Here is a 72,089-nt window from a genome sequence, read left to right on the forward strand (position 1 = left end):
TAAATTATGCTTTTAAATCATGTCGCTTTCAATTAATATATATAATTCAGTAGATAGATAGTCTTGAAATTTGTCCAATACTTCTGGAACACCCTGTATTTTAATTTAAAGTTCGGTGCCTCTATAGAAAACAGACTTTTACTACTAAGTCTCTCGATCTCTGAGACCTAGCTGAAGTAAAATAAAAGAGTATCTGATTGCAGATTGAGTCGCAAAATTATCGTATTTGGTTGAAATTCGATCGATAGTTTCATAAACAAATAACGAAACATGTTTCGCATTATTTGGATTAATCAAACTACTGTTCTTATCTTGGGTGATATTTTCACAACGTTTTCGTCGATGCAACCTCCGATCTTCTTCGGGTGCATCTCATTGAACTCGAAAATTATTCTGTTGAACTCGGGAATCTGCAGGGAATTTTCGAACAAAACCCCCTATTTTTAATCCATGATCTGGCCCCGTATGGCTGTTTAGAAGTCTCAAGTAATTCGCAATTGTATTTTTTAGTGTCGTCCGCACTGAGGATTGAAACTTCAACCTCCAGAAGAATGTAACTTAGAAATAGATTTTAACAAATAATCTATCACCAAAGTATACGTGGCGAAAGTTTGTGAAAATAATATCTTAAATGAGAACAGTAGCCCGAATAATCCAAATGATCCAAATAATCGATTCTCATCTCAAAAGTTCAGAAAAAAAACCACATTTCTCAGACAAGACTAGAAAATGGATGTTTCTATATAATAATAACGAAAAAAATATTTAATTCTAAGAAAAACAAATGGAACCCACGTAATTGTCATGTTGCAAAGAGTCGCATACCCAAAACTTACGGTAAACGATACAGTAGAAAAAAAAACATTTCTAAAGATTTGGAGAGTAAACGGGGGAGGAAAGTAAGTTTTTCATTTCTCACAAATTTAATAAGATATTTTTCATTAAAAATTTTTTTTTAATTTAAACAGTTAATAAAATTATTTTTTTTTAATTTCACAAATTATGGATATCTGTTATATTAGTTTTTGTTTTCTGAATAAATTCTGCCTGTTATCAACTGAGTTACTTCCCCTTTTGCGTACATCACGTAACCCAATATGTCCGACATAACATGTCGTTACGGGAACTTTTTTTTTAACCCTTATCGGAACTATTTTCATGAATAATTATTTTCCTACCTCATCGCTTTCCGTAATGTTTGGGTTTATTACTATTTGCGACATGACAGTTGCGGAAGTACCATTTGTTTTACTTGAAATATTTTTCTTTATTACAGCGTGGAATTATAAAATTGTATCCCTAGAAGACATGATTCCATTTCCGTTTGATGAAAGCCGGTTTTCGTTTTTGTTGCAAATCATCTACTTTTCTGTACAAATCCCAAGAGCAATAGGAGCCTTCTATCATGTCTGAAAGTGACACAATGTTCAACGAGCGAGGTCGGAGATGTACCGGTGTACAACTCATGCTCTCTACCGATCAAAGTTATAACAACAGGACCATTGCCAGCACCCTCAAAATGCATCGCTGGAGTGTCCCGAATAACTGGAACGTGCCCAGGTTGATAAAAACAAAGTTACCGGCCACGGTTATGGTCTTTGGGATGGTTTTAAGTGAGGGTCACACTATGTCAACTCACATTACCGGAGTCGGCTTGAAAGTCAACACCAAAATGTACCTCGATGTGTAGAAGGGTATGGCGATCCCCTGGTGAAATCAGGTGGCCGCTGGCAGACCCTGGGTGTGGCAGCAAGACCCGGCGCCGGCTCACAAGTCTAAAGAAACTCAGGCTTGGCTCCAGGAGTACTACGACTCTGTAATCTTATTTCACCGGCCCACCTTCTCCCCCAACCGGAACCCGCTGGAATACATCATTTGATCAGACATCGAAAACATCACCAACATGACCTCACACATCATCAAAACCAGACTGATCGCTGCAATTCATTGAGTATTCGTCAAACTCCGGCCGGCATTTGTGAAAAAGGCATACTTCCGGATTCGGACTCGTATCGCGGCAGTGATTGAGGCTGAAGGCGGTTACATTAAATAGATATCAGTTCTACTACATAATCAAGTTATCTGAATTGATTTTTTTCAATAAAAGTTTTAAAATAAAGCTGTAGTGTTGTTTTCTTTAGGGCGACAATTTTATCGTTCCATCCTATATAATATAGAAGTACTAGAAAATAGGTTATTCTTAATTGTTCGAAACATATCGATATCTAAAAGATAACGCCATCAATTGCACATGGTTAAACTGTGTTCCGTTTTTCTGTTATTTTTCTTATACTGTTCTATACTATGTTCTATACTATGTCCTATACTATGTCCTATACTATGTCCTATACTATGTTCTCTACTATGTTCTATACTCGGTCTCTGTTGCTAAAGTTTGAAATGATATTTTCATCGTCTTCTAAATTTGAACTTGGAAATGCCATATATATTATTCCTTAATTGGAATTCATTTTGAGATGAGCATTATATATATTAATTTATTTTTTATTTCGGACTACTATTCTCATCTTTATTAGTTGTTGTTTTTTTCATCTTTTATTGGTTTGTTTATTCACAACGTGGCCAAAAATGTGGTGAGACGACAACAACTACGGATGGCAGTGATGGCTGAGAATGCAGTTGGGAGGTTCGAAGTTCCTATCCGTCGCGGTTACTACCTGACGAAGGCCAGAGGAATTAGTTGGCCGAAACGTTGTGAATAAACAAACCAATAAAAGATGAAAAAAAAAAACCCTACTAATAAAGATGAGAATAGTAGTCCGAAATAAAAATAAATTAATATTGGAAATGCCATTTTGAAAGGCATGCTCCGTTTAATTCATATTATTCGGATTCTCCGGACTGCTATTGCTTAAGCGTTTTTTTTCACGTTTCAATCGATATAACCGCCGACCTTCTTCAGGTGTAGCTTAGCGAACTTGGAAATATTTCTGTCGAACTCGGAAATATTTCTGTCGAATTCCGGAACTTGCACGGAATATCGAACGGAACCGTGCCATAATAGATGAAATACTTGGTAAACTTCAGTTATACATTACACTCTTCTGGGTTTTAAAGGTTCAATCCTCAGTGCGGGCGATACTTAGAATTCAATTGTGAATTATTTAGCACTTTTACTCGGTCTTTACTGACGGAACGAGTGTATGTTACCCCTGTGGATTAAATAAAAGGGTTTCTTCGAAATTCTGTGCAAACTCCGGAGTTTGACAGAAAGATTACAAAGTTCGTAAAGATGAACCTCAATATAGGCAGATATTACATCGACTGAAATGTGAAAATAACACTAAAGATGAGAACGTTAGTTTGAGGAATCCAAATAATACGAATAGTCAGTCCTTATCTAAAAAAAAACTGAAAAAAAAAACACGTGTTTCTTAGACAAGACTAGGAAGGATAAAAGTTTTCCGAATTTGTACTTAACGTATCGATATCTGACAGGAGACTCCCCATCGATTATGTATTGTTAAACCACGCTCTAGTTTTCTGTCTTTCTCACGCTATATTCTACTCGGTACTTTGTCGCTTTGCTTGTTGGAATAAAAGCCATCGACTCAAGACACGAACATTCCGGATTTCGTTCCACTAAAACGAATGTAAAGATCTCAATTTCCCTTGGGCTGTTTATTTTGCTTCCTGCAAAATTTTTTTTAAATAAATAAATAAATAAATAAATAAATAAATAAAACTGATATTCTTAAGATGCGACGATTTGAACTGCGCGGTTATCATGTTTCCAGATTTTTTTTAGATGATTTTTGATTTTTCCAATTATTTGGATCTTTCGGACTACTGTCCTCATCTTAAACGTTATTTTCACAACGTTTCCGTCTGTACAGGGCCGTGGCGTGATGGATAAAGTATTTAGTACAAGTCAGTTGTAAAGTTACACGTTTCTGAAGGTTAAAGTTTCAATCCTCAGTGCGAGCAACACTCGAAATACAGTTGCAAATTTCTTAAGATTTCTTCCCAGCCATGGCTGACGGAACAAGAGCATGCTACTCCCGTGGATTAAATATTTTGAATACCCTAAACAAAGCATATTGCCACTTGAGACATAAAGGGACTACTATTTAAGATATTGTTTTAGAGGGGATTGTGGGGATTTCAGTAGCGAGATGTCTTTTCACATTTCATTAAAGCTGTTGGTAAGTACAGTCAGAGATGCAGAAACAAGGATTGAATTTTTTTTAAATCTAAGCAATCCGAGGCAATAAACTATTACAGTAGAAAATTTGTGAATCTAGTGAATTCTGCAAAGAAGAGGTGGGATTTTGCTGCTTTTCCTGTTAATCGGAAGTATTACGTCGAGGGGCACAAGTCCTATGAATTCATCAGAGCACATTCCATTAAAGTACTTGGAAATAAGGCGCAGGGATACGAGATTGCGGCGATGGGACAGGGGTTGAAGCTTTGCAAACTATGCTGAACTTATTAGATTTGAGACTTTGTAGGACCCTGTCTGGAGTGAGAGACTTGTGATAAATGCACCATCTCAGTTGTGTTGATAATGTTCTATGCATGGATGAAGTGTGGCTTTATAAAGACTTAAACTTCGACAGAGTATACATCCGACGCTTAAATCTGATGGGAGATATTATCTTCTCTTTCCTGCATCTTTTTCTCACTAAGATACGTTGTTAATCCTTCTCTACATAATTGTTTATTTTTAAAGCTCGACTTGGTTCCAATTTTTGGTTCAATCCTGTAAAACATTCACATCGGAAACTCATCAGTCTACAAAAACTGTGATGAATTTTTCTTTGTTCTTCTATGTAACTGGAGCTGAATTGAATTTCCATGAGAATAGTTTCTCTCCAAGAATTGTCCATCTGTCGATGCAATAATACGGAGCTGCTTCCCAGCCGATTACAACATTTGTGCTTTCAAGTTCAATGTAAACAAGTATTACAAGTTATGTCCCATACGTTAATGGCGATCATATTAGCTGGTGGGAATTTTAACAAGGGTCATATGAAGTGCATGGTAATAATCCAGATCTGCAGAATAGAATCCTTCCAGAAATGGGTGACACAAAGTCAAGGCAGAAGGCAGTAGGACAAACGTTGCTGACAAAACAGAGTTATATGACGAATGGCGTAAGATTTTTCAAACTGGGAGAAACGAATAGTTTTAAATTAGTTTCTCAGAAGAGAGTAAGCCTAGAGAATTGACTGGCCAGGCCTTCTTCTTTCGTCAATAATTCATGTTGATGTAAAATGGTCTGCACGTTGTCTGTAACTTCGTCGCAAAAGTACAAACAAATAAAAAAGGAAAGAAATAAAAATCCGATTCGGCATTTTTTTTTTAAGCGCAAATTAAATGGATTTATTCGTTGTTCTTTCAAAACAACGCATTTCATTATATTTAAAAAAAAAGAAAGAAAGTCTTTTCGCACACATATGTGCTTTTTTAAAAGTCTCTGTCCTCGCCACCTCGTATTTTCACGTCCATCTTCCCCAGTCGCAACTTGTTTCCCTCCGCAACCATGTCCTGTACACTCGCACACACTGGCTAATTTGCATACATGCTTTAACGTCTGCTGCTGATATTTTCGACAGCCAGCCATCCTTCGGCTGCCGGTATTTCTCTCACACGCGCCTATCGCGCTCTGTAACATTGCTGCACTGACTTTTTTCCCTGACACAGCGCATAATTTTAATCTCTTCCTTATAGGTTGGAAATCAATAATTTAATTTTTCTAATCCATTTCTGAAATAAAAAAAAACGGGATTAATGTCAAATGTTGCCACGTGGCGTTGGCTACCTGAGATTAAGGTCAAGAATGTAAGTTCCATTATAGAAGCGTTGATTTAATTTGAATAAATAAAATACGCCTCAGGTGCGCTTGAAATCCATATCACAACGTAATATTAGGAAGATAAACAAATATTTTACTTGTTTGACATTTATAATTTAAATATATTTTTCGGAGTCAACCGCCATCCCCAGTATGTTGTTTTCATTTTTCTTCGTCTTTCTTGCCATGTTGTAAAGTTAGAGAAAAAAAAGTCTGCCTGTAAGGATCCGCGTGTTGTCTCTCAGCGGTTTTATTTAGAAATGTTTGAGCGTGGCGTTGGCTACGTGAGTTTAACGCCAAGGGTGTGAGTTCCATTATAAAAGCGTTTATTTAATTTGAATAAATAAAATACGCATTAAGTGCGCTTGAAAGCCAAATCACAACGCAATATTAGAAGAATAAATAAATTTTCCTAATATTACTACTACATATTACTATTACATCTCTCTCTTTCTCTCTCTCTCTCTCTCTCTCTCTCTATATATATATATATATATATATGTGTGTGTGTGTGTGTATGTGTGTGTGTGCATAAAGTGAAATTCAAGACATTATGAAATGAATATTAGTATATATGAATGTGTCAGTTCAACAAAGAAAGAAACATGGTATAGAAAGAAAAAGAATTGTAAACCTTTTTGTTTTGTTTTCGTTTTCGAAGCGTAATGCTTCTCATCAGACGAGAAAAAGGAAGTTATATTACAGATAATGTTCACTTTATATTATGCTCTTCCTTTATATGTTGGTCTTTTTAAATCGTGATAAGTCTCTAGATAAATAATCTATCAATATATCTTAAACCCATTTGATAATATATATATATATATATATATATATATATATATATATATATATATATATATATATCGGGATCAACGGCCAACTAGCACCGTGTGTGTTTGTGTGTATGTATGTGTGTGTTGGGGTGGAGAGGGCTCCTGTAAGCCGTGGTGAAGGCAAACTTTCTAGGAGAAGCAAATCTCTGATTTAAAAAACTATAAAGCGGGAGACCAGTACCCGCATTAAGCTGGTCTGCAGTTTAACTTGCTGCTGGCTATCTTGCTCTAGCTTGTTGCTGGATCTCAACATTTTGAACCGAGAGAGAGACTTAGCTGTCGTACAAAGCTAAGACTCTGTAACATCATCTGTGTATAGATACTCCCTCAGGTCTATAAAAATGGTCCTTTTTTTTACATAGGCATCACCACATTATCAAGGCCAAGGATAAGGGTTAAAGAGTGTACAGTAGAAATTGGACAATATAGTAATCATTAGTAATGAAAATTTGGTAAATTTGATAACTTATATGGAACGGCTCATCAAGAGCTTATTTACGTTAGACTTGAAGACAACCATATTGTAGTCAGCCGGAAAGCAGGAAAACGGAAGACAATTCCACAGGCGTGCAGTTCTAAGAAAGAAGCTTTGTTCATGGAATCTACGTTTAGGTTTAGGCACAGATAAAGAGTGGGGGGAATTATTGATAGTGTTTACAGCTAGACGAGTGTTTCTTGTGAAAGTTTGGCGAGGGGGGACCATAGATTGAAGCTCAGTCGAGCACTTTCCATGAAAATAACGATACATCAGAGACAAACTCGCAACATCTCTTCTGTGAGATAGAGGTTGCAAGGAAGAGAAAAGGACATCTCCTACGAGGCTACGAAGTCTATTTTTAACTCTATCAAGACAGGCCAAGTATTTTCTAGCAGCTCCTGCCCAGATGTGGCAACAGTATTCCATCCTTGGACGTACCTGGCTCTTATATAGATAGAGAATAGCATCAGCAGTGAGATATCTACCGGATCGATAGAAAGATCCCACCATTTTTCCAGCGGCCTTGGCAACAGATTTGATGTACGTGTTCCATTTAAGATCAGGAGTAATGGTCAAGCCAAGAAGCTTGTCAAAACTTGAGGCCTCCTGAAGACGAGAGCCATTCATTTCAATTGATGCCAGATGTGGATCAGAATGTTGATGATGTAAAGAGAGAAGCTTGGTTTTAGATGCATTAAAAGTAACCAGCCACACCTTACCCCATTGTACTACGTGCTCAAGATCAGAGGAGAGAGAATTGAAGAGAACTTGGTCGTTTACTGTCTTAGATGTGCTACCATAAATGGTAGTGTCGTCAGCATAAATGTCTACAAATGATGTAAGGATGTGATTTGGAAGATCATTAATGTAGATCAGGAAAAGAGTTGGGCCAAGGATGGACCCCTGAGGGACACCGGCATTAATACTGTGAGCTTCTGATTTTTGCCCCTCAACTACTATTATGAACCTATCAGAAAGAAATGATTTAATAATTGAGAAGACATTTCCAGCAATACCATAGCTAGAGATCTTATGAAGTAAACCTTTATGCCATACCCTATCAAAGGCCTTAGATATGTCAAGAGCAATTGCCCTAGAAAGGTTGCCTCCGTCGAGAGATTTGCTAATCCTATGAGATATAACTGTAAGCACATCTGCTGTAGATCTAGCAGCTGTGGCGATGGAATCATTTTTGGGCTCATGGCACTCCTCTGACAAGACGTTGCAATTATATATATATATATATATATATATATATATATATATATATATGCGTGTGTCCTGACTTGTGGTTGTTGCTTGTTTAGCCACACTGATGAGCTGTGAAACAGCGAAACAGCACTGTATGTGGATAACTATATATATATATATATATATATATATATATATATATATATATATATATATACCACAGAAGAGATATTGCAAGTTTGTCTCTGCTTTATCGTTATTTTTATGGCAAGTGCTCGACTGGGCTCCAATCTATTGTCTCCCCCCACCCTCGCCAAACTTTCACAAGAAACATCCGTCTCACAAAAAACACTATCAATAATTTCCCTCGCTTTTTATCTGTGCCTAAATCTAAACGTAGATTCCATGAACAAAGCTTCTTTCTTAGGAACTTCACGCCTGTGGAACTCTGTTCCGTTTTCCTGCTTTCCAGCTGACTACAATATGGTGGTCTTCAAGTTTTTGATGAGCTGTTCCATATGTTAAAAAAAGAATTACCGAATTTCCATTACTAACGATTACTATATCGTCCAATTGTCTACTGCACAATCTTTAACCCTTATCCTCGAGTAATCTCTTGGCCTTGATAAATGGTGATGCCTATGTAAAAAAAAATATATATATACGCATCTATCTATCTATCTATCTATCTATCTATCTATCTATATATATATATATATTAATGCCACTCGAAATGAGAACAGTAACTGAGGAATCCAAATAATACGAAAAACTATTATTGTTTTTCTTACACAATAATCTTTAGAATAAACATCGCCCGCATTCTGCCGATATACGATGGCGTATCTAGAAAAACAATAAAACAAGATGACGACTACTTGTCGCAATAGTTTCTTATGTAAATCAACTAGAAAACTAAAAAAGAGAGATCGCTATTACTGTAAATGTGCAAAAAGACATTAAAAATAATATTAAAGAGCGGCTGGATTAACAAACGGTGAGAGGAGATGGTAGAAATACATAGTCGGCTTGGTGTGTCTGTGAGCGTAAAAAAGAAATGAAACTAAATCTGTATCGTGTTATGATATGGATGATAGCTTCTATTGAAATCTCTTTAGCTGAGTGGCTTCAACGACCATGACTCTTGTTGCCACGTTCATTATTGAACTTACATTATTGAACTTTACATCCCTTAATAAGTCTCGGGCCTAACTAATAGAACTAATAAGATTTAGACAATTTTTGACATTTACATGTTCCCATTCCACCACTCATTTTTCTTTGGACCACATCTCCCCCACCCCCAACTAAGTTGAGAACCAGATCGAACAGGGAGTGACAGTTACCTGCTTATGTTCTTTTATTTATTTATTTTCTTGACCATATCTTTTTTAAAATGAACGGTTCTATATCGTTTTAAAAAAATCACTAACTCCATGCAATAAACGCTATACACACTTTAAATGTCAACGGACATTTTTTTCGTTCGAAAATAAAACAAAAACATCCATTTCATATTAATCTTGATAATGTTCAAGCAAGCAAAAAAGCAAGCAAGGACGCCCGGACCGTCCACCGAGTTATATATATATATATATATATATATATATATATATATATATATATATATATATATATATATATATATATATATACATATATATAAGATACAATCATCAAATACTTCTGCATGCAAAATCCGATCCCGCATTTTGATAATTCCTACCCTCTGATGAGAAGGAAAGTATTTCTTCGAAACTCCGCGGATTAAGGACTATCCATTTATCTAGTGTTTCCTTTTCAGATTAAATATGTTTTTAACTCATTTCAAAGTGTTTTTAACATATTTTATTAACTGTTTGCTCATATATATATATATATATATATATATATATATATATATATATATATATATATATATATATGTGTGTGTGTGTGTGTGTGTGTGTGTGTGTGTAAATTTGTATGCATTTATTATTGATGGGACGATTCCAATATTTCTTTCGATCCCGATACTATTACTGATTCTGTTCTAAATTCTAGATTTCGATACAATTACTGATTCTGATTCTTTTTAAATTTCTTAATATAGAGCTGAAGTATAAATGTGCATATAATTTCGCGTACATAAAAGTACACTTGCACTATAAATGTTAGTTTTGCTGATAGTTTCAAAGCAATAAATATTTATCATTCCACCATTAATAGAAGCAGTGGACTATCAAGTTTCAAACAAATAAAAATTAAAAGAATCGTTTTTATTTTTGCACCTGAAAATAGGAACTTTTTTCCGATTACGATATTTCAAAAAGTTCCGAGATTTTCGATTCCGAATCGAATTACGATTAATCGACCCAAAACTAGTATTTATATATGTGTGTATAACTTAGCAGTATATATATATATATATATATATATATATATATATATATATATATATATATACTTCAGAATAGTTTTTTTAATATTCTTTTCTGCAAACCCTCTTGCTACAGGGCTTCTGCTAATTTAAAGATAATTTAATTATGTTGACTCTGACTTTCCATGTCTCACTGACTTTAGCAAATGGGGTACATGCCTTTATAAGTATTTGCTAATATTTTCTCTCCTCTGATGAGATGGTAGACATCGAAACCCTATAGGTTAAGGAGATTAATATACTAAAGTATTCTTTGTCTTGCTTAGAATAATAAAATATTAGATACGAAACTCAACCACTTCATTTCAATAAGTGTTTTTTGAAATTCATTGAGTCACAATTTAATATATATATATATATATATATATATATATATATATATATATATATATAATTTTATCACCGTTTTATCTGCTTAGTTGCACATGTTTTCGCTACTGAATCGTATTAGCGATCCAGTTACTTCATCAGACTTGGACAGAAGTGGCTATTATGATCATGAAAATCATAATAACCACTTCTGTCCAAGTCTGACTAAGTTACTGGATCGCTAATATGATTCAGTAGCGGAAACGTGTGTAACTAAACAGATAAAACGGTAATAAAATTATATATATATATATATATATATATATATATATATATATATTAGGAGACGTACCCGCCGTTGCCCAGTATTAGACGTAACGTTAAATGCCGTAAAAAATGAAGCAAAAACAAGGACTCAGACTGTGCATGCGAGTATTGTGTTTTTTCTAATCAGTTCACTTCTTGTAAGCAAATAAAATACTCGAGCTGATATCGAAACCAAAACCTAAAGACAGTGAATCAAATAGTAATGATTTAAAAAGTTAAAAAAAAAATACCACGAAGAATCAAAACGAAAACGTTTCGCATACGATTTATTTTTTCCTTTGAAGTTAATGCCTGAGCTACGAAGACATGTTTGCTGAAAGGCTAAAAATTGAAACATGAACCAATAGCTATTACGTTACGCATGCATATTCGTAATGCCGTCGTTTGACCTTCAACTGGCAAATTTCATTTTTTTTCTATTTTCACACTTTTGCACCGATATTCCCCGGCTAAACACCAAATATTAAGTTTCACACGTGTCAGAATAACCTATATATTAAGTTTCACATGTGTCAGAATAACCTATATATTAAGTTTCACATGTGTTAGAATAACCTATATATTAAGTTTCACATGTGTTAGAATAACCTATATATTAAGTTTCACATGTGTTAGAATAACCTATATATTAAGTTTCACATGTGTCAGAATAACCTATATATTAAGTTTCATGTGTGTTAGAATAACCTATATATTAAGTTTCATGTGTGTTAGAATAACCTATATATTAAGTTTCACATGTGTCAGAATAACCTATATATTAAGTTTCACATGTGTTAGAATAACCTATACATTAAGTTTCACATGTGTTAGAATAACCTATATATTAAGTTTCATGTGTGTTAGAATAACCTATATATTAAGTTTCACATGTGTTAGAATAACCTATATATTAAGTTTCACATGTGTTAGAATAACCTATATATTAAGTTTCACATGTGTTAGAATAACCTATATATTAAGTTTCACATGTGTTAGAATAACCTATATATTAAGTTTCATGTGTGTTAGAATAACCTATATATTAAGTTTCACATGTGAGTTGACCAAAAACTTACAGAGGAGTTTTGTGGGAACAATTTTTAAACAGATATATATACGCATACATAAATATATGTAGGAAGATGTTTGTGTTTACTATAACTTTTTATGCAACTATTAAGCAAGTATGAAACGTAGAATATCTGCATGAATATAAGTGTACGTAACAGTTAACTAAAGATGATCATCCCATAAGAAAACAAAATAAAGCAAACAAAACAAAACAAAAACAAAAAACTAATAGGGAATAAATTAAAATGAATGTTTATAAGAATATGCAAAATAGCTAGATCCACGACTATATATTATTAAATTGTATTTTCTGTACACACACAAAGAAAAAACAAATTTACAGGAGTATAGCGAGAGAGAGAGAGAGAGAGAGAGAGAGAGAGAGAGAGAGCAAGAAAGAAAGAAGGAGAAAGAGAATGAAGGTAGCAGGTCTAGATAGAGGTTATAATAAATATTATGACGAGTCGTGGTCGTATAAGGACGGGTTGCGCGCATCGGCCTCCTTCTGTGGAGTGTCTCTGTCTGACAGTATTGATTGTAAGAGGATGATGTATGATCCAGGTGCCATTGCTACCGAAGACAAGAGATCAGGTGTACACGCCATCTTACAAACCGACGGAAATAGAAGTGCGCATGAACATCACTATTTATAAATATCGAATAATTAGAAATATAATGGAACACGCGAACGAACACAACTCATTGTAATTTTGTAAGTTGTAAGTTGCTTAGTTTTGTATGCGATTCTCGGATATGAAAAGTTTTATTGCACTTCAAGTCTTCCATAAACAAATTTATAATAAAACATTAATCAAAAGATGTTCCTTATGTTGTCTATCTATCTATCTATCTATCTATCTATATATATATATATATATATATATATATATATATATATATATATATATATATATATAAACGTGAACGTGTTTGCGTGTCTGTCTGGGTGTTTGTGTACATTATCCAACGCAACAACTCAATTTTCAGTCTACAGATGCAAAATTTGATATACAGGGTACTGAGATTTGGGAAAATCTTTGTAATCCGTTTTCGGCCAGTAATTTGGCTGTTGAGGGGTCAACGTTCAACCTTTGAGAACTCTACCAAACTCCTCCGACAATTTGGGTCTAAACACTTGAAATTTTAGATATAGGTTCCTTGGACATATCCCAAAACAATAAATGTTAAGGGGTCATAATAAGGGTTAAAGTTAAAAACAAATTGACATCTGCGGTCTCTACCAAATTACTCAGACAATTTCTGGTCTAAAATTTTTAAATTTTACATAAAGAGTATTCAGAGATGAGTCAAGCTTTTTAATCGGTTTGGGTCGAAAAATTTAATTACCAATATATAAATATATGTATGTATGTATGTTTGCATGTCTGCCTAAAACTTTCGACAAAGGCGATGGATTTCATCAATATCAGTATCGTTTTGAAGTTCAACCTTTAAGACGACGAATATCGAAACATTGGCTAAAAACATTAATATCTGCACCTTCAACTGGGCAGTTTTCTACAGAGGGGGTCGCTTTTTCGCCGATATTTTTGAAAGTCATCTTCTACTTTCGATTGTCTAGCCTTAATTTAAGCATAAATCACTTCCGTTTTAGCGGTGGTCGTAACAGCAAAGGATTTGTTTCCCGTTCTTTCCCTCCTTCGCGGTACGAGTTCGAGCCTGCCTTCCTACTACCATTTTTTTTTTTTGCTCAACATACATCTCCAAACACTCGGGCAACGCCGGGCTGAAATTGTATTATATCTATGAAAGCGAGAATGTGTGCGTGTGATGACCATTCTCAACCTATATAGTCAACGAATATTTAGTCTACAGACTTGAAATTTTGTATATAGGATATTCAGACATGTGGAGAACATTTTAATCGGTTTTGATCCAGAAATAAGAGATGCTTAGAGGACAACATTGGAAAATTGCTACTTGAGGGTCATCGGATTTTCATCTGATTGTCAACTGTTTCACGAGGTTTGAAAACACTTGTTAAAAACTTGGCTAGCTGGTTTTATGGTTATCGTAATTGATTCACTGTCTTAAGGTTTTGGTTTCGATCTCAGCTCGAGTATCTTTTCTGTTTTACTTACAAGATGGTGGGTTGTTTTTGTTTTACGGCATATCAATCATTTTCAGGTTATTTAATGTCGAATCCAACGATTTTGAAGAACATTTTTTTAATAGAATATATTTGTTGTTTCCAAGTCGGTTTTTATTTAACCCATACTTGGGACCCTAACAGGTACTACCACTCCGGGTCAGAGTGGACCTGGGAACACTGTTTAAAAAAAAAACATAAGCTTGCATGCACATGTTTTAGTTTCTTTTTTTATTTTTTTTTACTTAATTTTTTAAAGGAATTTAACATTACATTTCATACCAGGCAACGCCGGATACATTTTCTAGTATACTATGAAGCAGTTTATCTATCGGAACGAGGAGGACCACCTGCTCATCGCAGTGATGATGGATGAATCGCGCTGGGAGTTTGTGCAGAGTCAGATTCACTCTCTCGTTCCAACCAGCCTAATGCAGCGGCAAGACAATGCCAAGACAACTGGAGCTCAGGTCGGATGTAGGAGCCGCCGGAAGTGTCCATGTCCTGCTACATACAACGCCTGATATTCCCATATGGTCACCCATTTGGTACTAGTCAAGCTCAACGTTGCTTAACTTCGGTGGTCTAAGAAGAACCTTTGTGCCAACCAGATTATACCGTGGATACAATAAGAAAGTGAGCAAAACTTAGTTTAATGATAGAACATGATTTTTAGTTATTAGTGAAGGAAATCCATGTATAGCGTTATGTAACAGGGCGCGAACGCGCGTATGGTGGCTATATGCGAATCTCGAACCATGTGCGAAATGACGTCATAGTAGAAAAAAAAGAAAAAAGAAGACTATAAAAAGAGAGAGCACGTTAGAGAAGACGATCACGTTCGAGAGGACAGAGATCAGAGAGAAAGAACACAATCACGTTTTATTCTGGAAAGCACCTGGAAATAATTGTTGTTAAAAAAAAAGGAATCGATATCCTACATTCCTTGTGACGTACTCTGCGGCATCGCGTTGCGTCTATGTGTGCAACGCCTCCCTCGAGGAGGTGGTTAGGACTCTTATTTCTCTGGATTCTCGACACGTGTCGTCTAGACTCCTCTGAGGCTGTTACATAAAATCTGGCATGCTGAAAGCGAATATCGAAGCGGCAGGCAGGAAGAAAGACAAACGATTGTAGTCTATCTACAAAAGCTTAATTTTCACAAAATTATGTACAAAATATTTTTACAATTCTCATTCAGATTTTGTAAGTTCTTTTCAAAGTCTCAACCCTCTTCACAGACAGCGACCAACGGATGGATGAGGTGGGGAGGGGTCATGTCTCTGCTTTACTTTGCCCTGAAACTCTCTGAAACTCAACTCTTCTCTGGAACTCTGGCTAATTTTCGCACGACAGTCGTATATATAGTAAGGTAAATGGATGGGGGTGGAAATTCTCTCCAGCCAATAAGATTTCGCCACGAAATTTCCGACGAAATCGAAAGCCCCAGTTCCCTGGTTGGGCACCGTTCCCACTCCTGAAATTCTCTCACCATTTTCAAGGACAGATGTCAATTCTGACACCCGACCCTGGGTTCATTTAAGGCCAGACAAGGTTCTAAGTGAAATTTCCTGTCGTCAACTTTTAGCCGTAAAAATATATTTCTCTGGTTTTCAAACAATATCTATTTTGATATGAAATAAAATATGTATATTTATCTTCTCTATCTTAAATCTTTGGGTTATCTGGCGTCACCCGATAATACAAAGCTACCTCAGCGTAGTTTAACGCTCCTTAATGGGGGATTATGCTACACGTGTGTAAACGTGTATAACGTTAGAGCTAGATTCCGTTTATAACCGTTGGATGGCGAGGTGTTGTCACGTAGAGTGTATTCATGTTTTATTTACCTCTTCTTCCTTAGGTTAGGCATAATGTCAGTCGTGGGTTTGATATGATTCTGTGTAACAATCTAAATCCGAATTTGAACACACTCAGATTTGTAGTTCTTGTCGTTAACCACTTAAACAGCGTCACTCACGGAGTATGGAGTGTTATTGAATCCCAAATCGTAAAAAATATATATATGAGTAGCGTTTTGTTTGATTGGGTTGGTTGTTTTTGTTTTACGGCATATCAACCCTTCTCAGGTTATTTAATGTCAAATCAAGTTATTTTGAAGAATTTTTTTTAATAGAATATATATATATATTTCAAGTCAGTTTCTATTTAACCCATAGCTGGGACCCTAACGGGTACTACCACTCCGGGTCAGAGTGGACTTGGGAGCAATGGCAATCAAAGGGTGGCTCCACACTCTCCAAAGCCCGCAAGCTGGGGCCTAACCATCGGATATAGTTTAAGGTCATATCCAGGACCGTTTTGTCCGAAATTATGTATTGACACATTGTACGTATATTGCTCCGTTAGTATTTACCTTTTTTTCATATTTGTGATAGTTATATTTTAAAAGCAAATTTAACGAACAACAAAGAACACGACAATGTGCTTTGAGAGTTTTGCTTATATTTGTCACCAATCTAGAGCACATCCACATCCACTCTCCATATATATATATATATATATATATATATATATATATATATATATATATATATATATATATATATATATGTGTGTGTGTGTGTGTGTGTGTGTGTGTAATTTTTCGACTCACATTTGTAAGAAACGATGATTCCGAAAAAATACAGACGTTTGTTCATTTTGGCGGCCTACTTACAAAAAAAAAAAAATGAATGAATCTTCCCTACCTACCACGCACTTCCTTCCATGACGTCATATCCTGCAACGTAGTCATAAAATTGATCTGTTAAATAAAATAAAATACGCATCAAGTGCGCTTGAAAAAGAAACCACAACGTAATAGTAGGTAAATAAATAAATATTTTACTTGTTTGAAATTTATAACATAAATATATTTCGGAGCTATACTCCATCCTCAGTATGTTGTTTACTTTCTTTTTTTTCTTCTTTCTTGCCATGTTGTAAAGTTGGAGAAAGAAAAGTATGTTTATAAAGAGCCGCGCGTGGTATCTCAGCGGTTGTATTTTGAAATGTTGGAGCTGTGCGTAGGCAACGTGAGAATAACATCAAGGGTACGAGTTCCATTCTGTAACGTTCTCTTTACAAATAGACTTTTCTTTCTCCAACTTTACAACGTAGCAAGGAAGAAGAAAAGGAAAAAAGAAAGAAAACAACATGCTGAGGATGGAGTTTAGCTCCAAAATATATGTTATAAATTTAGAAAAAGTAAAATATTTTTTTTATTTTTCTAATATTACGTTATTTGGCTTTCAAGCGCACTGGTTGCGTTTTATTGTATTCGAATTCAATCAACTTTTCTATATGGAATTCACAACCTTGACGTTAATCTGTTAACCTTTAATAGAAATCTTAACTACAGCATTTCTGTTGGATGATTTTTATTATCACATTGTGTAGGGTGGTGCTCAATCCCAATTTGTAACAAATATCTTCAGTCGGTGTCATATTTGGAGAATATTTATCTCTATTCCATGTCGGAAAGATATGACACATTGTTCAAAAAGTGACATTGAAGAACCAAGGCACTTAAAGAAGGGTTCTCTGGTCTACAGTATATGTCTGGGTATCCCCGTCAGCTTTCCCCAGTAGGAGCGCCTCAGACGAATATCAATAATCTAACTTCCTCTCAAAACAGAAAAAGCAAAGCCTGCTAGGGTGAACTTTAAAATGTGTACCGAAAAAATAGAGAAAAAAAGAAATAGATTTATACTGTAACTAAGCTTATTTAATATTAATTTAAAAAATAAGAAAAAAAAATGAGAATTAATTCAAAACGGAAAAGTTTTATCTTTGATAAACAATATTCTGTGAGTTGGTTAATATATAAATTCGTTTATTTACTGACAAAATTGCATTTAAAAAGACAATCAAAAACACGATTTGCTTTATACGAAAACTTAACTTTAATATAAATTAAAAAGGAAAATCAAAATTATATATGTTTAAAAGAGAAAACAATCAAATACCACAAAAACTGAATTTTGAATTTAGTGAATAAACAACCAATAATGAATCAATTAAATGTAAACGATGAATAATTAAAAAGGAAAGCAACTTAAATTTTTAAAACAAAAGAAATAATAAATAATTAAAATAAATGAAACCGAACGATAAATAATTTTTGAAATCAAAGCAAAAGATTGATAATTTTTAAAAATGGAAAGAAATGATGAATAGTTATAAAAAACGAAAGCGAACGATAAATATTTTTTTAAAAAGAAAGCGAACGATAAATATTTTTTTAAAACGAAAACGAACGATAAATGATTTTTTAAACGAAAGCGAACGATAATTAATTTTTTAAAACGAAAACGAATATAAATAATTTTTAAAACGAAAGCGAACGATGAATAATTTTTAAAACGAAAGCAAACGATAAATAATTTTTTAAAACAAAAACGAACGATAAATAATTTTTTAAAACGAAAACGAACGGTAAATAAGTTTTATAAAACGAAAGCTAACGATAAATAATTTTTAAAACCAAAGCGAACGATAACTAATTGTTTAAAACAAAAGCGAACGATAAATATTTTTTTAAAACAAAAGCGAACGATAAATAATTTTTAAAACGAAAACAAACGATAATTAATGTTTTAAAACGAAAACGAACGATCATTAATTTTTAAAACGAAAGCGAACGATAAATAATTTTTTAAAACGAAAGCGAACGATAAATAATTTTTTAAAACGAAAGCGAAGGATAAATAATTTTTTAAAACGAAAGCGAACGATAAATAATTTTTTAAAACGAAAGCGAACGATAAATAATTTTGTAAAACGAAAAGAAATAATAAAGAAGTAGGCCCCGTAATTAACCATATCCCCTGGTGACCCCATGAGCTTGTTAACAAACCGGCATGCGGTTTTAAATTAAAGCTTCATTGCATATAACGTGGTTTAAAAGTGTATTCAATGTTGTAGGCTCAATTTTGTGTGTTTTGGAAATAATATCTAACTAGGTGTTAGATATTATAGCCCACAAATTGATTTTGATCCGCTTGGTTTGTTGTTTTGCTTTTCGGCATATCAACCATTTTTGGGTTATTAAATATCAAAATATGAGTCCTTTTGATAACAATTTTGCATGCCTCATGTTCTTATACTTATATTTTTATATTTCATATTTTTAAGTATGTATTTTATATTTTTATTTTATATTTTATATTTTAAAATATGTATTTTATATTTTTATATTATATTTATATTTTATATGTTTAAATATGTATGTTATATTTTAAATATGTATTTTTTATTTTTATATTTTATATTTTTAAATATGCATTTTATATTTAAAAAATGTATTTTATATTTTTATATTTATATTTAATATTTTTAAATATGTATTTTATATTTTCAAATATGTATTTAATATTTTATTTTTATATTTATATTTTATATTTTTAAATATGCATTTTATATTTAAAAAATGTATTTTATATTTTTATATTTATATTTTATATTTTTAAATATGTATTTTATATTTTTAAATATGTATTTAATATTTTCTTTTTATATTTATATTTTAGATTTTTAAATATGTATTTTATATTTTTATATATGTATTTTATATTTTCATTTTTATATTTATATTTTTTATTTTTATATATGCATTCTATATTTTTAAATATTTATTTTATATTTTTATTTGTATATATATATATATTATATTTTTAGATAAATATATATATATTTTAAATATATATGTATTTCATATTTGTAAATATGTATTTTACATATTTAAATATGTATTTTATATTTTAACTTTTATATTAATATTTTATATTTTTTATATACGTATTTAATATATTTAAATACGTATTTTATATTTTTAAATATGTATTTTATATTTTTAAATATGTATTTAATATATATATTTTTTGTATTCATATTTAAGATTTTTAAATATGAATTTTATATTTTTATATTTATATTTATATTTATATATTTTATATATATGTATTTTATATTTTTAAATATGTAGTTTATATTTTTATATTTATATTTTATATTTTTAAATATGGATTTTATATTTTTAAATATGTATTTTATATTTTTATGTTTATATTTATATTTTCTATATTTTATATATGTATTTTATATTTTTAAATATTTATTTTATATTTTCATGTTTATATTTATATTTTATATTTTTTACATATGTATTTTATATTTTTAAATATATTTTTTATTATTATATTTATATTTTATATTTTTAAATATATATTTTATATTTTTAATATGTATTTGCTATTTTTATTTTCATATTTATATTTTATATTTTCAAATATGTATTTTATATTGTTAAATAGGTATTTTATATTTTTAAGAATGTATTTTATATTTTTATATCTATATAGATATTTTATATTTTTAATATGTATTTTATATTTTTAAATATGTATTTTACATTTTTAAATATGTATTTTATATTTTCATTTTTATATTTATATTTAACATTTTGAAATATGTATTTAATATTTTTATATATGTATTTTGTATTTTCATTTTAATATTTAAATTTTATATTTTTGAATATGTATTTAATATTTTTAAATTTCTATTTAATATTTTTATATATGTATTTTATATATTCATTTTAATATTTATATTTTATATTTTTGAATATATATATTTCATATTTTTAAATATTTATTTTATATTCTTATTTATATATATATATTTTATATTTTTAAATATATATATATATCATATTTTTAAATATATATATACATATTTAAATACATATATATTTTATATTTTTAATATGTATTTTACATTTTAAAATATGTATTTTAGATTTTAATTTTTATATTTATATTTTATATTTTTTATATACGTATTTTACATTTTTAAATATGTATTTTATATTTTTAAATATGTATTTTATATTTTTATTTTTGTATGTATATTTTACATTTTTATTTGTATATTTATATATTTTATATATATGTATTTTATATTTTTAAATATGTATTTTATAGTTTTATATTTATATTTTATATTTTTAAATATGCATTCTATATTTTTATTTTTATATTTATATTTATATTTTTTATATATATGTATTTTATATGTTTAAATGTGTATTTTATGTTTTTACATATGAATTTTATATTTTTTATTTTTGTATGTATATTTTATATTTTTAAATATGAATTTTACATTTTTATTTTTATATTTATATATTTATATATATGTATTTTATATTTTTAAATATATATTTTATATTTTTATATTTATATTTTATATTTTTAAATATGAATTTTACATTTTTTAATATGTATTATATATTTTTATTTTTATATTTATATTTATATATTTTATATATATTTATTTTACATTTTTAAATATTTATATTGTATGTTCATGTTTATATTTATATTTTATATCTTTTATATATGTATTTTATATTTTTAAATATGTTTTTTATATTTTTTATTATTATATTTATATTTTATATTTTTAATATATATTTTATTTTTTTAAATATGTATTTTATATTTTTATTTTTATATATATATTTCATATTTTCAAATATGTATTCTATATTTTTAAATAGGTATTTCATATTTTTAAGAATGTATTTTATATTTTTATGTCTATATTTATATTTTATATTTTTAATATGTATTTTATATTTTTAAATATGTTTTTTACATTTTTAAATATGTATTTTATATTTTCATTTTTATATTTATATTTAATATTTTTAAATATGTAAATAATATTTTTAAATATGTATTTTGTATTTTTATGTTTATATTTTTAAATATGTATTTTATATTTTTCAATATGTATTTTATAGTTTTATTTTTATATCTGTATTTTATATTTTTAAATATTTATTTTATATTTTTAAATATGAATTTTACATTTTTATTTTTATATTTATATATTTATATATATGTATTTTATATTTTTAAATATCTATTTTATATTTTTATATTTATATTTTATATTTTTTAAATATGAATTTTACATGTTTAAATATGCATTCTATATTTTTATATTTATATTTATATATTTTATATATATGTATTTTACATTTTTAAATATTTATTTTATATGTTCATGTTTATATTCATATTTTATATCTTTTATATATGTATTTTATATTTTTAAATATGTTTTTTATATTTTTTATTATTATATTTATATTTTATATTTTTAATATGTATTTTATTTTTTTAAATAAGTATTTTATATTTTTCAATATGTATTTTATAGTTTTATTTTTATATCTGTATTTTATATTTTTAAATATGTATTTTATATTTTTAAATATGTATTTTATATTTTTATTTTCATATATATTTTATATTTATATATATATATATTTTGGAATTTTACATATGTATTTTATATTTTTATTTTTATATTTTTATTTTATATTTTTATACATATATTTTATATTTTCAAATATCTATTTTTATTTGCATATTTATAGTTTATATTTTAAATATTTATTTTATATTTTAAAATATGTATTTTATTTGTGTTTTTATATTTATATTTTATATTTTTAGATATGTATTTCATATATTTACATTTAAATATTTATATTGTATATTTTTAATATGTATTTTATATTTTTATTTTTAAATATGTATTTTATATTTTTATTTTAAATATGTATTTTATATTTTTAAATATGTATTTTATATTTTTATTTTAAATATGTATTTTTTATTTTTAAATATGTATTTTATATTTTTAAATATGTATGGTGCTTAGTTTAATTGGTTAGTTTTATGGCATATTAACTCTATGTAGGTTATTTAATGCCGAATCCGGTCATTTTGATAAAAGTGTTATACATATTTATATTTTTTCTACTTACATCTATTCATGGTGTTTCGTTTTGTTGTTTTGTTTTATGGCATATCACTCCTTTTTCACGTTATTTAATGCAAAATCTGGTCATTTTTTTTAAAGAAAATCTATGGTTCCAACTTTTATATCTGTGGAATCACCTCTTTGTTATTACTCCCAGGCCGAGTCTGCTTTGGAGGTGTAGTATCTCTCAGGTTCCTTTATATGTGCAAAGAAGAATTGACCTTTTTTAGACTACTTAATTGCAAAATATGAACCGACTAGGCTGTTTAGCTTTAAAAAGCGGGCAAAAATTATAGCCCATAGACTTAGAATGAGTGCTCTATACAAATTGATAATTAACTATAATAAATTAGTGCTCACTTTTGTATAAAGTACCGATACTTATTATTACTTAACCGTGCATTGAATATCGACAATAGATCTTCTGTGTAGAAATTATAAACTTCTTGATAAGATCAGATATATATTGGCAGAAATAATGCCTATCTATGGGACCACTAATGTCCCCAGTACTGGTCAATGTGTATACGGAATATCGCAAGTAAAGTGCATTGGGATTAACAGCATTAAAACAACAATATGGCTTCGATGTACGCCTGACGCATTCATACAGTGTAGAACAATAAAAGCGCCGCCCTAAAGAAAAACAAAACAGTACAGCTTTATTTTAAAACTTTTAGTCAAATAAAATCTATTCAGGTCACTTGATTATGAAGTAGAGCTGATATCTATTCAGTCACCGCCTCGATACGGGTCCGGAATTTGGAGTATGCCTTTTCCACAAACGCCGGCTAGAGCTCGGCGGATGGCGGCTATCAGTCTGGCTTTGCTGTTGTAGGAGGTCATGTTGGTGATGTTCTCGACGTATGACCAAACGAAGTAGTCCAGCGGTTTCAGGTCAGGGGAGGGTGGGGCAGTGAGAGAAGGGTACAAAGTTGTAGAACGCCTTCTGAAGCAAAGCCTGGGCCCCTTTGGACTTGTGGGCCGGTGCTGAGTCCTATTGCCACACCCAAAGTCTGACAGCGACCACCTGATTGTACCAGGGGATCACCACACTTCAGCACATCCAAGTACACTTTAGTGCTGACTTTCAAGCCGACTTTAAAGATGTGGCCCTCATTTTAAACCACACCAAAGGCCATAACCGTGGACGGAAACTTTGTTTGCATCATCCTGGGAACGTCTCTCTTATTCGGGGCAATCTAGCGATGCGTTTTGAGGGTGCTAACAATGGCCCTGTTGTTATAACTTGGATCGATAGAGAGCATGAGTTGTACAGCGGCGCATCTCCGATCTCGCTCGTTGAACATTGTGTCACTATCAGACATAATAGAAGGCTCCTCTCGCTCTTGGGGTTTGTACACAACTAGTACACAAAAAAAAACGGTTTTCATTACACAGAAATGGAATCATCGTCTCATCAAGAGCGAAAATTTTATCGTCCCACCACATACACTGGCCTCACCAGGAAGATGCTCAAATCAAATTGGACCATGTGAACTCTATCCGTCCAATTATGTAAAAAGTACATAAGAACAAAGTTCGTTTCTAGACGTGCTGATAACCCGCACTAGTCAGGAGTTTATGTCATCTCTATATCGAAAAACCACTTTTGACTCAATAATATCTAAACTTCAACTCCCGTCATTCATCTATACTATATTATAATCTTACCAGCTGTATAAATCTATGTATGTATGCATGTATGCCTAAAACTTCCGACAGAAGGGATGGATTTTCATGAGAAGTTCGGTATACTTTTGAAGTTCGACCCTTCGGACGACAAATATCGAAATATTGGCCCAAAACATAAATTCCTTCACTCTCAACTAGGCAGTTTTCTACAGGGAGGGTCGTTTTTTTCGCTAACATTTTTGGCAAGTCATTCAAAGCGACGTCGCATAAAAGGCGTTATTTCGACCACCCGTGATGTCATCACTGTGTCTGTTTTACTTGATCTTGACCCAAAGGCCAAGGTTCTGATTATTTGTTTATCAAGACCAAAAATTATGTTTTCCTGCATTTTCCAAAATCGCATTCTTTTTGTAGTTGTTTATTATTTCATCTGTCAATCACGTTTCCCCAATCTAAGTGTTTATTTTTTTAAAATCATAATAATCGATCCAGCGACATGCCATCGCTGAAATCAATAATAATAATAATAATAATAATAATAATAATAATAATAATAATACAGGGTGACCCCAAAAAACGGGCCCCAACTCTAATTAGGCCCCGTTTCTTAATGTTTTGTTCGAATGTAATGAAACTTTCGTCATAACTAGTTTATTATATTCAAAACATCACATCAAAAAACTAGGGTCTTTAGCCTTTTTTTCTCCGTTCTACTGCATATGTACTAGATGACCTCCATTTAGCATTGTTTTTTTTTGTTACCCTGTAGTAGTAGTAATAATAATAATAATGTTTTGACCCTTGGCCCTGCCTGCGACAGTTAACGCAGATACTACGCTATGATCACAGCCCAAAGGGTCACAACATTACATTTATACCAAATTAATGGTCGAATATTATTGTGCTCGTTTTTGCATGAAATACTAATTCGATATATATCCCTAATAATTAATAATTGTGCATCAGATGAATACCATAATACTTAGTTTGCTGCACCTTATCATAACAAATGTCAGTAAAATGTTTCAACCAGATTAATCCGTTAATGTTTTTTTTTTTTTTTTTTTGCAGACTGTTATTCTCATCTTCATATTTGCTGTTGTTTTACCATGATTCGGCCAACACATCTTCTGGCTTTCTTCTGGTGGTTAACCGCGACAGTATAGGAATGCTGTCATGTAACTGTGCCCCCTGAGTTGGTCGGAACATGGTAAATCAACAACAACTATGAAGATGAGGATAACAGTCTACACAAAAAAATGAATACACAAATTATGAAAGCCTCATCTCAAAGGATTTACAGGAATTAAAAAGAAAGGGTCTTGTGGAAGAAGGTAAAAATTATAGACACAGAAGAACGATGGAGAAGAAAGACGACTCAAAGAAACAGCGTGCATGCTGGGCGACGATCACCTACTAACCCGACCTAATAATTCGATCTTCGTAGAGAAAAACTTGTCTAAGTTCAAAACTTGCCACTCCAGCATCTTCAAGGCAACTGAAGAATTGGCGATGAGGAACCGTAGACAAGTTTTAATCTTAATGGGTTTCAAATCTTTAATGAGTCGACTTTACTGAATCTTTTAGAATCGATTTAATTTTCTGTTGCTTAAAATGCCGCCAGTCAATTTGCGAGTTTAATGTAAACGCAATTTGAATTAAAACTCGACAGACCGACATAAATGCCATTTCAAACCATGGCAGACCGACCGACGGATAGTTTAGTATTACGTTACTTGGGTGAATCTAATGTGAGTTACGTCCATTCAATATGTTTGTTTTTCGATAAAAAAATTATATTTTAAACTTAAACACTATTTCTAACTAGAATGTGACAGACCGACATAAATGCTATCATAAAATTTTTCTGTTATAGACGAAACCACGGAGACTGTAGTATTACAATGCTTGGACGTAACTAAAATGAATTACGTCCATTCAATCTGTCAGATTTACGATGAAATTTAGATTTAAAAGCTAAAGCGTGACAGACAAACTAAAATAGTCTTTCTAGCTAAAGTATGATTACCGAACAAAACTTATATCAAAACGTGTTGCTGTGACAGATCCACCAACCGAGTTATAATCTATTATGAGAGACTGGGACGATCTGCAGGAAGTTGCGTCAAGTGAATCTATCAGTTTTGCCATAAAAATACATTTCAAACTTAAAAATAACAGACCAATGGGAATGCTATTTCAAGCTAGAATGTGACAGATCGATAAATATGCTGTTGGGATATTACTATAGCAGACAGAGCGACGAATAGCATAAAAATGCTTAGACGTACCCAGAATGAGTTGCGTCCATTCAATCGGTCAGTAATGACATGCAAATTATATTTTATTATAAACTTAAACGTGACAAACCAATGGAAATATTACTTCTGAGTAGAATGTAACAGATCCATAAAAATGCTATTCATAACTTTACCGTGACAGAACAACAGACAGTCTAATATTAGAATTCGAGAACGGGCCGAAAGTGAGTTAAGTCCATTTAATCTGTCAGTAATGTGAGTAAAATTATATTTTTAATTGAAGCGTGACGGATTAATGGAAATCCCTTTTCTAACTAGAATGTGATAAACCGTTAAAAATACTATTCAAAAACGGACAAAAATTCTATTCAAAATTTTAACGTGACAGATCAACCAATTGGTTGGTTGGTTGGTTGGTTTTGTTTTACGGCATATCAACCCTTTCCGGGTTATTTAATGCCGAATCCAAAGATTTTTAAGAAAATTTTTTTTAATAGAATATATTTGTTATTTTCACGTTGGTTTCTATTTAACCCATAGTTGGAACCCTAACAGGTACTACCACTCTGGGTCAGAGTGGACCTGGGAGCAATGGTAATTAAAGGGTGGCTCCATACTCCCCAAAGCCCACAAGCTGGGGCCTCACCACTGGATATAGTTTAAGGTCATATCCAGGACCCCCATTGAGGGACTTTTACCCTCTGCAGAGGGGCAGTCGGCGTATTCTAATGCCCCACCGGCAGGGCCGATCAACCAATTGGGGAATAATATATTATGTAGAATCTCAGACACATCTAAAACGAGTTGCGTCCATTATTTCTGTGAGTTTTTCTGTGAACATACTGTTCTAAAAAAGAATAAAAAAAGAAAAAAAAATGAGGCCGACGGACGAGGTCATTAATACAACCGCGTGGACGCATTCAATTTGTTGGCTCCAGTTCGTGTTTGTTGTGAGTATTTCATCAGGTACAAAAGAAGCTGGGGACATCTTGGCGTTGCTTCGTCAAATTGCGAATAATCGAATCGAAGATGTCTTCGAATCTCTCCAGGAAGCTAGAAAGGTCGAATATGGTGTTGCGTGTTTACAACGTGCGTCGAAAAATCGATACAATTAAATTAAAATTAATCGATTTAGGATAAAGCGTTCGTTTTGTGTGGATTGAAACCATCTGGTACCAATCACTCCCGGGCGTTTATCGTAATTTAAAAGCGACAGCGTGCACCTGCTTTGCCTTACAAGCGGAACACGCTCGGAAGTTACGTCCGCCCAATCTGTGCGTATAGCGATGAAGATGCGATTTTTTTTACCGCTTATCTAAGCTAAGTAGTCATTCAAAATGAAATATTAATTATTTGTGATGATTCGATTTTAAAATAAAGCTTTACATACAAACAATAAAATTACGCTTCAACTAACTCATCCATCGCAGTTAATCACTTGAAGAAGGCCAGAGGATGGGTTGGCTGAAACGGAATGAAAGAACAACTATAAAGACGAGGATAACAATCCGCAAAAGCGCATCTGAAAGGGTTAAAAAATAATGATAAATAAAATGATAACTTACAAAAAAGTATATATTATTTTAATTGGAATTCATTATTGAGATGAGTATTATTTATTAATTTTATTTTGTTGCTAACTATTATCCTCATCTTTCTTAGTTTGTTGTTTCGCGACGTTTCGGCCAACTATTCCCCTGGCCTTCGTCAGGTGGATAGAAACTCCGAATATCCTCACTGCATTCTCAGCGATTACTACCATCCATAGTTGACGCAATAAAATTAATAAATAAATAATACTAATCTCAATAATGAATTTCAATTAAAATAATATATATATATATATATATATATATATATATATATATATATATATATATATATATATATATATATATATATATATACACCATTCAGTACGGGCCCGACCATGGAAGATCAGATAATAAATAAACGAAGAGTTATAAGACCAAACAAATCAAACCTTGATCGCCCTTTCGGGTCCGTGGCGCAGTGGATAGAGACATTGAATCTCGTCGGTTACAAGTGAGAATTGTCTGAAGATAGCGGTTTCAATCCTATTGACCAGAGGCTTATTTGGCTAAAAACGTGGTGAGACGACAACAACTATGGATGGCAGTAATCGCTGAGAATGCAGTGAGGAATAGTTGGCCGAAACGTCGTGAAACAACAAACTAAGAAAGATGAGAATAATAGTCCGCGATAAATAAATTAATAAATAACAAAAAACTAGTTTAAAATGGTGAATGCTCCGACATGCTAGAAGCCCTTTTACCCACTCGACGTAAATACCCCCGACAAGCAGCAAAATCCCACCCCTACACTAGATGTAAGAAAGCCTTCTACTCTAATAGTTTCTCCCCTAGAACTGCTAAATTTTGGAACTCCCTTCCTACTTCCTGCTTTCTGAACTGTACTAACATGCAGAAGTTCAAGTGTAATGTAAACAGATATCTCGCTGCTCAACTCCCTACATAGTATCCCTGCAACTTATGTCCCCGATAGTAGTCTCTACATCAAAGTAGCCCTGTGCCTTGTTTGGGATTAAAATAGAATAATAAAAAAATGAAGCGTTTGTGAAATATCGTAACTGTTTTTCAAGCTAAAAGCGTTACAGATATGCGAAAATGCTATTTTAAAATTAACGTACGATAATTTTAGTTCAAACCAAAACGTTACAGCAGATACATGACGTTTTTTGTTTTTTTACAAAGTGGTCACCACTTATCAAGGCCCGGAAGCCACTCAGGGATAAGGGTTATTGTAAGTACAGTACGTTAGTGTGGATATTTTAGAGTGTCTACTTAAGGGGCCGTTCATCAGGAATTTGTTTACGTTGGACTTGAAGACATCCAAGTTGTAGTCAGGAGGGAAGCAGGCAGACGGAACAGAGTTCCACAGGCGTGCAGTTCTAAGAAAGAAGCTTTGTTCATGGAATCTACGTTTTGATTTAGGCATAGATAAAGAGTGGGGAAAGTTTTTGGCAGTAGATTCAGCTAGACGGATGTTTTTTGTAAAAGATTGGCGAGGGGGGACCAGAGATTGGAGTTCAGACGAGCGCCTGCCATGGAAATAACGATAAAACAAGGATAGGCTCGCAACGTCTCTTCTGTGGGAGAGAGGTTGCAGGGTAGAGAAAAGGGCATCCCTCACTAAGCCACGAAGTCTATTTTGTACTCTGTTAAGGCAGGATAGGCTGTTTTTAGCAGCGCCTGCCCAGATATAGCAGCAGTATTCCATCCTTGGACGTACTTGGCTTTTATATAGATAGAGAATTGCATCAGTAGTGAGATATCTTCTGGAGCGGTAGAAGGATCCCACCATCTTTCCAGCGACCTTGGCAACAGACTTAATGTACGTGTTCCATTTCAGATTAGGAGTGAAGCTAAAGCTCAGAAGCTTGCCAAAACATGGGGCTTCCCCTAGACGAGAGCCATCCATTTCAATTGATGCCAGATGGGGATCAGAGCGTTGATGATATAAAGATAGGAGTTTGGTTTTAGATGCATTAAAGGTAACCAGCCACGTCTTCCCCCCCCCCACTGAACCACTCGTTCGAGATCAGAGGAGAGAGAATCAGAAAGAGCCTTGTCATTTACAGCCTTTGATGTGTTGCTGTAGATGGTCGTGTCATCAGCATAGATGTCAACGAATGATTTAAGTATTGGTATTTCAAAATTAAGCGTAAACCACCTGCGCTAGATCTATTAAATAAAAAAAACGTTACAGACAAATGCCAATGCTATCTTCTAAGAAACCGTTAGTGATGTAAGTTAATCCTCTTCCAAACTTGTTGTGGACGAAATTCATATCTTAAATAAAATGTTAAGCAACTGCAAGTATTCTCTTTAAAAACTAAACGTTACAGACGAGCGAAAATGCTATTTTAAAATTAACCATTATTAACGTGCGATAATTTTATTTATAATCAAATTAAAAACGAACAAAATGATATTTTAAAAGGGACCGTTATTTACGACGATATTTTTCTTATTACAAACTAGAACGTTACAGACAACTAGAATTGAAACGAAAACATTTAATTAATACAGTTAAACTTATGAACATATCTTTGCGCATGCGTATAGCATACATGTGTCGAACTACGCCTACTAAGTTCAGACGTGTTTTAATTTTGATACTTTAGCAACTATTTTTCGGGCTAAAACATAAGTTCCACATGTTCAAATATCCCAGATATTAATTTTCAAGTCTGTAGATAAAAACCCGACAAAGTAGTCCTACAAATGAATGAGGAAATTATGTGTTCTAGAATTTTAACCTCATATTCCACGCAATCATGTACAGTGTAGAAAATATATCTGAATAGAATTTTGTGTAATAGTTAATAGAAATAAATTATTAAAATAGAAAACAAAGAGCAAATATTGGTATTTTCTTTGATTTTTTAAAAGAATATGAAGATTATTTATTCTTTTTGAATTCGCTCAAATGTACATAACAGAGTGTATTTATTGTTTTAAATGGAAATCTGGGCGTTTAATATCAATATTTGTGCGAGAAATAAGTCAACATTACAAAGATATAGATTAGAAAAGGTTGCGACACTATCGCCTGAAGGGAGCTCCGGTGCGTAATCGGTGTGGCTAGCATCGTGAGATTCAACGCCTAGGCCAAGTGAGATGAGACTGAAGCGGCCAGTTAATTGCTAATGTTAAATGTTAATGGAATTATTGTTATAATTCTTAATGATCCTGATTACGCTAGCTATACACCCACAAGTAGATATCAGTATATATATATATATATATATATATATATATATATATATATATATATATATATATATATATATATATATATATATATATACAAGCAAACAGTTAATAAACCATGTTAAAAAACACTTTGAAATGAGTTAAAAACATATTTAATCTGAAATACTTTCCTTCTCATCAGAGGGTAGGAATTAGTAAAATGCGGGATCGGATTTTGCATGCAAAAGTATTTGATGGAACAACAAGTAAGTCAAAGATCTTACTTGATAACAAAAAAAGTTAAGCAGAGGGAATATGGTGAAGAAAAAGGTGATTACACATGAATGGATAGGATGGTGGAAGATAAATAATCCAGTAACGGTAAAATCCAAATATATAACTTCAAGAAAGTTAATTGAATTTCCATTTGCACAAGTAAAATCCAAGGAAATCCCATATTTGCATTCAAAATCCGATCCCGTAGTTTGCTAATTCCTACCCTCTGATGAGAAGAAAAGTATTTCTTCGAAACTCCGCGGATTAAGGACTATCCACTTATTTAGTGTTTCCTTTTCAGATTAAATATGTTTTTAACTCATTTCAATGTGTTTTTTAACATGTTTTATTAACTGTTTGCTCGTATTATAAGCTCTATCTCCTATTTGGTTTTATCGAGCTTCTACAATATATAAATATTAATTCTTTAATATTTATAATATACTTTAATTTTACTATCTTGGATCATTTTGGTAAATATAACTGTAATTTTTTTATATATATATATATATATATATATATATATATATATATATATATATATACCAATACATAATCTTATTTCAAGCTGAAATGGATCAGGCCAGTTAATATGATATTTGAAACCTAAACGTGAGAGACCAACTTAAACGCCATTTAACACACCAATAAATAATCTTATTTACAACTTAAACATGACAGAGCAATATAAATCTTACTTACGTCCACCATTCTCCCATGTATGGAGTATTGTTGTCACAATTTGGCTGGTGCATCTGCTACTAATCTCACACTCTTGAACAGAATTCAAGGGGAAGTTACCAACCTAATAGGTTCCGAACTGTCAACTACGCTTCAACTTCTGCCCCATCGACGAACTGTCTGCCTGTTTTACAAGTATTTTAATGGTAGACATTCCGACAAACAATAAGCACTTGTACACCCTCGATGTAAACATCCCTGACAAACCAGAAAAGCAGCAAAATTCCACCCCTACACAGTAGAGATCCCCAGATGCCAAAAAGCTTTCGACTGTAATAGTTTTTTTACCCTAGGATTGCTAGATTTGTGAATTATCTTCAGGGTCCCTGCTTTCTTAACTTTACTGACATGCTGAAGTTCAAGTGTAATGTAAACAACCATTTTCTGCTCAACTCCCTAGATAGTATCTCTGCAAGTTATGTCCCAGATGTTAGCCCCCTACGTTAAAGTTGCACTGTGCCTTGTTTGGGTTGAAAATGCAAAAAAAAAAAAAAAAAAAAAAACGCGGCATTAAAATAACATTGAAAATAAAAACACAACAAATTATATCTATAACATGACCGAACAGTTAAAATTTAAATATGACAAAAAAAAAAAAAAAAAAAAAAAAAAGCAACAACAAAAAACAAATTCTTTTTTTTACTAAAGTTTGAGACACCGGTCCAATTGATAAACATCCACAAAATTGCAAAGTTTCAAAAAGGCCTCCGCGGTTTACGTACGAGCGACGCTTGATATTCGTGCGTTGCATTTGTCAGTGCAAAGTCGCTCTTATCTAACTATTTATTGTTGATCATTGCTGGGTGGATGGACACGAATGGCGAAACGAAGATTCCAGCGTGAATGATGATTAGGGGATTTGAATGTGACGTCTAAATTATTGATCAATTTTGCGTGTGCATACGAAATATGGCTTCCACTGCGCATTGCAAATCTGATTGTAAATTCAACATCAATGTGTCAACATTGATTTATTAGAAGAAATCGAAAAATGTTTAAAGCCCCTTGGATTATGGCAGCAGATGCAACAGATTACACTCACAGGTGCGCACCCATATATACAGGGTGTCCGTAAAGTTACTATACAGCCCCACCCCATTATGCTACAGCTGTCTGAAATTTACTGGATGAGACATTTCCTGATAAATGGATCGGCAGGCGAGGGCCCATTGAATTTCCTCCACGATCTCCAGACATAACGCCAATGGACTTCTTTGTCTGGGGAGTCATGAAAGACTCTGTGTATTCGAGAAAGCCAAGAAGTGTTGAAGATCTTCGACAATTTGTTATTGATGCATTTGCCAACCTTGATCATGAATTGTGCACCAAAGTTTGTCGGAGTGTGGTGTCACGTTGTCGAGAATGTATTGGAGCTGAAGGCCTCCAATTTGAATATTTGTCATAGAAATTGTTTGCCTTGATTGTTACAATCTTTTCGGATGTAACACGTGTATTTTCTGAGATTTTTATGAGCATAAAGATGTTATTTCTTTTTATTTCTTTTGTGTGCAAATAAATATTTTAATACAATATCTTACTGTACTGTTAATATATTACAGGGTGTCTGTATAGTAACTTGTAAGACTGTATAGTAACTTTACGGACACCCTGTATATATATCTTCTATCTATCTTCTTCTATACTCCTATAAATTCGTTTTTCTTCTGTTTGTATTGATATTCATATTAAACACCCCCTTTTCTATTTATTTAAAAAGAAAATACAATTTTCTCATATATGGGACGTAGAATTGCATTCACTAGCAAAAGATCTAGCTATTTTGCATATTCTTTTAAACATTCATTTGAATTCCCTATTAGTTTTTTTCGGTTTTCTTATGGAATGATCATCTTTAGTCAACTATTACATGTAATTATATTCATGAAGATATTCTACATGATTTATACTTGCATAATATTTGCGTAAAAAGTGTGCAGTAAACAAAAAAATTGTTTCCATATATATTTATGTATACGTATATATTTTTGTTTTTCTATCTATCTATCTATCTATCTATCTATCTATCTATCTATCTATCTATATATATATATATATATATATATATATATATATATATATATATAAAATTGAACGTGTCTGTGTATCTGTGTATCTGTGTGTCTGTGTACATTTCCCTACGTAATAACTCTGTCAATTTGTAGTCTACAGACTCGAAATTTGATACACAGGGTACTGAGATTTGGGAGAATCGATGTGATCGGTTTTTGGCCAGAAATTTCGCGATTAAGGGGTCAAAGTTCAACGATTTGACCTTTGAGAACTCTACCAAACTCCTCTGACAATTTAGCATTTACGCACTTGAAATTTTAGATATAGGTTCCTTGGACATGGATCTAACTTAACTTAATTTGAGCCCAAAACATTATTTTTTAAGGGGTCATAATAGGGGTCAAAGTTAAAAAAAATTGACCTCTGCGGTCTCTTCCAAATTACTCAGACAATTTCTGGTCTAAATATTTGAAATTTTACATAAAGGGTATTCAGAGATATGGCAAGCTTTTTCATCAGTTTGGGTCGAAAGTTTTTAGTTACCAATATATAAATGTATGTATGTATGTCCGTTTGCACGTCTGCTTTAAACTTTCAATAGAGGCGACGGATTTTACCAAGATCAGTATCGTTTTAAAGTTCGATCTTTCATACGAAAAATATAGAAAAATTGGTTAAAAACATTAATATCTTCTCCTTCAACTAGGCACTTTTCTACAGGGGGGGGGTCATTTTTTCGCTGATATTTTGTAAAGTTATCCTCTCCTTTAGATTGTCTAGCATTAATTTCAAAAGATATCGCATCCGGTTTGGCGGTGGTCGTAACAGCATAGACGTTAGGTTTTACCCCGTTCTTATCCTCCTTTGCGGTACGGGTTCGAGCCTGCCTTTCTACCACTTTTTTTTTTTGCTCAACATACACGTCCAAACACCCGGGCAACGCCGGGCTGAAATGCTAGTATATATATATATATATGTATATATATATATATATAGCATGGGTTCCCGGAGTTGCCCGGGTATTTGGAGGTGTATGTTGAGCAAAAGAAAGCAAAGCGGTCAATTTTTTTAAATTTGACCCCTATTATGATCCCTTAAAATTTATTGTTTTGGGCTCCAATCAAGTTATTAAGTTAAATCCATGTCCAAGAGACCTATATCTAAAATTTCAAGTGTTTAGACCCAAAATTATCGGAAAAGTTTGGTAGAGTTCTCAAAAGTCAAATCGTTGAACTTTGACCCCTTAACAGCCAAATTTCTGGCCGAAAACCAATCACATAGATTTTCCCAAATCTCAGTACGCTGTATATCAAATTTCGAGTCTGTAGATATAAAATTGACAGAGTTATTGCGTAGGGAAATATACACACACAGACAGATACACAGACATACAGATACACAAACACGTTCACTTTTATAGATATACTAGCAGTTCCGCCCGGCTTTGGTCGGGCCCTATATACTGTTCATAAGGTTATGTGCATATGCATATATTAAAAGTTGTGAATATGTAAAGTGATGCGTTTCTCTATAATAGACTTCCTTTACTATCATAGAGAAAAGACAAACAAACATTTTCACTTTTATAGATATAGATATAGATAGATAGATAGATAGATAGATAGATTGGATGCAATATATAGTAATGATTTAAAAAGTATATAAAAAAAGACTCATTCGCCACCACCGAGAATCGAAACCAAAGCGTTCAGCTCACGATTTATTTTGCCTCTGCCGTCAATGTCTGGGCTGTGAAAACAAAGACTAAAAATTAAAAAATTAACTAATAGCTACTACGTCATGCATTCGGAATGCTGGCGTTCGACCACCACCTGGCAAATTTCATTTTTTTTATTGTTCACACTTTTGCACCGATTTTTTCGGGCTAAAACCCAAATATAAAGTTTTGCATGGATTCAAATACCTTATATATGAAGTTTCATGTCTGTAGACCAAAAACTCTAGGAGGAGTTTGGTAGGCAAAATTTGTTTAACAAAAATATATACGTATATATAAATATATCGGGAAAAAAACTTTGTGTTTACTATAAAGTTTTTACGCAAATATTATGCAAGTATAAATCATGTAGAATATCTGCATGAATATAATTACAGGTAATAGTTAACTAAAGATGATTATCCCATTAGAAAACTGAAGCAACTAATTGGGAATTAATTAAAGTGAATGTTTAAAAGAATATGCAAAATAGCTAGATCTTTTGCTAGTGAATGCAATTCCATAACCCATATATAAGAAAATTGTATTTTTTTTTTAAGTAAGTAGAAAAGAGGGGGTTTAATATGAATATCAATACACACACAAAAAAAATGAATTTATAGGAGTATAGAAGATATATATATATATATATATATATATATATAGTGCCCCGTAAAACTTTACAATACACATTTGAAACTGTCAGTGTTTGTAGTTCGAGCTTCCAAATGGTAATGAAACTTTTTATAAACATAGAACATGTATTGAAACTAAGCTAGGAACAATGGGAAAAATAAAAAATAATAATTTAACTCAACGCGAAAAGAAAACTCAATAATTAGCAACGCAAAAGTTTACAACACATTTACAAAATAATATCTAGTATTTTGTAGCATAACCATTATTGTTGATTACAGCATGCAGACGTTTTGAGTAATGTCCTATGAACTTCTTACATGTGTCTTGTGTTATTTTATTCCATTCTTCCACACAAATTCTCTCCAATTCTCGCAGATTTGAAGGTTGTCTTTTATGGACCCGTAATTTCAATTCTCCCCATAAATTCTCTATAGGGTTGAGATCGGGAGATTGACTAGTCCACTTAAAACATTCACTTTATTTGAATTAAACCAATTTTGTGTGAGTTTCGCAGTGTGTTTTGGATCGTCATCTTGTTGAAAGATCCAGTCTGTCTTTAATGTTTTTCTCCAAGATACTCCTACAAAGTGCTTCATTCATTTTTCCTTTTATTATTTCCACTTTTCCTACAGCTTTTTCACTAAAACAACCCCAGATCATAATGGATCCTCCTCCAAAATTTACTGTTGGAATGGTGTTTTTTGACTGGTATTCAGTACCTTTTTTTCTCCAAACTTTTGGTGTTTTTGGAGTGCCAAACAAATCAATTATAGTCTCATCTGATCAAATCACGTTATGCCAAAACTTTAGAGGCTTGCTTGCATACTCATTTGTAAAATCAAGCCCAGCACGAACATGGTTTGGCTTAAAGGTGAAGGGTTCTACTGATTTTGTCCTTGATAACATTAATTTCACTGTTTTCTAAGCATTTCTGTAGCTCTCCAAGAGTAATTCTAAGCGAATTCATAGCCTTCCTTGTTAATAACCTTTCAGCATGCTTGGTTATTTTTCGAGGACGACCTGGTCAGGCCAAAGGAAGGGTTCATTTGTGAGACTTCCAGTGCCGAATTAACGTTCCAACATAATTTAATGGGGCCACCAACTGTTCTATATCCCAATCCACTTCGATGAAGACTTACAATTCGTTTTCTGAGCTCTTGATCAATCTGTTTATTCTTTCCCATGGTGTGGTTGTTTACAATACGATTATTATATAAAACACTAGCGGGGGTACCCGGCGTTGCCCGAGTGTTTGTTTCCGGGACGGGGGGGGGAGTTTTAAAACATGCTATGGTAGGTAAGTAGGAAGGATCAAACCCGGAGTCATGAGTAAAAGTAGGAAAATAAAGTGTGAAAAAAACAAAAAAAAAACATCTGCAACGTTAACAGTTCGGCCACCAAGAAAAGTCCATTCTAGTTGTTTAGGAAAAAAAAAACAAAAAAAACGACTACGGTAGGTCGGTGCGAACGTGAAAATATAATGTGAATTGTCCAGCACGCTAACCACTACGCCACAGAGCACTGCAGCTTAGTTTAGTGATTTTAAATAACTTCACATGAAAGAACTACGAAGCCAAACCGGTGTTCTCTTCTCAACTGTTCCTTGTGAACGATCCCCAAACGGTGTTAAGTGGTGGCAGGGGGAGGAGGAATTTATTAGAGAGAAAATATTTTACCTCTTCCATTGATCTTAACCGATTTTGGGCGTGACTTCTCAGCAGAAAAAGTATAGAAATCTAAGATTATCGAGGAATTTGAGAAATAATAAGCCTATAACACACCTCAGATATTGTTCTGCCGTTTGTGCATATTATATTTGCATGAAATATCTTGATTTTTAATCCTATTAATGTCAAAATCAGACGGAAAAAATGAGTTCATTTTATTTATATAGAGAGAGATGACGCAATACTTTTACTAATTGCTTACTTCAATGTCTATTTGTTGTGGGGCTCAGTTGGGTCCACAAGAACAACACGGTAAAACACGTAGTAGGTGGCTTACAAGTGTATTATGGAAAGGTACAAGGATATAGAGAAAGATAAAGAGAATAGTAGTAGTTGCTGGTATCAGTAAGATCTCGCTCACCGAGGTACAATATCCATTGAGATCTCGTTCCATTGTACCAGCCTTATGAGCTGATTGTATAGGATCTGGACGAGTCCATTATGGGGTGAGATCCGGTCTCACAACATTATTGCATATTCCTGAACATTCTAGAAGTTTCTAATCATTTAATAATGATAAACCGTCATAAAATTATTGAGAAATCTAATGAATTTGTTATGTGTTGTAAACTTTTGCGTTGCTAATTATTGAGTTTTCTTTTCGTGTTGCGTTAAATGGTTATTTTAAAAAAAAACTTCCCACCGTTTCTATCAAAGTTTCAATGCATTTTCTATGTTTATAAAACGTTTCATTACTATTTGGATGCTAGAAAAACAAAAACTGATAGTTTCAAATGTGTATTGTAAACTTTTGCGAGGCACTGTATATTCATATTTGTGAGACATCAGCTTTGGATCTCGTTGGTTGGATGACCACACCCTTTATTCGAGACGAAGTAGGTTCATTTCACAGTCGGATTTCGCCGCGGTTTGTTTACTCTGTGTTAGTTAATAGACATTCTTATGTAGTGTGGTTGCTTAAGTGGCAGAATATTCGCCTCGCATGCAAGTGAATCTCGGGTTTCGAATCTCGTTTGGATGTGTTTAACTAATGAGGTTAAATGAGTGCAAAATTTGAGTCTTGAACTATCGGTTTGTTGGTTGTCATGGCTTGCGTGAGCTGCGACATTGCTTAACTATATATATGATATGACTTGATATTATATATACGCACGCGCGTGCGCACACACACATATATTTATTAGCATTCCAATTTCATTGACTATCAATTAGATGGCTGTAGTATTTCCGGGTAGTCATTATCGATTAGAATTTCCTTAATTTTAGTAATTTCAGTATCTAGTCAACAGGAGGAACAAATAACCTAGACTCTATGTACCAATGTATAAATTAACGTCAACTTGGTCGTTTTAGGAGTAAAAGAACACCATTTAGTATATAGACCGGTAAAAGTAGGTGTTTTATATAAAGAAGTAAGAAAACACCTTCTGGACGTTTCAATCAACACGTCAAGGAAGGAAAGAGTTATCCTTTTCTATCTCCATAGTAAAAAACAAAGCGTGATGCAAGGCATTAACACGTTTAAAGAAATCTAAAGTCAGGTCCTGAGAGGGAAAAGCCTCAAACGTATCATCGACATAACGAAAATATAAAGCAGAGGTGTTATGTGGTGATTTGAAAATGTTTTAATTCGTAAAACCCAACGAAAATGTTGGCAAGGATAGGACCTAAGGGGCTGCCCATGGAAACCCCATCAATGTTTTGATACATCATGTTATCGAAGCTAAACTCGACGGATTTTGTGCAAATAGAAAGGAGTTCGATAAAATATTTTTCCGGTAACGAAAAGAGGAACAATTTCATACGATAAAGTGCATCGCAGCAAATAGTAATAGTCTCACCGATAGGCACGTTAGGAAATAAACTAGAAATATCAAAAGAAAGAATTGTTTTGATTGGGAGTATTATCTCTAATGATTTTGGAGAAAATAAACGAATCAGAAACACAATAAGTAGAATAGAATGCACGGACAGGTGAAATTAACTCATGCACCATTCGGCAAGAGCATGTTGAGCAGAGCCAACCATGGATAAAATCGGTCTACAGAGCTCATTATCTTTATGAATTTTAGGGAGACCATAAAGTCGGGGTCTTAAGGATCCAGTGGGTCGTATTTTCTGATAAATCTCTTTGGAGAGATAATTCTTTTCGGAGTTTCACGCACAGAGACAAACTCACGCAGAGACAAAGTTGCATTTATGCCTTTATATATATATATATATATATATATATATATATATATATATATATATATATATATATATATGTGTGTGTGTGTGTGTGTGTGTGTGTGTGTGTGTTTAAATGAATTTGGTCATCAACAAATATTATGTTATTTATACTTTTTTTTATTATTTCATATTTTCATTTTTTTCTAAATCATTGAAGTAATTTTACGCTTTCCGGACTTTCATTTTAAAGCATCCTCTTCAGAATGTTTGTAAATATTCAAAATGTAAAATATTTAACTAGTAGAATAACTTTTTCGCTGACCATTTTGATGGCAGGAGATATTCCTGAAGAAATTTCTAAATGTTTTGTTTTCATGAGTGTGTTTTGGTGGTTTTGCTGTTTACTTTTTTATTTTTTCTCGTTTTTAAAATTTGTTTTTTTACTTGTGTGGAGGTGTGGGATGCATTTGGTGATTGGTCATATAAGTGTGTTCGTGTGTCCGTGTGTGCTGAAGTGAATCATGATTCACTCCCCAATTAAACAGGGCTTAATATCGACGCACAAACAAGTGAAATGCAAAATACACTCAAAAACGCATACACATGCATGCATACACCTGCATACATGAACCAGAAACGATACATTAAAACACACACACACACACACACATGTATGGTCAAACACATACGAGCACAAAATTTCCCTCATCTCCAATGTAACTTCACTACGAGACCAACAATACGAATAAATACCTCGAATCGTAGCATTTGTTCTGTACTAGACTTCACCTCTTTTATCCTCGGTGAGTGGAGGAGAATTCCTCCATGACTGAGACAATTCTTATTCCTGTGTCTTTCCAGAGTTCCCCCTTTTAGGCGAACAGGATTTTTCCCACATTAAAAAAAACTGTGTCAAACTCTGCCTTCGCGGGGCGACAAATAAATAGGAACACTGAGAAATACCCTATAAAAATCGCTCCTTTATATCAGCACACGTAATTATCAAGCTGTAAATATTATGAATGTCCCAATAGACTAAGACTCAAACGAAAATCACAATAGAAAGAAATTACAACTTAAAAATCCAAAACTGAATGGCAAACTCCCCTTTAAAAAACGAATACTAAACGAAGCTTATTCAAACTATAAGATAGAACTCACTTTTTACAAGCCACTAAAAGAAAAAAAAAACACACTCACACGGCCTTCCCCACACACGAACACACGCACACAAACACACTTATATGACCAAGTTCAAATGCAATGCACCCCACATTTCCACACAATAAAGAAGAAAAACAAATTAGATAAAAAGGAAAAAAGGACAAAAAGTAAAAAGCAAAGTCCAAATATATTCAGTGATCATGTGCCGAACCCAAATCTATATATCTATAAAAGTGAACGTGTCTGTCTGTGTGTCTGTGTGTCTTTGTGTCTGTCTGTCTGTGTACATTTCCCTACGCAATAACTCTGTCAATTTTTAGTCTATAGACTCGAAATTTGAAATACCGGGTACTGAGATTTGGGAAAATCGATGTGACGGGTGTCAGCCAGAGATTTGGCTGTTAAGGGGTCAAATTTCAACGATTTGACCTTTAAGAACTCTACCAAACTCCTCCGACAATTTTGGGTCTAGACACTTGAAATTTTAGATATATGTTCCTTGAACATGGATCTAACTTAATAAAGTGATTTGAACCCGAAACAATAAATTAAAGGGGTCATAATAGGGGTCAAAGTTTTAAAAAATTAACCATTTTCTTTTGTTTTTTTGCTTTTTTGCACAGCATACACCTCCAAACACCCGAGCAACGCCGGGCACCCCTGCTAGTAAACAATAAAAGGGAGATACACATCCATGAAACATTTAGAAACACTTAAAAATCTTCCCAGTTCTTGGGAATATTATTAAGTTGCGGGGGATCTATATGACCGTGTGTACCAGAAGGAATATGTTGTATTGTCGATGGTTGTGTATGATATGTACGGGCGTATATATTACGTACGTGTATCTAACTCGTGTAATGTCTAGTGGTATAAAAATTATGACAACATATACATTTTAACAGCAGACATGTCGCAAAGGGTGAAATAACAATTATATGGGGTTATAACATCGTAGCTGTATAATGAGCGTATATATGTTTGTCTTGTATATATATATATATATATATATATATATATATATATATATATATAATTTTTACTATAATAATTAAATACCTACAGACACTAGTGTTTCATCCTTTCGGGAATCTTCAGTGCAGTGTGAATATATATATATATATATATATATATATATATATATACACGGGTGTATATATATAACAGATGTGTGTTCTATAATGAGTCTCTTTTAACTTCTCTTTTTAGTGTTAACGTTCTGATATGTGATGTGTCTAGTGTATTCTCTATTAGGCGTTGATGTGTATATACATAAATTAACAGTTTATAGAAATCGTTGTCGGTTGGAACACCAGGAAAAAACACCTCAAATCTTCTTTCCATCCGTCCTGAAATTAAGGGTGCTTCACTCCGAAAGTGAAAACGCTAAGACGGGAATTATATTTTTTAATATAATCATTAATTTTTTTGCTGGGTTCTTTGTCAGAGTTGGCACGCTTTGTATAAGATTACATTTTCCTAAGTCGCCCATTCCGGACTTCTATTGGGCATCCAGTCATAAAAAAACCTCACGTCTCTAACGTGCTGCGTATGAAATCTGATTTCTCACGTAACTACACCTCAAAATCTATATGTTTTTACGTCATCACTACACGTAGCCTAAAAATCTTTGCTGGTTATTTTGTCACGCATTTTTGCTAATACTATAGTTAGCGTCCATTTTTTTTTAATACTGGTGGAGAGGTACCTCTCGGGCCACTATCAACAACCTACATACAGGATATGGCATTAACGGATTCCCGAGTTTTGCAAACCTTGGTCACCTAAGGAGTAAATGCAGATCCATAAGCCGGGTGTAGTTACAATATGTGGGATTCACTTGAGTCAGACTTTATTCTTGACTAGGTCAACGAGCCCCAACTCCCCTTTTTTCTATATTTCTGCCACAAAAGCAAACTAATTGGCTTACATACTACTTATATTCACTTGATTGGCTTAGACTATTTTAAAACTGTTGCTTAATGCACTTTATCTCATTTTTCCCATCTTTGTACTCTAAGATATATCTTCTATCTATCTATCTCTCTCTCTCTCTCTCTATATATATATATATATATATATTATATATATATTCAATAAGTATATATATTATATATATATATATTATTTTATATGTTTGATTAAAGAATGCAGATCGAACCGAGGAGACGACGAGATTTGATGTGGTTGACTTCGGGTGGACAATGACTTGACTTGATAGAAAAATGACATCAGGTCTTGCCATATATACTGAAACATAGTTAATAGTGGACGCTATCGGTGAGAGTCCAACGACATAGACTTTCATACGCCTATTATAGACTACTTTAATACGTAATGCACATATCTGAGTTTGTGTTTTTTTGTGCGTTTGTGTTGCTCTTTCTTGTACATAAAACTTGTAATCCAATGCCTGTGACTACGGCGATCGCAAATACAATAGACGACATGGCAAGAACATAGATGAAAGAGAAGAAAACCATGACACGGATGATGGTGTTGGTAATTGTCGAGATGTCGTGTGTTGAGACCGTGTGCACACGTACCCACGAAGGCGTTCGACAAGGTAAAGTAACAGGTCAATAAATGCAGATCTGTCAAAACTGACGTCGTCGGAGGTGAATAGGTCAAGTAGTTGATCTCACAGCTGCTGGAGTTAAACACCTGCAAGAAACAGGTCGATACAAGCAAGCTAGACGACAGAGAGAAGAAAGCCAAAAAGCGACGATGAGCTATGCTATTGAAATCCGCCCATTTCCTGCTTCCGGCCTCTTGTCTAACGATTGAAGCGCGTAATGCAGAGCGAGAAATAAGTGTTTTATATTTTTTTAACAAACGATTTTTTGTTGCGAGTTCTTTTCTTGGCTGACGATAAACTACTGTCTGTTCAACCTCACTACATCATAAAAGGATCGCATGGTTCTACAGTGTAAATATCCGGTAAGTGTGAAGTCTATTCAGTACCAGTCTTTATACTGATGGAACAATAACAAATGTCTTCTTATAATTGAATGGAAATAAAACAAAAAAATGTTTGGCATTCATGACTTAAACTTAGTGGACAAGTCAAACAAAGACTGGCATTTACTTGTAAAAAAATATCGTTGGATATTGGAAAAAATGTGGAGATTATTACCGACTCCATGAATGACATTTTATTTGATAACCAAGAACTATAAAAGAAAACTAGCGGGGATATTCAGCGTTTCCCGGGTGTGTGGACGTGTAGTAAGGAACCCGGGGGGTGTAAAATGTGGTAGTAGCGGGGGAGGGGGAATCAAAACAACAGTATGCAGTTTTGGTGAAGAGAGGTGTTAAAATAAAAAGTGGTTGTAGGCAGGCAGGCTCGAACCCGTAACGTGAAGGAGGAAAAAACAACTAACATCTTAGCTGAGGTATCCATTGCGCACCTGGAAGTTGAGAGCGTAGAAATTATACGTAGTCAATCCAACGGGGACGATAACCCGCTGAAATGTAGGCGAAAAAGACTGCCTAGTCGAAGGTGAAGGAATGAATGTTTTGGGCCAATATTTTTATATTTGTCGTCCGAATGATCGAGCTTTTAAACGATAACAATCTCGCTAGGGTCTGTCGCGTGTGTCGAAAGTTATTGGAAGACATACACATACACACACATATTTTGCTCTTTATATATATAGATGAATTGCAAAAGTGGAAAAGAGAGATTGTCATCGGCCAGGAAATTATGAACGCTTTACAGACGGACTAGGGTTATTATCGACTCTTTTAGGTGTATGTGTGCTTGACTAATGCCAAACTGTTTCTTGCCACTGGAAATACTTTAATCGCTTTTCCCCGCCAACAACCCGATAGCGACCGGTGATCGCATCACTAAAGATATGAATAATGTAATCAAGTTATCCATCAAGTCGGAAATTAACAGCGAGAAAGTGAATTATTAATACCTCACATGATTACGTTTCCAGTTGAGGAACTTTTCTTTTTTTTACCATAATTTCTCTTGTCAATATTCAGTTTGAACAAACGAGATTCTGCTGAATTCTAATCTAGTTCATTTATAGTTGATAAACTCGTGTACAGAAACAATTACACCTTGACATATTAACCGTTTTGGCAATTACCTACGGATGTATATTAATTTATTCATCACAAATTGTATCCCAATTCTCTCAGTGTCTCTTTTATCTCTCTCTCTCTCTCTCTCTCTCTCTCTCTCTCTCTCTTTCCGAATGCCTTTGTTCGGCTTTGTTTCAGATTTTCATGTCTAAACAACCTATTTTAAAAAAAATCATAATTTCATGTTATTATATGCTAGATATCCCGATCCGGCGCTTCCGGTGATGCAGTGCTAATTTCAGTAAAAATTAGCACTGCATCACAGGAAGCGCCGGATCGGGATATCTAGCATATAATAATATGAAATTATGATTTTTACACGTGGAGTTCTATAAAACAGAACTTTATTCTATAAAAACCATTGTCGTTTTCATTTGATTTCGGCAAAATAAGACAATAATATATATATTCTTCATTTCACACTAACAATACCTAACCAGCGTTGCCCGGGATATAGTAAATTAGTTTTAGCTTATTAATTTCTATTATTTAAAAAAAAATAATTTTGCATATTTTCATGGATAAAATGCTACTTAGTATTTGCATAAGAGAGTAAGTAACTATGATAAATGTTTTATGGAATTCATTTTATTGGCAAAATAAAAACATTAGAAATTATGTTTTTAAATACATAAAAAATAATCACAATCTCTGTTTAACTTGGCCATTATAACCTGTTTTATTAGTGTCATTCCTTTTAACAACAAAACGTTTGATTACTCTTAGCTATATTTTTTTTCACCCAAAAGCGCATTCACTTTATGGATTTAAACCTACATAAGAAAACCCCCGTACAAAAACAATTACACCGTTACATGTTTGCTCTTAGCCAATTACGTACAGATGTGTATTAATTTATTTATCACAAATTGTATCTTAACTCTGTCAGTGTCTCCCAATCTCTCTCTCTCTCTCTCTCTCTCTCTGTCCGTCTGTGTATGTTCGACTTAATTTGAAATGTTCATATCAAAACAACTCTATTCTTTCATTTTTAAGTTCGTCCTATAATATGCTAGATATTCCAACCCAGCGTTAATTGGATGCGATCATATCATTGTACATTTTAATTAATATTTGTCAGCACATTTTAAAACCACTTTCCCAATATGTGATTTAGCGAATGTTTATCATCCTAGATAATTTACCCTAACTCTAACCACAGCTAAAATAATTGATGCTGCAACTATGAATCCATCCATCCTCAACTACGACTACGAACAATTGTTTATTAAAGCGACTTCCCAGATTGCACGACGAACTTTCAATAAGTTTTCATGCATTTTTTGCATAAGCATTAAAAGTTATCGTAGATTCCTGTAAATTCAGTATGTTATTTCTATGCATCTATGCATCAGGAGATGACTGACCAATTTTTATGATTTCAGGTTCAAGTAAATAGCTACAGCAGGAATTGGAATACATCCTACCTAAGCTTGATTGCCAGAGATGGTGAATTTTAAAAATGTTATCTGAATATGGAGACACTTTTGAGGAACGATATGCAATAAAATTTTGTTTTAAACTTGGCAAAAAATGCCAGAGAAACGTATGGAATGCTTCAGACTGCTTTTGGACCATCTTGTATGAATCGAGCATCAATCTTTGAGAGGCATAAGAGATTCAAGGAAGGCAAGGAATCTGAGGGATGATGAGAGGTGTGGGAGGCGTAAAGAAGTCAAAACATCAAAGTTGATTGGCCAAATGAAGAATTTCATGGATAAGGACAGTCGTGTGTCTGTAGAGACAATAAGTGTATAATTTGCTGTCAGTGTGGGAACTGTACACAAAAAAATATTCGCGAGGAACTGAAGATGTACGAATGCATCAGTTCTCAATTCGATTTCTCTCACTAACTATTTGACCAAGATGGGTATAAAGATAGTTCATTACCCTTCCCAATAGACCAAATTTTATTCCCTGTGATTTTTACCTATTCCCTAAGCTCAAGGAAAGCCCAGAGGCGGTCGTTATGAGACAATTGTGAAGATAAAAGTGTCTGTGACGAAAGTCATTGGCACGCTCACACAAGAGGACTTCCATGGGGTATTCCAGAAGTTGTGGGAACGGTACAACAAGTGCATTGCAGATGGAGGAGATTACTTCAAAGGGGACTAGAGTTTCATATGTGTACTATCAATAAAACTGCTCATACAAAAAAAAATTAGGAAACTTATTGAAGACACCTAATATTACTCGATTATTGTAGCTAAGACAACTTAACTAGTTCAGATAAATATATCCTTTTCCGCGACATATCACGAACTAAGTCTAACAGATTTCACATCTGAGCGATCGATTTTGAAAATTTAATTTTTTATATAAATCTATATTAGATATTCCTACTCGCTGTTGCCTGGGTTGTATCAACATCATTTTAGTTTTTAATTCTTATTTGTTTGCACATTTTAAAAACTCCAAATGAACAACTTCGATTATTTTTCTTCGATTTCGAAAACGCTATTGTATTGAGTTGGTGTAATTTGTGATTATGGGTTAGATTTAATCCAAATTTGAAATATTCGACTTTTAGAATGGAAAGAGTCCCCTAATATTATACCTTTAACATCCTCTTTAAAATACTCCAGAAAACTAAAGTTTAGATAATATTTATTCATATACAAATATTACAATATCAGTTGTATTTGAACTTTTACGAAGTGTTTCGACACTGTCTTTGTCCTCTTTTGCATCTGAATAAATTAAACGAAATTAGATATTGGTTATAAATGTGGGTGCAGGATAGGTAACCAATAAAAAATAGAACTAACTATAAATACGCCAAGCCGCAGAAAAGAAAATGACAACAGCAACAACCGCTCCCGACGATGATCGGATGCACCAATTAAAAGCGCTTGAGAAGAATATGGCTGAACAACAACTACTAGGCGCCATAATATAAAACATGCCAGCCGAAATAAAAAAAAAAACGCTCGGCGAATCGAAAAGTTATCCAACGAAATCGGAAAAATAGAACTTAGTCGTGTTAAATCAGACGTGCATGAATATATATATATATATATATATATATATATATATATATATATATATATATATATATAAAGCTGCACGTCTGTGCGTGTGTCTGGTCACGAATAGGCTCCTATATGGTTGACTAATAGTGAAAACTGATCACATATTATGATAGAAGATGTATCGAGACAGAGAAATGGGTATGTTTAATCTGGCATAATGATGATTCATTAAAATTGTGGTGTCTGCATACGCGTCTGGTCCACAAAGTATGGAAATAAAAAAATTAAAAATTTAAAAAACAAAAACGTTTACAAGTGTTTTTGATATAGATGTACATAATAATACTTTGATAAGTATGTTTTAATTTACATAGGGATGGTACAATAAAACTGTGGGGTTTGTGTTCGCGCCTGGCCTCCATAGAATGGAAATAGGCACACACTTTAATAAAGACTTTTCATATCTATCTGCGTAAGTATACTTTGATAATTATGTTTCAGTTTGAAGAATATGGTATAATAAAATTATGAGGCGTTCGTTCGCGACTGACATCCATAGAATGGAAATATGTCACAAAGTTTAACATTTTTTTTTAATATAGATCCACAGAATATTGTGATAAGTGTTTCAGTGTGACCAGGTATGGTATAATAAATTATGGGGTTTATCTATTTTATTTTTACTTTCATCATATTTTACTTTGGTTTTGATACCCCCAAATTCGAAGCTATCTCTTTACAGCCCTTCCTTTTCATAACCTATCCTACTTTTATAAATCAGAGTCCATTTTCTGTAGGCTTTTTTTGAACCCAGTCAACGACGGGTACTTTTGCTAGTATATCTATCTATCTATCTATCTATCTATCTATCTATCTATCTATCTATATATATATATATATATATATATATATATATATATATATATATATATTATTACTGGAATTTTTCCCCCTTTTTCCCTTGTACACATTTTTGTGAATTATTCCATGGGTTTCTGCCTTTGGATTATTTTGGACCATCTTCTTCCAATTACGGGATTTCCTTGGATTTTACTTGTGCAAATGGAAATTCAATTAACTTTCTTGAAGTTATATATTTGGATTTTACCGTCACTGGATTATTTATCTTCCACCAGACTATTCATTCACGTGTAATCACTATTTTCTTCACTATATTCCCTCTGCTTCACTTTTTTTTTATCAAGTAAGATCTTTGACTTACTTGTTGTTTCATCAAATACTTTTGCATTGAAAATCCGATCCTGCATTTTGCTAATTCCTACCCTCTGATGAGAAGGAAAGTATTTCTTCGAAACTCTGCGGATTAAGGACTATCCACTTATCAAGTGCTTCCTTTTCAGATTAAATATGTTTTTAACTCTTTTTCAAAGTGTTTTTTAACATGTTTTCTTAACTGTTTGCTCATATATATATATATATATATATATATATATATATATATATATATATATATATCAAACGTCTGCACCGCACACTCATACGGTTATGACGTTAATGGGGCTAAAACATGGAGCAACAATTATCACATTTTCTCTATTTTAAGTGTTACGGGGAAGAACCTGAATTGTCTCTTATCGGAAATGTAACGTTACACACGTGTTGACACGTAGACACCATGGCAAGAAAACCAAGACAAGGAACAACGCCTCCCTTTTTTTTTTCGTTGAAACAGCAGACAATTTTTCCAGGTACTTTCAAGAATAACGCTTTCTCTCTCGTTTAAGCCTGTCGTTCTCGGCCCACGCGTGTAACACGTCTGTTTCCGTCTTTCTGTTTCTGACGTAATCATTGGTCTGTTCACACGTTCCTATTTATATAATCTTTTTCTCTTTTCTCTGCCGTGACGTCACCTCGCAAACGGCTCGGTCATTTGCATGTTACTATCCGCGTGTCAGCGACTTGTTGTGTTTTAAATATCTCGGTAATGATTGGTTTTAATAGCATTTTCGTTTGCTCGTCAAACTTTAATTTTTAATTAGCATTTTTATGGAAGGATTTCGTTGGTTTCCATTAAACTTAAATTCTGATCTCCCATCCGTCAATCATTCCCCACGTCTTCTAACGGTTATCGCTATGTAACAATGTTTGTCATCAGTCGTACATAATATTGCAACAATATAATTGAAACATTAAGTTTTATTACGAAATTGTATTAAAATCAACGCGAACGGCGAAATGTTTATTCCTATCAATTATAAACGGAATGTTTGCGGATTAATTGTGTTCGCTTTTAGAAGCAAAGTTTAAATAGAAAGCAAAAACGAAATGAATAATAAAGACAAATTGATAATTGTTATTAGTTTTCAAAATGGAGGTTAAGATCAAGGATGTCATGAAGGTCATAGATAACGTATGAAATGTATGAAATAAAAGAAATATTATATAGAATGTGTGAAATTAAATATAAAATAAAACTGAGAGTTCATAAATTGTTGATGACATATAAAAAAAAAATAAAGTGAATAATGAAATGTGTTTCAGATTTAATTGATATCATAATGAAAATAAACGAAAACTAAAATGTTATCTGTTGGCAAAGATGACAAACTTAAAACAAAATTTTATAATGTTTTGCTCTAAAAGAGAAAGCGAAAGTGAAAGTGAAAGCGAAAGTGAAAGTGAAAGCAGAATTTTTGTCAATTATTTCAATTATAAAGATACAAGATTAGAAATAAGGATGCTATTAAATAAATGAAATTATGATTAACACTACAACGAAATTCATTGCTTTCTTTATCTCTTCATCATAGTAATATTTAAAATTAATATAACATTTTCGACTCTCCGTCGCGGTTTTCTTAAAAAAAATTTTTTAAATTTTTTTTACACAGGCATCACCACATTATCAAGGCCAAGAGGCCACTCAATGATAAGGGTTATCATAAGGTAATCAGTCTGTTACACTTAAGTTTGAAAGAGGATTTACGTCTGTCTGTCTGTCCGATTAAGTTTTAAATAGCATTTTTAACTGCCTTTTAAACTTCAGTTTGATTTTTGTCTCTCAGTCACAGTTCGCATAATTGTTAAATCTAAATACTTTTTAAATACTACATAGACATATCTGTAATGCTTCTGCTCTAAATATTACGTTCGTTGGTCTGCCATAATTGGTATTTAAACCAATCATGGTATTTTCGTTGGCTCGTTAACTTTAATTTAAAATAGAATTTTCCTAGTCGACGGGGCACCAAGTTTAAAATAGCATTTCGTAAGTGTACTATGCTTATGTTTTAAATTCTATTTTCCTATTACCCTTTAGTTTTAAATAGTAATGTGTCATGCTCAAGTTTTAAATAGCAGTTTTTAACCTGTCACCCTTTAATTTGAAATATTATTTTCGCTGTTGTGACATGCTTAAGTTTTAGATAGAATTTTCGCCGTTGCATAATACTTAATTTCGAAATAGCATTTTCGTTGGTGCAGCATGCTTAAGTTTGAAATAGTATTTTCGTTGTCATATAATGCTTAGTTTTGAAATAGCATTTTCGCCGTTGCTTCATCCATCCAACCAACCATCCAGCACGGTCGTAGCCGAGATTGAACTCACTACACGAGTTTGTAGTGCAATTCTAATCTTGTCGGTAGCTGAATACTTGATGCTTCGTCAGGGCTATCAAGGGTATTTTTTATCGTGACGCCATCACTAGACAGATGCCTACCATGGCTTAAGAGAGTCCCATGTGCACTCGAGAGAAGGAGAGACCGCGCCAGTTTCTCAATTTGGTATTTTACGTTGTGTCATGCTTGTTAAAAATTGTATTTTGCCTGTTAGTTTGAAATAGGTTTCCCATCACCAAACATGCAAATTTTATTGGAATACCTGTTCTTCTATTTTGATCTATAAAATTTAAACATGCAAATTTTATTTGAATACCTTTTCTTCTATTTTGATCTATAAAATTTAAACATGCAAATTTTATTGCCACATCTAAGGAATACCTGTTCTTCTATTTTGATCTATAAAATTTAAAGTAAATTGTAATCAAATACATAAGAAGTATGGATTAGTAAAAACAAGATTAGTTATGTTAATGGCGGCTATATAGATATGTTTTTAAATATAAAATATATTAATATCCATTCGCCTGTCGTCTGTGCGTGTTATTTATTTACTAGCGTCGAAATTCGGTTGTCTTCTTTGATTTTTATTCTCGGCCCTCAAAACCAAGGGATTAGACCATTTCTGTAATGATCCGATCTCTGTTGATTTTGTAGTGGGAGTTTAGTTCTGTGCGTATTTTAATGGCTGATCAAATTCTTACTTAAAATTCAATGTTAAAAATCTCAAGCTTAACACTGATAGATAATATAAATCAGAATAAATAAATACTGATAAGTCTGCTTCAAAGAAGATGGACTCAAACTGCCGGGCTAGAATGTTGTTGAACCTGCTATTAAGCCATATCTCTATATAAAGCCACCATATCTCTATATAAAGCCACCATATCTCTATATAAAGCCACATACATGAAGTATTTATCTGAGTAAGTGCCTCAGTTTCTATTCTTTCCCTCTTGAACAATTCGAATATATATATATATATATATATATATATATATATATATAGAGAGAGAGAGAGAGAGAGAGAGAGGATTGCTTCATTAATATCAGTAGATACCCTATTAGATTTCTAAGTCGAATTTTTACTCTTTGAAGACAAAAGAGTGATCAGAGCAACAACCTACCAGATATGACAACAGTGCTCTCTCTTAGGACGAATCCGGTTCAAGTATAGAATTTTCAGGTACTTTCTAGATCAACACAATGAAAAAATGAAGACAAGAAAGAACGCCCCAAGTTAGCTACATACATTCACGAAATCTTCAACGCAAGAGAAATATACAAGAGAAACTTCTAAGAAACTGAAACCGATAAGTGTAAATGATATCCTAATGAAAGTAAAAATAAAGATGTTTATTAATGTGTCAGGCAATAAATAAAAAGAAAACGAAAGCGAAAGTAGAATTTGACCTGAGGTGTCTTATGTAATGGAAATCTGTAATACAATGCTAGAGGAAACATCCACGTGTTAAGTGATACTATAATGAAGGCAAAAAATACATCATAGTGAAACTAATAGAGACGAGGCCAAACAACAAACAACAATTTTCAATTCTGTCTCGAATCAATAAACACGGAAAGGTCACGACATTGTCGGCAACGTTTTAACGCTAAATTTCCCGATTTTTCTGTTAAATTAAAATTAGATTATAATTTTATATAGCCAGAAGTTTAATAGAATGGGATGTATAACGGGTGTATAACTATATATATATATATATATATATATATATATATATATATATATATATATATGAAATCAAATCGTATTATATGTTGCATTTGTGACATATTTGAGTTGTATTTTTACCTATAATGTTCATAATACACTAGCTTCTCTTTACTTAACACAAACGTACTCGCCACGTGGCAGGTAATTGCGTGACACGCCTCATTGATATTGTGTTTATTCTTACTCTAAAAGACGTCTACCGTATTTTGACAGATTGTTGTTTCATTATAATAAATATCGAACGGAACTTTTTTTCTTTATCTCTTTTGCATGTCCGTTTCATGTTGCCCATTCTCTCTGGCCCCTGAAACAAACACTTTTCAACACAAATTTTTTTTTGGATAAATGAGGTTTTTTTATTCAGCTATCAGTGCTGTTATCTTGATCTAACCCCGCGTCTACAGTTCATTGCTTTAGAGATGGTGTGTTTCTTTAGGATGGTGTGTTTATTTCGCTATTATCTCATCTCTCCTGAGCGTCTCCTCGCTTCTACAAGAAATTTGTCTGCTCATCTTCCGGATCCATGGACCAACTCTTCCGATCCATCTCTCTGCCATCCAAAACAGACTCTTTTGATATCGTTATCATTCGAGTCCACGAAATACCACATGACGTTGCAATCAACACATCACGTTATGTCAACGTGTGTTCAAATCATCTCTCTATATTATTGTGACACATTAGGTAAACAAACAACTTACAGAGACGCTCGCTACAGACCGTTTTGAACTTTATAACGTCTAATCTAAAACAATGAACTACGATTCTCAATTCTATATATTGCACTAGCCACAGTTGCTAGTCTGTTCATCGTACGGCCCATTATCTTACAATAATCGTGTTTATGACTTTCGAAATTTGTCTGGATCTGGATGTCTGTTGTAGGCTGTCCGGCGGTGCTTGTTTACTTAAAATATTTTAAACCAACACATTTCAGGCGAAAACATTATTACGTATTTACGTGTCACAGCGAAATTAGTATAAATTCTAAAAATTGCAGAAAATTTATCAAGTAGAGAATAATTAGTAATAAAAATAGAGTCTATCTAATTATCCAGTTTTATCATATGTTTTAATGTGGAAGGGCTGTGCAGCCAGTTCAGTATGACAAACTGACTTATCTTCGGTTGACTTTATTTGACTTAAATTGAATAAAATTAAGAGCCCGCCATTTTAAAATTGAACATTAGCACAGCTTCTACAAGATGAATAATAATAAGGTTATTCATTGAACATTTGAATAGACCAGTCGCTGCCTGATGATATCTGTTGTTTGATTGAAACAAGTGGCTGTTTGTAGCAGCGGGATGTGAGCATGTTTATATAAAATAAACAAGTATTATCAGCTCTTTTTATTGGGCACTATCTAACAACCTCGTTGAATTCACTAGTCCATTACTTTTGAATAAAAAACCCCGAGTATATATATATATATATATATATATATATATATATATATATATATATGTTGTTTGTTTTGGTTTTAGCGATATGTTTTGAATGAATTCAATTATTTACGAAAGCGCATTTTTACCTAAATGCGAGTTGGGAATAATTTTCCCTTTAACCAATTTGGTATCACCACATTGGAGAGCGGTATATATATTATTTTTAAAATGTAATTATCCACTGACACGTGTTTCGTCGTCTACGACTCATCAGAGTGGCTGAATATAGCGAGATTCGAAATCGGGACCCAACGGTAATACGCCTAAGCCCCTTAAATTACATTTTAAAAATAATATATATATATATATATATATATATATATATATATATATATATATATATATATATCCACTAAATGGCCGCCCAGCGTTGCCCGGTCGAAGAATACGATTAATCATGATTGCGTAAGTATTATTATCAAATCAATCCTCTATTGATTATAATATATTATAATATACTACAAGGAATAATTTGCCCGTGGACTACTACTGGACTACTAATTTGCCATGGACCACTTTAAATTAAAAATTAATAATGATAATGTCGTTCATCAAATTCCCTCTATGTTTGTTTACAATATCACGTCAGCTGATATTTGTGCTTGACGTCTTAAACATAATCTTTCTTCTTTTATAGATAAAAAAAGAAGGATTTTTACTGGGTAATATTTTACATCGGACAAGGTTACACCGGTGTAACGTAAAATATTCCTATGTAAAAGTTCCCTTTTTTATCTATAAGAGAAGAAAGACTATTCTTAAGATCGGATTTTTTTCTTCGATTTTCAATACTTATCGGATAAATTACTGTACAAAACATCAGAATATGTCTAAGGACACTGCCAGGAATATAAATTAGCTTCGTGTGAAATTTGCAAAAAATAAACTCAGTCGTTTCGGAACATATGAGGAACTAACACACACAGAGTAAGTTACATTTATATAATAGTAGAGATATATACAAATATATTGTGTACATATATATATATATATATATATATATATATATTTGTTGTGTCTGCACAAATAATTAACAAGAACACGAAAGTAAAGGTATACAATAATATATTAGGAAGAGAAGTTATATACATATTTACATGTCTTCAGATATACTTCAGATGGAGATATTTCGGCAGGTGGCGTGTTGCATGTCTTACTGGAGGCAGCATAAGCGTCTTGCCTATTTGACGATCGTTGCCGGACTCTCCCGGTATGGTGATTGATACCTTTATATATCTCACTCACTCGCCTATTTTAATTAGTAGGCGTCTCCACAACAATATTGTACGACATAATCACGTTGACACACGCACGCACGCACACACGCACACACACACACACACACACACACACACACACACACACACACACACACACACACACACACATATATATATATATATATATAGTGAACGTGTCTCTGTGTCTGTCTGTGTGTCTGTGTGTCTGTGTACATTTCCCTACGCAATAACTCTGTCAATTTTATATCTACAGACTCGAAATTTGATATACAGCGTACTGAGATTTGGAAAAATCTTTGTGAGCGGATTTCAATCAGAAATTTTGCTGTTAAGGGGACAAAGTTCAACGATTTGAGCTTTGAGAACTCTACCAAACTCCTCCGCCAATTTTAGGTCCAAACACTTGGAATTTTGGATATAGGTTCCTTGGACATGGATCTAATTTAATAACTCAATATGAGCCCAAAACAATAAATGTTAAGGCGTCATCATAGGGGTCAAATTAAAAAAAATGTTACCTTTACAATCTCTAACAAATTACTCAGACAATTTCTGGTCTAGACATTTGAAATTTTACATAAATGGTATTCAGAGATAGGGCAAACATTTCAATCGGTTTGAGTCGAAAATTTTTAGTTACCAATATATAAATGTATGTATGTATGTATGTATGTTTGTATGTATGCCTAAAACTTTCGACAGAGGCGACGGATTTTATCAAGATCAGTATCGTTTTGAAGTCCCACCCTTCAGACGACAAATATCGAAAAAATTGGCTAAAAACAATATCTTCTACAGGGAGGGGGCCTTTTTTGCTGATATTGTTGAAAGTTATCCTCTACTTTCGATTGTATAGCCTGAATTTAAACACAGATCACTTCCGGTTTGGCGGTGGTCGTAGCAGCAAAGCCGTCAGTTTCTTTCTCCGTTCTTTTTCCCCTTCGCGGTACGGGATCGAGCCTGCCTTTCTACTACCACTCTTTTTTTTGCTCAACATACACCTCCAAACACCCGGGCAACGCCGGGCTGAAATGCTAGTATATATATATATATATATATATATATATATATATATATATATATATATTCTAGGCGTTGCATGTGCTCTCCGCTTATTTTGTGATTTGTTTCCTGTCTTCCTGTACATACACTTCACATGCCACTGGTATTTAACCATGTCGACTCAGGAGAGGTGTGGTTGGAGATTGCGCACCTTTTGCCACAAAAATGTCACGCGCAGGCACCCTTTCGTGGGTATCCATAGTCTGTCAAAGACTGAAGGAGCCTTTATATATATATATATATATATATATATATATATATATATAATAGGCAACAATAGTATGAAATGAACTCACGAAACTATAAATAAAACAAGCTTCTCTTTTATTTATTTATTTAGAATTCAATAAAGCTTCCCCCAACATTTTATAATTCCTGTTAATCTTTTTTGCCCCTAATGAACCCTACGCTAGACGCCGCATCTCCTCCATGCTACCTAGCACCTTCTCTTCTCCTCTGATGAGAAGCATTAGGCTTCGAAATACCCTGGCATAAAGTGTCCCTTCTATGCCCCAAATTTTGCTTGTATTCCATTATTCAATAAATGATCCATTCTGTATCTACCAATATATAGTTTTGTGACTTCATTTCATACTCTTGTTGTCTTATTGTATAAGCTCCAATGATAATTGTTTGTTGAGCTTGGCATTATCCAGATAAATCTCCTCTCGTGGATTGTATATTTCTCTTTTCCTCTTACGTATTAAGCTATATATATAAGAGTAACTTTTTCTGTCCGATGGACGGTTTCTACAAAATCCTCTATCAATTTTTAGTCCACAGACTTGAAACTTGATACGTAAGGGATTTGAACTTGTGAAACCAATTCGATTTGGTTTGTAGTCGGTAAAAATAGCTGCTAAGAGGTCAAATACAAAAATAGGAACTTAGCACGCGTTATTTGACTAAATGTGTTCATTCTACGTATGCACAAATACGTATTTATATTTTTAACAAAGTTTTTAATAATGTTTTTAATGTGTGTGACCTTAGATCAGATGGTAACAAATAAGGCTAGAAAACTATATGTTTTGATTTTGATTCCAGCTGATGCCAGCCAAGTCATGTTTTAAAATTGTTTGAAATTCCTGTCATATATTGGGTACAACTGTCCAAGATTGAATGAGGATCAACAAATGTTCCACTTAACCATGCTTATATCGTGATCGATATTATTAAAATCACTCATTTTTTTCTAAACCAAATCGATTGATTGCTTGCTCTAATTTCGGATACCCTCTCCGCAGTGTACTGGAAAGAAATTTCATATACTTTCCCACAGTGATTTACACAATACATTATAATATACATTGCACTGTAGATAATCTACTATGGATTTTATAAAATAATATGTAAATAATGGCTTCGCTTAAAGTTTAAAATGCAAAAGTCAAGTATCATGGTTCAGTTGTGCTCTAAAAAGAAACCATAATTTCGAACGCGCCCCTGTCTTATAAAAGAACAAACTGTTGATTTCATGAAATTATTTTTACATAATCATTTGAATTAAAGTTTACGTATAAAAGTCAAGTAGCATGGTTTAATTGTGCTCGAAAAAGTAAAATTCATTTCAAACGCGCCCCTGTCTTATAAAAGAATCTGCAGTTGATTTTATAGACTAAGCCTTTCTGTTGGTACAGTAATTAAACTTTTTAAATTCACTTGTGATGTTAGTATGTATAAAAGTGTTAACTTTGGTCAAAATCGGACTTTACTTTTTAACCGGATTTTTTTTTGATTATTGACAGACGCATTCCGATACAAAACATAAGAACACTCCCAGACACATCAAGTAACTTCGTGTGGAATCTACAAAAAATAAGTCCAGCCTTCTCTGGGTATATAGGGCACGAAACACACAGAGACATTAGAATTAAAGTTTACGTATAAAATTCAAATATCATGGTTTAATTCATTTCAAACGCGCCTTGTTTTATAGAAGAATCGACAGTTGATTTTATAGGCTGAGCTTTTCTCTGGATGCAGAGATTAAACTTTTTAAATGCACTTGTGATGTTAGGCTGTATATTAGTGTTAACTTTTGTCAAAATCGGACTTCTTTTTAATCGGATTTTTTTTTTCGATTATTGACAAACGTATTCTGATACAAAAGCTACGTAAGAACACTCCCAGACACATCAAGTAATTTTGTGTTGAGTTATCAAAGAAAATCAGCCCAGCCGTTTCTGAGTCTATAGGGGACGAAATTACACACACAGAGACAAAGTTCTACCGATATATTAGCAGATAGATTGATAAATAGATAGATAGATAGATAAATAGATAGATGGATAAATAGATAAATAGACAGATAGATGAATAGATAAAGGCACACACACACACACACACACACACACACACACACATATATATATATATATATATATATATATATATATATAGATAGATAGATAGATAGATAGATAGATAGACTATTCATGAACGAATGACAATAAGTCGCCGGGAAGCAAAAAAACGTATTTGATTATAGCGATGAAAGTATTGTATAGAACCACTTACAATTTTGAACCATTGATAAACTCAAATAAGAGCCACAGACAAAACAGACTATAGACCTCACATTGTATATCAAATTTTTCATATCTTTGTAATAACGCTGGTTAACAAAAATAAGGTCCAAACTTTGTACTGATGTTTTTCATAACTTTATTTAGTAATTTCGTAACCCCGTGAAAAGAAAGAAGAAAAATAAAGAAAAGAAATAAGAAGTTACAAACAACCATTAAAGAAAATAACGGATTTGGAATAAATTATGATGCCACTGAAAATAGACAATCTTTACTTAAATTGCAAACAGGCAGCAAAAGAGTTACTACAGCGAAGTACAAAGCAATTAGTCAAGACGAGCGTCTGAAGAAATGGAAGTGTCATTTTTTAAATCTACTTGGCAAAGAGCCCATTGTATCTGAATCCTTCATCCAAATTAATCGCGAAGACGACTCAGCAATAAAAACCGGGACATTCACTGAAAATGAATTGGAAATAGTTTGGAGGAAAGTAAAAAAAATAAAAAATAAAGAAGGCAGCTGGTCTTGGCCAAATTCCACCTGAAGTATGGAAAACGACAAGGTTAATGAATTCTTGCTATATTATTGCAACGAAATGCACAAAGAGCAATATGTCTAAGTCATAAACTGAACGTTTCATATTACCGTTTCCAAAGAATGGGCATCACAGCCAGACAAATACATGTAAATGCATCTCACACTAACAGCTGCAAAAGTATACACCACTACCACCCGGAACGAAAAAGATTCTCAGAAGAAATCAAAATGGGTTCAGAAAAAGCCACTCAACAATCAGTCAAATTTTGACTGTTGAAAGAATTATTGAAAAAATAAAAGCAACTACCGGCAACATTACTGTTTCTAGATTTTTCGAAAGCTTTTGACTCGGTTCACAGAATAGGAATGAAATATATTTTGTTCACATATAGTATCCCTGAAGAAATCGTTTCAGCCATAATGATCTTATATAAGAATACTGAAGCCATGGTGCGCTCTCCGGACGGCAACACCAATTTCTTTGAAATAAAAGCTAGCGTACTATAAAAGTGACATTCTGGCTCCATTCTTAATTGTGATCTGTCTTGATTACGTTTTGAAACACACTGTTGATCAATATGGGAAATATGGTCTAACATTATCTCCAGCAAGAAGCAAACGATATCCAACAAAGACGATTATCGATGTTGATTATGCTGGTGATCTTGTTTTGTTAGCTAATGCACAAAAGTTGCTACACATCCCAGACACATCAAGTAATTTTCTGGGCAGGAGCTGCTAAACACATCCTATCCTGCCTTGACAGAGCACAAAATAGACTTCGTGGCTTAGTGGGGGATGCCCTTTTCTCTACCCTGCAACCTCTCTCCCACAGAAGAGACGTTGCGAGCCTATCCTTATTTTATCGTTATTTCCATGGCAGGTGCTCGTCTGAACTCCAATCTCTGGTCCCCCCTCGCCAATCTTTCACGAAAAACACCCGTCTAGCCGAATCCACTGTGAAAAATTTCCCCCACTCTATATCTGTGCCTAAATCAAAACGCAGATTCCATGAACAAAGCTTCTTTCTTAGAACTGCACGCCTGTGGAACTCTGTTCCGTCTGCCTGCTTCCTACCGGACTACAACTTGGATGTGTTCAAGCCCAACGTTAACAAATTCCTAATGAACCGCCCCCTTAAGTAAACACTTCATCAAATCTCCACACTAACGTAATGTACTTGCAATAACCCTTATCCCTGAGTGGCTTCCGGGCCTTGATAAGTGGTGATCACTGTGTAAAAAAAAAAAACCCCGCGAGAGTCAGCTGTCATGATTGGATTGAATACAAACGCAACTAAAACAATATATGCCCTTCCACCTGCCCACCAAACTGGCCTAATTAAAACACTAGACAGAACAACACTGAAACAAATAGATGACATCGTATCTAACGACAAAAAACGTTCAAGTCAGAAGAGAAAGGCTTAGAGCGCACTTAATGGGCTGAAAGTTATATGGAAATCTGCCATCTCGAGACGGTGCTGCTTTACGACTGACCAGTATGGACTCTCAGCAAAAAAAAAAACTTGAAAGTAAGTTAAATGAAACTTACACTAGAATGTTCCAGGCAGTGTTAAAATTTAATAGGAAAACACACCCAACCATTAGTCGTTTGTATTGCTGGCTGTCCTGGATCTCTTCAGTAATAAGAGAAAGCACACGATACTTCTGATATTCTTACAAAAGAAAAAAAAATGAGGTATCGTGGGATCCTAATGATGAAACAACTATAGTAGGAAGACCTTTCAAAACCTACACAGAATTATTGTCAGAAGACACCGGCTTGAAACACGAAGAGCTTCCTAAAGCCATGAAAGATAAAGACCTATAGAGAGAAAGAGTCAATTTGGTCCGGGTAATCGACCCGATAACGAACTATTCCATGATGTTACTTCCGTCCATGACGTTACTTCCGGGGACGAGAAGCGATTTACGAGAGTTGGTGATTTACGAGAGTTGCGAAGCGGATGGTCGTTCACAATTAGTCCTGCCATGAGCAAAGATATTGTTCAATTACCTTTTTTATGCATTTGTTTGTTAATACATATTTATTTGTTTGTTAATGTGTCTTTCTCGTCATTTATTCAACCATAACACCACAACAATATCAGATCCATTATTTACATATTTGAAAATACTTGGAGAAAATTAGATAATGACCGTGTGAGACCACTTGTAGATTATATACTCTTGACGATAATATAATGTATGTCCTCTATTGCGACCATTTTGTCTCTCTCACTAATCATAGGATGAAATGGTCACGTGATGCATTGCAACAATTTAATACAAGCAAATAGTTTGTTTAACTTATATAAGAGCCAATTACAAGGAATGAGCAAAGAAAACAATTCTTTTTTTTTCTTTTCAGTCATGTCACCATATTCATTGATCACGCCAGCTACAATCTTAGTTGCATGTCTTAATGAATACTAAGGATACATCATTGCAAGATTTATTTGCTTTTCATCAGAGTTTACTGCTCCTAGTTGGATTGTGTTTACTACATCTGAGAAGCTTATCCTACCCCTATAATATATATATATATATATATATATATATATATATATATATATATATATATATATATATATATACACATATATACATATATATATATATATATATATATATATATATATATATATATATATATGACGAGAAAGCACCCCAGATCATTAAAGACCCTCCTCCACTATGCCGAGTTGAAAAAGTCTCTTTGGACAAATTTTTATCATGCCAATAGTGTTGAAATCCATCTGGACAATCTAGATTAAACTTTTTCTCATCGGAGAAAATTACATTTTCCCACTTCTCTTCATCCCAAGTGTGGTATTTGGCAGCATATTTAAGTCGGTTAGTTTTGTGCTGTTCAAGAAGACGTGGTTTCTGCAGTCGCTTTAAATGATTGAAACCCTTCATTTTCAGATGCCTTCTGATGGTTTTAGGACTATATTTTGCTGCTGTTTGGCTTTTCAATCGACTTGAGCTCATACTGGAGTTTTTCTTTTTAACTTCTTCTGATACGGCGATCCAGTGATAGGGTTATTTTCTTTTTGGTCGACCTGGACTCTTTTTGTGCCCATATTGACCTGGATTTCTTAAAAAAATTGTGATGACCGTTTTGCTATGATTCACTTCGTTTGCAATGGATCTATGGGAGAGTCCACCCCTATTAAGCTCAAAGATCCTTCCTCTCTCAAACTCTGATAATGGTTTCCCTTTTGCCATTTATAATTTAGTAAGATGTTTTTTATCCACTAACAAGTTGCTTTTAGTAACATAGAAAGTTTTTCGTATTCATTTTTTTAAAACTAGCCGATTTTATTAAAGTGGTCTTATCATTTTGACCAGGTGAAAATGCTTGTTTTTTTTTTAAAATAATTATTAGATCAGGGTTAAGGTTTCGAATGAACCAGATTTCATTTTTTTCCATCATATGTCCACTTTTGGCAATGGTTTCAACCATTTGTTTGATCAAAAAGTCGATAATATACGTAAACGCTTACTTTCTTAAGTGGTCTTATGATGTTTACCAGGACTATATATATATATATATATATATATATATATATATATATATATATATATATATATATATATATATATATATATATATATATATATATATATAGTCTAAAGAAGCTTTGAATAAAAAAATGCAAAAATAAAAATAAAGAATGCAGTTTAAATTCCCGGAAGGAAAAAAAAATATATTAACTTTTACCTAACGCAGACTTAGCACCTACATAATCCGACTTCTAAAATGTTTATAATAACAAAAGAGAATTCATTCATATAGGGATGAAGAAAAAAAAACTTTCACTAGAATTGTTAAATAGAAATAGCCGTAGCTCTTGCATAAGCCGAGTTCACAAAAGTCTTCAATTTTAAAACAGAATTCAACTACATGAACATTAAAAGAGAAAACCTTAACTAAAATTTTGTAAATAGAAATATATATATATGAGACCAATAATCACTGGATTTCCATACCAGTAGGTCTATTGCATTATATTATTCTGAAGTATATATATATATATATATATATATATATATATATATATATACATGCATATATATACATATATATATATGTATATATATACATATATATATATGTATGTATATATATATGTATGTATATATATATATGTATGTATATATATATATATATATATATATAGTTCAGAATAAAGTAATGCAATAGATCTATTGGTATGAAAATCCAGTGATTATTCGTCTTACAAAATATAATTGGCTGTAATATTTTATAAAAACAATCCCAGCTAAATAAAAATTGCTCAATATACTAGATAGAGCAAATAAATAAAAGTTTAGTCATTTAAATTTAATGACGTGAAATGTTTAAATTTCAAATCTGGAATTTTTATTATATGCCAGACAAAGACTACATTTTAAAACTATATCTCCTAATACTTATTGAAATGTATTGTTTGTCTTGCATATAATCAAAATTCTAGATTTGAAATTTAACCATTTCACATCATAAAATATAAATTACTAAATTTATTTATATATATATATATAAAATTCTTATAATAACCAAGGAACTTCTCTAACCACTTTAATTAAAAAACTTAACTCTAACAATACCCCCTTCGCAATCAAATGGACTATCATAAAAAAGTTAAGTCTTATACTCCAGGCTCTAAGTCATGTCGCCTCTGCACAACCGAAGCTATAACTATAATTACTTCCCCTCAAAGTAACAATATAATAAATTCTAAAAATGAACTGATCTCTTTCTGTAAACATAAGTCCAAATTTAATTATGACAATTTTGAAATTACATAGTTATTACTTTTTACCTTTTATATAGATATAAAAAATTTTTTCTTTAACGTTATCGTTTTTCTACATACTTCTTAATGCTTTATAATTTAATAATCCTTTATTTCAATTCTTTATCTCTTCTTTGCATGCCCGGTTATTTATATGCATTTTCTGCTTTATTCTTTAAACTTTCCTATCTATCTAATATATCAATCTACCCACACTTTCATATCTTGTATGTATATTTACTTATATTTTACTATATGCTGAATTTGCATATACGGGCCATCCTCTCCCCTTATATAATTTTTATTTTTATTTTATATTCTATTTTTTATTTTTTATTTATTGTTTATTTATTATTTATTTTCTATTTATTTATTTTCCATTTAGTGTCTTCTAACAACTCTTGCTGACCTTTTTTTAAGTGATGACCTGTACATTTCAGTTGACCTATATTATATTGCCCTATATATTTTTTTCGCGCCTTTAACATTTCCTGTCTGGGTCATTTTGACATTTGTTTCTCTATTTTATATTTAACTCTATCACCATTTTTCCCCTGATCTTTCTTATTTATATTTATATCTCGACAGTAGAGTGAAAAGCATATCTTATTTTTCTTATATTAATATTATTGGAATTTTTTCCTTTTTTCCTTGTACACATTTTTTGAATTTTTCCATGGATTTCTGCCTTTGGATTATTATGGACCATCTTCTTCCAATTACAGGATTTCCTTGGATTTTACTTGTGCAAATGGAAATTCAATTAACTTTCTTGAAGTTATATATTTGGATTTTACCGTCACTGGATTATTCATCTTCCAACAGACTATCCATTCATGTGTAATCACCTTTTTCTTCACCATATTCCCTCTGCTTCACTTGTTTTTGTTTTCAAGTAAGATCTTTGACTTACTTGTTGTTTCATCAAATACTTTTGCATGCAAAATCCGATTCCGCATTTTACTAATTCCTACCCTCTGATGAGAAGGAAAGTATTTCTTCGAAACTCCACGGATTAAGGACTATCCACTTATCTAGCGTTTCCTTTTCAGATTAAATATGTTTTTTAACTCATTTCAAATATTTTATTTTTTACATTTCAAGCGGTCCTCTGTTCTAGGTTACAAAAAGTATCGAAAAAAAAGAAGAAGAGAAATCTTGAAAAAATTAGAGATTTGTTATTTGTTCAGCGTTCATTCCCTTTAACAGTGTTTCGAAAGAGTTCACCATAATATTTTTTGTCGTTTGTGGAAGAAGATAATTGTATTTAAAAAAAAAATATTTGAAAAAGGATTTTCAACGTATTCTCGTTTGATTCAAACAGCAAAAAAGAGACGCAATTCATTTCAATATGTATGATAAATCGTTAGGAACTGAAACAAATTTGTTCAACGGTAATAATAATCTTAATAATTGTTATCATGATGATAATAGTAATGGTTGGTTGGTTGTTTTTGTTTTACGGCATATCAACCTTTTTCAGGTTATTTAATGCCGAATCTAGTTATTTTGACGAACGATTTTTAATGGAGTATATTTGTTTTTTAAGTATGATTCTATTTAACCCATAGTTGGGACCCTAACAGGTACTGCCACTCCGGGTCAGAGTGGACCTGGGAGCAATGGCATTTAAACGGTGGCTCCACACTCCCCAAGGCCTGCAAGGTGGGGCCTCACCATCGGATATAGTTTAAGGTCATATCCAGAACCGATAATAGTAATAGTTGAAACAGAAATATTAATAGATTAATATAATAAAGTATTAATCACAATGGTGTTAGTTTTAAATAATAATAATAACAATAAACTTCACTACGAGGTAAGGGTCAGAGGCAATGTTGGTTTTTAATATGGAGTAAATTACGTTCCCTCCTCTCTTACAAAAATGGCGCACTACGTATGGACAAAAATAAATATGAAAATTAAAAAATTAAAATTAATATATAAAATAAAGATAAAAATTGTCTTGGTCATGAAACATTTCTCATTCACTATATATTATATAACTCGATGCATTGTATGAAATGATGGAGAAACTGTAGAAGTCGCATAGAAATTATGCTATAATAAAAATAAATGCTGAACGAAAGTGGAATAGGATCTTCTCTCAGATGTCTAAATGGCATCGTAACGAAACGAAAGCAAAACAAAAGAAAAATAAAGAGAATTCGTTGTTTCTCGGGTTTCAGCTAATGGAAACATTGACGACAGTCCAGAAAAATAGTTATAGTAAGATGTAATGGACATGTAAAACATATGTTTTATTAACTACTTATCTATCTATCTATCTATCTATCTATCTCATTCTCTCTCTGTCACCCTATACCCTCTGCTTCACATTTTGTTATCAAGTAAAACCCATAACTTACTTGTAGGTTCATTTAATACTTTTGCAAGCAAAATCCGATCCCGCATTTTGTTAAATCCTACCCTCTGACCAGGGGGAAAGTATTTCTTCGAAACTCTGCGGATTAAGGACTATCCACTTATTTAGTGTTTCCTTTTTAAAATTAAATATTTTTAAAATCTTTTTCAAATTGTTTTTTAACATGTTTTATTAACTATTTATTCTTATATATATATATATATATATGAGTTACTATGATGAATCATAGATGAAGAACCCCGTAGCAGTGGATAATTATATATATATATATATATATATATATATATATATATATATATATATATGAGTTACTATGATGAATCATAGATGAAGAACCCCGTAGCAGTGGATAATTATATATATATATATATATATATATATATATATATATATATATATATATATATATATATATATATATATATAATGTGTGTGTGTGTATCAATGTTATGTTTTTTAAACATAACAAGGAGATGGTTGTCCTCTTTTTTTATTTTTTTATTTTATTTTTTTATATTCCTAGCTATCCTCCGCCTAATGATCACAAAAAAGTAGCGAAATAAAAAAAAAATTATATATCTTAAAAGAAAATGGAAATTTATATTTTTGGCTGCGTTCATTCCTTGCAACAATGTTCGCAATGAACGCAGCCCAAAATATAAATTTCCCGTTTTTCCAACGTCTTTCATTGTTTGTCGCTATTTCTTTCTGATCAAGAGCGGAAGACCGCTTGAAATATAAAAAAATTAAATATGACAGAAACAACAACATCGTTTTTATGCTTTTTTATTCTCTCATAACCATCCTGTCCCCACCAACTTCTTCAGATGTTTATCCATTAGGTTTTTGCAACAAATGGTATATTTAACATGCTGGACATCGGATGGGATTTTTCTTTATAAAATATTTGATAAAAGAAACGCTTTCCCCTTTAAAATAGTACGTATTCCCCATAAAGATAGCACCTGCCCTGTTTTTATGTTTTATGGAACCATTATGTCAGAGTTTTTGAGAATAGCTCGCGTTACTTTAAAATTAACAGATTTTATACCACCAGTTTCTAGCTTAGTAATAAGGATGATAAAACAAGGTGGAGATAAAAATAAAATATTTAAACAGTTAAATAAAGCATTTGTTCGTTATCCTGATGCTTTTGAATCGTTTAAGATAAACCAGACTATATTAATTAAGGAAATCCAAAACTATATTAGCAATGTATAAAATGTATTTATAATTACATATAATAAATTTATATTTATATAAAAAAAATGTATATATGTAAAAGTATTTTTAACCTTTATATATCTAATTTTTACATACATAATAATGTAAATATACTAAATACTAATCAGAGTGGGGGTGATAAGTAGTTAAATGGATTAATCCTAATCTTATAAATACAAGGCTGATAAATTAAAAAAATTAAAAAAATGTATCCATTTTAAATGTGGAAATTGATGAATCGCACAGGTAAGAAATTCATTTTTATAGTATGAAAAGGTTAGTAATTGCAATTAAGAATAGGAAATTGGATCAAATATTTGTAACATGTCTTCTTCCTAAGATTAAGGGTGGTGGTGTTTGATCAACACTACTGGGGAGCCATGATGTAATATACTGTTTTGTTTTTAAATCCCCGAAACAGTGTTTCATGGTAAGCAACTGATGATCCCTTAAAACATAAATTATTAGTACTATAGTAAATTCGAGAGCGAGTTGATGCAGTGATTGCAGGTGATTAAATGACTTACTGACTAGATGGTTTCTAACGAATGATAAAAATATTCTTTTTGTATAGTTTTAAAGGTTAAAAACTTCAAAGACTATATATATATATATATATATATATATATATATATATATATATCTAAGAGCTAATAGTAAATAAAACATGTTAAAAACACTTAGAAAAAGAGTTAAAAACATATTTGATCTGAAAAGAAAACACTTAATAAGTGGATAGTCCTTAATCCGCGGAGTTTCGAAGAAATACTTTCCTTCTCATCAGAGGGTAGGAATTAGCAAAATGCGGGATCGGATTCAAAGTTTCACGTGAATGGATAGTCTAACGCATATCCTATTTTTCTTTTATTAATATTATTGGAATTTCCCCCATTTTCTTTGTACATATTTGTGAATTATTCCACGGATTTCGGCCTTTTGCATTATTTTGAACCATCTTTCAATTGCATGATTTCTTTGGATTTTACTTGTGCCAATGGAAATTTAATTAACTTTTTTGGATTTATATTTTTGGATTCTACCGCTATTGGATAATTTACCTTTCACCAGACTATCCATTCACGTGAAATCACTTTTTTCTTCACCATATTCCCTCTGCTTCACTTTTTGTTATCAAGTAAGATCTTTGACTTACTTGCAGTTTCATCAAATACTTTTGCATGCAAAATCCGATCCCGCATTTTGCTTATTCCTACCCTCTGATGAGAAGGAAAGTATTTCTTGGAAACTCCGCGGATTAAGGACTATCCACTTATTTAATGTTTCCTTTTCAAATTAAATATGTTTTCAAGTCTTTTTCAAAGTGTTTTTTAACATGTTTTATTAACTGTTTGCTCTTATTATAAGCTCTATTTCCTATTTGGTTTTATCGAGCTTTTACATCTGGTTTAGATTACTTTATAAATATTAATTATTTAATATTTATAATATACTTAGTTTTACCATCTTGGATCATTTTGGTAAATTTAATTGTAATTTGTATTATATAAATAAATATATATATATATTTATATATATATATATCGAATTAAATATATATATATATATATATATATATATATATTGAAACACTAGTTTCTGTAGGTATTTGTTAATTATTATAGTAAATAATTATGCCAAACCCTTTAAGAAACTCGTTTCTCATTGTTAACCACTTTCAGTTGTAATTAATTCGGTCAATTTAGCTCTTATGCACAGGTCATCATATAATTATGACTGACATTAAAAACATTTAATAAAATAAATACATGTTTAAAATTTAACATTTCTCGCAGTTAATGCTAGCCGAATGGATATGGTCCTTGCTAATGAAGCCAAAGATGGTTTCTGTCGCTGGCTTCGAATCTAACGACTGGTGTTAATCGTGACACCCTGCACTGAAGACTCCTGAAAGGATGAAACACTAGTGCTTGCAGGTCTTTTATAATTATTATAGTAAATAATTATATATAGCTTAGTGCGTTAGAAGAAAAGAGTGAGCTCAATTCCATAAGAGAAGACCTGCTTAGTATATACCCATCCGCCCT

The sequence above is a fragment of the Euprymna scolopes genome, chromosome 25, assembly GCF_053919585.1.
Source record: "Euprymna scolopes isolate OS-2025 chromosome 25, ASM5391958v1, whole genome shotgun sequence".
Classification (NCBI taxonomy): Eukaryota; Metazoa; Mollusca; class Cephalopoda; order Sepiida; family Sepiolidae; genus Euprymna; species Euprymna scolopes.